General features: G+C 41.8%; 1 protein-coding gene and 1 pseudogene across 1 annotated transcript; one reads left to right on the forward strand and one right to left on the reverse strand.

Moving 5' to 3' along the window:
* Positions 1-18,823: 18,823 nt before the first annotated feature.
* Positions 18,824-47,883, reverse strand: LOC139469435 (eukaryotic translation initiation factor 5B-like). Its single transcript, XM_071251601.1, has 5 exons — positions 47,755-47,883; positions 46,919-47,057; positions 45,797-46,774; positions 20,998-21,657; positions 18,824-18,849 (listed from the first exon to the last, which is right to left on the reverse strand). The coding sequence occupies exons 1-5, from the start codon at positions 47,881-47,883 to the stop codon at positions 18,824-18,826; spliced, it is 1,932 nt and encodes a 643-aa protein (XP_071107702.1).
* A 1,548-nt stretch (positions 47,884-49,431) lies between these two features.
* LOC139469440 (aplysianin-A-like) lies at positions 49,432-53,966 on the forward strand (annotated as a pseudogene).
* Positions 53,967-72,089: the final 18,123 nt, after the last annotated feature.

Raw genomic sequence — 72,089 nt, forward strand, 5'->3', positions numbered from 1 at the left:
ACGAAATGTTTCGCAGGCAGTTAAAGCCGGTGGTGAACATTAGGAAAAAATACGTCAACAGTTTGTTATTTACCCTCATAATTTCTCCCCCCCCCCCCCCCCCCCCCCCCGATTAATGCTACAGCGAAAGTTCCCTCTTCCCAATCTTCATCTCCATCCGCATCAGCTTCCTCAACAGCACGTACAATCTCGACCCCACCCATTTACCGTTATCTATATACACTTCCACAACCTTGTATCCACGGTACCATACGTTTTCAGCGGTTGTTTTCTTTTAAATCTGTCAATTAAAAAACATTTTAGCAGTATGTCATGGTTAATGGTACGATGGTTGACGCCTGTGGTCAAGATTACACTCAACAGAAAAGTCATTTCACGCTCGTTATCAACATTGCAAAATCAGTATAAGAATTATAATGAATACAGTAAAATATTTCCCAACCAATCCAATATTAACATTTTCAGCAACAAAATACATTTTAATAAAGTTAACTCTCTTCATGTAAATCCTATTCCAGATAAACCCTTCATCTCGCAAAATAATCTCATCACGAAAAACGGTCTTTGCACGAATATATCATTGTGTAGACGCCCTAGATTCGTTTTCTTCAATAAATATTTATCCAAAAAGTGACAAACATGGGATGCTAGTGCAGCTGTTAAAATCACTTAATCACAGCGCTGTCTGCCATCATGGTAGGCTACATTGAGCAACAACTCCCACACAGCCGGGGAGACGTGGAACAGAGCAACTTGCAGCTCAGCATGATCAGTGATCGCTCCAGGTATAAGTGTGCATATCTATTGATTCGCAACAGATGGTGACTTTGAGAATGACATTGTAAAACTGTATTCACTATAGAAGTGCACTTCTACCAGATGGTCATTCAGTTACGATTTCAATGGAAAAAGAAGTATCGTGCCCACGTAAGGTGTGACGTGCGTGGGGAGTTGGGTGGGATTCATGGCGAACTGAAGTACACTTAGTATAAAGGTAGTTTCGATCTTGGGTGATAGAGTGTGGGAATTGTGGTGTGGACGTGCCGTACTTTTATAGATTTGTATGGGTATTTGTATGTTTTTGTTTCAAGGTCTGTATGACATAGTCTGCCTACGTGCAAGGACGCAAACCAGACAATTAACAACCTACAAGTTTCAGCTCAACCGTAACCCAGACACATCTATCCTGTCTGGCCATTTTATACATAAACTGCTGGGTAACATACACATTACACTCCTGCTACAGTCGACACCCCGTTGGTCCACCACACCCAATCCACCCACTCAGGGTGCACGAATTTGTAATTGCACTTTTAAATTTGTTTAAAAAAAATATAAGGAATGACCAATTTCTCCAGTTTACATGAAAATATAAAACGTCAACGGCGGAGAATAACTGGTTTCGATTTACCGCCGAAACAGACTCAATGTGGCGTAAATGGCTAAAGAACCAGTGACACTTATGTGAATGGATCACTGATAATCAGTGATGACATTAGAAGTTCGCGAAAAGAACATTAACTTACTTATATAACAAAGGGGTTATTTTTCACTCCTGTAACTTTCGCTGAACAGCAGTAAAATGCCACGTGTACCTCTTGTGTCATTGCGTGTCATCATACTGACGTCTTGGATCGTTGCTCGAACTATCAATCTCTGGTCTCTCTGTCGTGATAAGTGTCTTTCCTCACCCAACCCGATCTCACTGCCGTTTACCGAAACTAGGTTTATATTTATATGTAGGTCCCTGGACAACGTGTGATAGTAGTATACCCATATATCCGTCCCAGAATGCCAAACAGAAACATTACACCGGGTTAGGCCCGTTACTTGTACACCTCATGAGCGTTATACCTGTCGGGAGCCTTCGCATTACTCTCAGACCCACACTGGAACTACAACGGTAAGTGCGAACATCAAACTGCCATTCTAAAATGGCAGCCCCCTTAGAGATGACATGGATTTTGTGTTACCTGGGAACCAATACTCTATGTAAGTGGCAGGGACTTCAGAGTGACAAACGTACTGAAACAACTATAATGACCATCTAAATATATTCATGCTCTACGAGTACAGCTTCAAATGAGACACGTTACCATATATCAGCGGGCAACGCTGATAGGACTTTCAGCAAGATGACTGCCAAGGTTCCAGAAGGTCTGACTGGAATTATCTTTAACAGTTTTGGATGGCTTCGTATTTATTAGCTGTATATGTAAAACATGTAAGTATTATAACCACCTATCTATATGACGATAACGGTTATACTTTGCACATCGTTGTAGATACAGTCAAACACCGTTCTGTCGAACTTTGATGTGTCGAGCTTAGGGTTGTCTCGAAGTAAAAGCTTGTTCCCTGCGTGTTCCTACTTTATTCATCATAGTCGATTGGTCGAACCTTGGATAACTGAAATTATCATATAACGGGTAGGTTTCACGGCAGAATAAAGCCAACGGATAAAAACTACATCCGTACGGGTCATTTACGGATAGAGATGCAAATATCAAAGGTCAAGTAGGACTACTTTCACTGTTTATAAACAAACATGGCGTCGCCCTTGTCATTCGGCGATCAAGTCAGAATTAAGCATCGGGAATCTGGATAAACTACAGGGATAATTGCTATCATTATCAAAAGAACAGTCTCATATACTGAAAATCGGTGTCTATCTATGAAGTAGCTAAAGCATTTTATAAGTTTTGGCAACTTTGGAGATATAAATTTCGAAACAATTTTGCGAGGGCACGAGGCCTAGCCAAGCGGGATCAGTAGCCATATCTGTGCTTGTAGACCTCTGCGGCTTGAAATCTTCTCCACAAATAAAAATAGTTGGATTTGTTTCGTTTTGTCGCTCTGTGTTCACCTGACTACATTTCTTAACGTTATGACAGGAAACACCGACTGCCAACAACGTCTGACCGTGGCCGTGACGTCTCATAGACTAGAGTTAGAGTAGCAGTTACTCTAGCAGACAGACCGATGGATTGCCGCGAAAGGCAATTAAAAACAATTGTTGTTTTGCGTATATGTTGCTTCGCCACTGTATAAGAAACATATTTCAGTTGGATCTATATTGGCTACTGTCACTGTCCGACTGACACATCACTTACCCTATGTATGTACATGAGACCCTTCACCTTTGACACAACGGTGTTTGAAAATTGGATATACGTGTAGATACTCGTATATGTTTTTGTAAGTTTCTTTAAAGCCTCACTGAGCAATATTCCAGCTAATGGACGGCGGTCTGTAAATAAACGCGTCTGAATCAGGCAATCCAATGATTGACATAACAGCATCGATCTTTGCAATTGGAATACGATGACATGCATCAACAATGTCCGTGAGCCTGACAACCCGATCCATTTAGTCGCCTCTTAAGACAAGCATGGGTTGCTGAAGACCAGGGTGCCGTTGTACAAAACAACCTTAGCACTACGACTGTCGTAAGTCTATGTTAAAGTATGGGAGTTACGATCACCTGAGCGCTGAGATTGCTTTGTACAACGGCACCCTGTTCTAAGCCGGATCTTCACGGTGACACAAATATATGCAAAGATTCGGAGAGGAATTATTTTATGCTTTGACACTGTCATTTATACGAGAGTAAAGGAGAGTTATGGTGAGCGAAAAACATTTGTACAGACACTTTGTCGACGCTGGGTGAAAACGGTTGTAAATGTAAAGGCAGTGTGTTTCAGACATACACATGACGATGGCACCTGACAGTGTATATACAATATCTAATTGCACAACGAGTGACATGTATACAAGAAACTGGTTCACGTCAACCTCGCATTCGTTGTCCTGGCGGAGGTGAAATGAGGTTAAAGGTCACGTTAAAAGTTATTTCACTTATAAAGCGACATGCATACACGTGTGTGTGTGTTTGTGAGTGTATATGTGTGTGTTTGCGTACGTGCCTGCGCGTATGTGTGTGTTTGTGTATGTGTGGCTGCTTGTACTAGTCCGGACTGATGTCGATTTATAGAGCTAGCCCACTGAGATGCAACGCCGCAGTTTAACATGAATACATGCACACAGACACAGTACACGGACTCCCAACCGACCTGTCCTTGTTCAATCCCCGAAAGGCCTGATGTCAGGCAGGGTAACAGTACATCTGTTAACGTCTTCTGGTATGTCGCGGCCGGGGATCGAACCCCGGACCATCTGTTCTCCGAGTAGACGCTCAATCCAGTCGACCACGGCGGCGGAAGGAGGACGGAAAATGGTATGTTTGACAATGCCTTAGCATCCTGCTGATCGCCATGGAGATAAATATAGAAAGTTCTCAACAGATTCTTGGGATGTTGCGCATTTGCACTGAGACCCTAAGCGGCTCATGTGTTTAGAAACACACGCCTTTGGCCCGTATAGCATTTAGTCACAATTCTAAACAAGAATAGAGATCGCGTGTGTGTTTATTACCTGAAGCCATGGTAAACAGTGTAGTGCTGTTCATATTTAATGCGAGTGTTTAAGCCCATACGCTGGGAAATGCCTTTGAATACGTATTTATCGGCGAGTAAGTGAACTGGTTTTAACGCCTCTTTTAACTGTACTTCGCTCCTAATACGGCGTGTCATTGATATGGGAGTAATCACAAAGTGGACATCATGCATCTTTGGTGAAACCACGAAAACGACTATGGCGTTAGAGACCAAGGATCATAATCGGTGCGAATCTTATGTTCGAACCCGCACCAGCGAAATATAGCAGTTAAGATACAGTTTGGCACTCTCTGTCTGTGTTTCTACACTGGGGCATCAAGGGCTCCGGTCTTAAAGATAAAGGGTGAAATTGGGTTTAACGTCGAGTTTAAGATTCTTGCACTTGGATACCGATGTGCGTGGCAGCTTGTACTAGTTCGGACAGACAGGTCTCACTTGCACACCCCTCACTGCACACACATTATACTGATTCTGACCAGTTCTTGTTATGTCCCCTTAACGCCAAGTTCCAGGTAAGGTAACAACAAGTACCATTTTTTAATGTGTGTTGGTATGACGCTTATGGGTAGATCGATGCTCATGATGTCAATCACTGGATTGTCTGGTTCAGACGCGATTATTTAGAGACAGCCGTCGTATACCTAGAATGTAGGATCGAACCACCGACCATCCATTCTCGAAGCAGACGCTCTATCCACCAGACCACGGTGGCTGTCCCAGTCTTAAAGAGAACAGATTGTTAATTGTCAGCGGTGACGACAAACCGCTAATACTGTCCACTGTAGACATGCGAAACATCCTCAACGTCAGTCCGTTTCAACACTGACATATATTTAAGAAGGGCCACGCATTCTTTAACCATAATAAAAAGCAAAACCTCAACAACACATTGAAATAATTATTTTCACATATATGTGGCACATCAAAGAAGAGACGAAACATATCTCTAACGTAATCACCGACAGCTGAATAAACGTTTATTCAGGTTTTGTAATTTCCAGTTTTTAGCCATGGTTTCTGTCGAATAATTGCTCAATGATTTCAATAGATTGTGCGGAGAAACACACGGTTTGTGAAAATACGTTTTACACATGGGAACTAACCTTTCGCTGCTCGTGTGTTTTAAAAATCTTCTGGTTTATGTATTGCTCTTTGCTTGGGAGGAGGATACATGTGCATAGAACCTATCATGTAAGTGGCGTGATTACATCGTATGTCTCGTAAAGCGCTGCTGGCGCACCATGGGTAATCTCAACCCAAGGTGTTTATTGTACGTCATATGCTCTTGACGTCGCTGCTCTGAAAATGCGTTTTGTCGAAGTTGAATAAACAACATATGCATGCTGCACAGCAGTTGTCTGCCCTTACTTGTCATATCGCCCTTATGAACGTTCGGGGTGTTCTTTTAAATTTCAGTCTTGCACTTCAAACAGTTAAACAGATACATCTGCTATTTTCGGTGATTTTAACATTGAATTGCCACCTTTACTAGCTCATCTGCTCATTAATGGGAATGTTTTACATGGTTTTGAAAACAAATTTGTTGGAAGTGATGTTTAGGTATGTTTTTTTAGAAAGTGTTCAGACTTGGATGTACACCTAGTTTGTTTGTTTGTTGTTGAACGCCGCAATCAGCGATATTTCAGCTATATGACGGCGGTCTGGAAATAATCCAGTCTGGACCAGACAATCCAGTGATTGACATCATGAGCATCGATCCAGGCAATTGGGATATGATGACATGCATGAACCAAGTCAGCGAGCCTGACCACCATATCCCGTTAGTCGTGTCTTAGGACAAGCATAGTCGCCTTTTACAGCACGGCTGTAAAACAACAATCAAACAACCAAACAAAACGATAACACCCCAGAAAAGCAGAATACGATCACTGAACATTACTGTAACAACCACGGACACCATGGTAAAGCATCGTTGACGGATAAATCAGCGCTTGGAATGAACTTTCGATGTTTACCTTTAAGGCCCAACAGAGTGGTACTACTTTTAAACTACGAGTACGTTGTCTTCAGGCAACCATGCATGTCCATGTAACATAAAATCTGTACGTTGACTGCAATCAATCACATTGCACACTGCGCCATACACATGAAAGGCTTCAGCGAAAGAACATCTTTAAGTTATTCCTTTAAGGATTTACACGTTTACATAAGAACGCTCACAGAACGCGTAACGATTCAGCCGACTCTCGGAGCAGGCCTTGCTGAAACCGATGTATTGCTGTTTTTCTCTCGGGTCTGGATCTGATTTTTCGTCATCTATGTGACGTAATTGATCCTCAGATCTGACCCCTGACCTGATGTGTAGATAAATTTTATGTAAGATATATACATCAATGTAATCCAATCGGCTGATTCAGATAAATAAAAAGGACAGCAGCACGGTGTTGACACGGGCAACAATTCTTATCATTGTTGTTCCAAATGAAGAAATACTTCTATAGTGAAGCCTTTGATGTTAAACGATATAAGAATATTGTTGAGACATTTGAGAACGTTATCAATCATTTCTAAATATCCCTGTCACGGTTAATGTATGGACGTCACAGATAAAACCCTACTGTTACAGATAAAATTTATATGAGGAAATTGCAATCTGTAATCAGTTTGTTTTTTACCTTCACACCATTACCTTCTTACGTTCGTCTATATAACTCGAAGACTCATTGCGTTGTATTTAGACAAGCCAGTGATAACATGAATGACTCCGCGAATTGAAGTGGGTAATGGTCTTTCAATGGTAAATTACATATGCGCACGTTGTTTGATAACGAAAGCCTACTGCAACTGGATCCATTTCAAGCCGTGTTTCGTTTCATTCCTAATTCCACATTTTTATTCCAGGATTGTTTCGATATGGTGAACCTCGGCTAACAAAGGGAGATTCTGACGATGTGAATGTTTTCATAAAATTGTATGGGAAGATGTTTGTGTTTTATGTAAGACATTGTGACAACTTTAAAGCAATGGCTTGCATGTGGCATTTACTGGTATATATTTCAAGCTCTCCTTTTAAGAGCCCTTTGATTTAATTGAGCCATAACTCAAAACAGAAGCCTCAGTTTCGTATACGACACCTGCTGAAAATAATATTGGGTAAAATCTGACTCGCTTGGGCTCATTTTTATTTATTCTGAATAATAACTGTACACGGAAATATGTTTGAAATCTGACAGAAAATGACAAATTGGTTTTTGATGGTGTAAAAGGGATAGAGACTGTCTTAGGTGATCGCGGTGGGGTGCAGATATAAAGGCAGATTACAGTGTTTTGAACATCAGCTAGGGCAAATAGACAGAACGACAGGGAAAAGGGCGACTGCACATGGATGAATTAGTAACAGATGTAACTGAGAGACGAAGGGAGGGAAGAAGGGAGAGGAGAAAGACGTTCTGGGTGTGGTGATGTGAGAAAGTCGTGTGGGTGGAGAAAGTGAGAAAGAAACAAGAGAGAGCGAGACACAGGCAGGCAGGCGGGCAGACGACAGGCAAACAGGCAGACAGACAGATAGGCGGACAGACAGACAGGCAGACAGGAAGATAGACAGGGAGGCAAACAGACAGACAGACAGGAAGTCAGGCAGGCGGGCGGGCAGAAAGACAGACAGACAGACAGATAGACAGACAGACAGATAGGGGGTGAACAATAGAATCAGCCGGGCAGTAAATACATAATTCTGCCAACCCTAAAATGAAACGCTTATGTCGTTTTGAAGACGTTCACTGCTTGACGTCTACTTTGCTTAAGGCCAATACGTGGGATATGAACTTGTGTTTGTAAGATTGTGAAGTCAACCAGACTTCATCAAACGTTAACAGAGAAATTCACTATCTGAAGCAGTCGTAAGCCTAAAACCGCGTGTGTCCACAATATTGGCCCGCATGACAGCACGACACCTCCTGTCCCTGAAACCAAGACGTCTTATGGATGAGACCTTGAGGAAAGTCTGCCCATCCTTCCTGAAGACCCTGACGTAATTCATACATAGTCTGTGGCCCTGGTTGATTTAGTTAGGTTGCGATCTGGTGACCTTGACGGACATGGCAGTTCGTTTATGTTCTGATCGCGCAAGAAATAAGACTCGCGCTGTGTGGGGATTGGTATTTTCATGCTGATAAAGGCGCTTGGTGCTCGCAAGGCCTGGACAGTGTGAGGACGGAAGATATGATAGCGAACACCGTTACTCCACACATCATGGTACTTTCTCCACCAACTCTGTCAAGGTCGTGTACGCAACTTCCGGTATAACCGGAAATCTCTCCTTTGAAGACGGGAACGGAGTTCGTCACTAAACCAAACGCAACGCAACGTTGTTGAAGCCTCTGATGAGGTAATCGACACAACTGCAGCCGTTGAAGTTGGTCACCCTGAGGTAAAATAACAAAAGCGTGGGCCTTCTTGCTTGGATTCCGGTCATGGACACCCTGTTTAGGTATGGCACATGCACCAGGAATGTGTATTGCATTATGCGTTGTAATGAAGGTCCTGTTTCGAAGGCCAAGGACCCGGATGTCTCCTGAGAGAGAGAGAGAGAGAGAGAGAGAGAGAGAGAGAGAGAGAGAGAGAGAGAGGGGGGGGGGGGGGGGGGGGGGGGGAGGGAGAGATTACGTCCGTCGGCATCGAGTGTAAGATTTCAATGATATGCACTTCACATTAATAAATCTCGCATGAGCACATTTTTTTTTTGCACCACGTCCTAACCCCTGCGTAATTCCTTAGTTAGTACACTTTTAATGTTCAAGCCGTAGGAGGCAGTAATCGACTCAAGGGGAAACAAAATTTGAATGGGGCTAATAAGACCTCTCTTGAGATCCTCCTAATAAAGATAGATCCCTAATCACCCCCTGACTGGTGATAACCACCCACCAGATGTTTCGCAGCCAGCTTCCAAATAGATAACAGTAAACTAGATGGCCCGTAGGTCATTCTAAATCAATTAGTTGAACGTCCTTGGCAGAATATTTCTCGTCAGTGAGAGTAAGGCAATCGAAAAGTTCATTGTCAAATGGAAGCATTAATTGTCGATTTTTATGTAATGTTGATAGAATATCAATTTGAATTAAAATATGAATTTTATTGAATAAAGATGTAATGTCAATTTTCTTTTTACAAATTTGACGAATTAGTGACAAAAAATAATGTCCGATACAATTCCAAATTTTGACTTGTACCATATATTTCCGTTTTGTTCAGGATGACAGTATACTTGCCTTTGCATGTGTTTGTGACGGTGCCACCGGATGGGCGAGGTACGTTCACATCTTTGCGCAAACCTGGTATCGCCGCTATTTGATTGTAATTCAAAAGCACATGATCATTATATAGTCGGAATCGTACTTTTGTTGCTTTTATTTACGTTTTCTTAGCCTTGTTTTGGTCCCATGCGCATCCTTAGAATGTAATATACAGTGGGTCAGTCCACTAACCCTATGTCAAATTAAGTTATGTCAACAATTGTAGCAGCTGAGGTAATTGCATGACTTTCACAAAAACCGCTCAATTTCTCCATCATTCCGTGAATCTCGATACTCCGGTTGTTACGAAGAATACCATTAGTTTCGTCGACGCTCAGATAAACTAAAACATATTGAAATGTTTTAAACACTACTGCAACATTTGGTCTACATCAAGGTTATACATCCGTTTTCAACAATATTCCAATAACATCATCGCAATGACAACAAAACAGGTTTCTCACATATTTCAACATGGGATTCGAACCTGAGTCTTCGACGTGACAAGCGAACGCTCAACACACAGGGGACCTGCGGGCTGTGCAGAGTTGTGTCTCTTGGGCACACCAGAAACCTATGATTGTGGGTTCGAATCCCGGTTCGCCCCGATTATGTTTCTAGGTTTGTCAGCACCCTACCCGTGCTCGTGGGTTTCACCGAAGTGGTATACGTCTGAATAATTAAATGCTTGTTTTTAAATTTGGTGTGATGCTGTTAGCAACTGACATTATTAAAGGCTCTGTCCATCAATTTTCATCAATTGTTTTTAAACATGACATTGCATAAATAACTTAATTGTGTATATACTAGCTTGGTCTCGTCGCTATATGGCTGAAATAATGCCGATGCGACGTTAAATTTTAACTCACTCACTCACTCTGAGACCTGCATCACTTTGGGCTTTCCTCACACATTAATCTGACACGCCGCGATATAACTGGAATACTGTTAAAAGCGGCGTTAAACCCAACTCACATACACTCACTTGGACGTGACGTTAAACCCCATTTCACCTCACCTAACCTATGAGTCCAGTGATGAACGCACTGAAAAAAAATAATGTACCGACTCCGGGTTTCGTGAGGGAGGCCAGTGAAGGAAGACCGATCTCCTTTCACCAACGGTATCCGCTTAAGGGCGGCATTTGGGCAAGATTACCTGTCTAGACACTCAGCCATAAAACCTATGGAGTGTAAACAATTGTTCTCCCTAAGAGTTAGATTCTGCTCGTAGGCCCATGCTTGACGAAGAGGTCGTGAATATGGGGGATCGGAGACTGGTTTCGGATCGTTTCCTAAGTGAAATTTGATGCTTAACGCTGCCATACGTCTGGATACAATGTTATTACATACGAGAGGGCTCGCTTTTATAACTACCACTGCTGCGAAGCTTGCCACCCCACACACAGGTGCTCGTTCAGTTTCTGTGTTCCATTTACGTGTAAACAAGGCGTGATGCAGCATGACAGACAGCATTCTTTTATTGAAGGGTTAGGAGTTACCACTGTTTAAGTCTTTGTGTTTATATGTTGTAAATAGGTGTGAAACGATCTTCCTGTTTAACGCAGGTGTATATATATGTATAAATAGGTGATAACTATCTTCGAAACATTGTACCAACTTTCTGGCATCAAAGGTGGTTATCGCTGAATGTCTCATTTCAGCGACCCAGTGTACGGTATTGTTTATTAGACGCCGTGCTATTTGTTGTAAACAGCCATACATAAATCAAGTAGATAATGTGTATAAAACCAATTTAGAAATGTCCCGATTCGTTTTGGTCAATTTGGTATTAAATCACAGTAACAACTTATGATGTAAAACAATTGATTTGATGGCCACATCATCGAGGAAGCTTGTATTCATAAAAAAGGCACTTTAAAAAATAATGTGTACAGCTATAAGGATAAAAAAACACTTATTATTACAATATTCAAAGTGTGCTTGACAATACAGTTTGGGCAGAAAACACAGTAGAAATCGACTAAGATTCTTTATTTCACGTTTTCAGGACATCACCGAGCTTTACAAATGGCGCTTTTCTATAGCTGCCAGTGACGTCATATTTTCTGCGTTCCCAATAAGCGGTCATAGTATTGACGTGCTGTGTAAAAATAAACAAAACCTGGAAACAGTAGTCCGTTAGTGGGCGTCGCTGAATCCCTTTTCCGTTTATAGAAACATGCAAGCAAAAAATATCATTGGTAAGCCAATCAAATGCCACGAACCACTTGCAATTGATTAAAATCCTAGTTTTTATTCACCTCGACAACCTACTCAAAACTTTGGTCAACCTTAAGAATTCAAGTTTAATTTTGTCATGATAAAACTGAGACAAACCTACAAGATGAACCTGCGATTGAAAACATCTGGAAGTTCACGCTTTGCGTTCGGATAAAATTTCACTTTAGCGCGGTTACATCTGTAGGTAACCTAGCTCTTCAATGAAAACGAAGTAAAGGTTTATATCTCCTGCATTTAAAACACTACACGACTTTCTCAACACAACATTAGTACAGTTGTTAACAACGATCCACAAGCCGCCCTCTCCACCCATCACTCCACTTTTCTACACCTCGCACTGCATCGCACCGCACCGCACCGAGCCGCGTCGCATCGCATCGCATCGCATCGCATCGCAGTGCAGCGCACGTCACCGCACCTCACGCCACCCATCACTCCACTTTTCTACACCTCGCACTGCATCGCACCGCACCGCTCCGAGCCGCGTCGCATCGCATCGCATCGCATCGCATCGCATCGCATCGCATCGCATCGCATCGCATCGCATCGCATCGCAGTGCAGCGCACATCACCGCACCTCACGCCACCCATCACTCCACTTTTCTACACCACGCACCGCACCGCACCGCACCGCACCGCACCGCACCGCACCGCAACGCACGGCACCGCAACTCACGCCATCCCCTCGACCCATCACTCCACTTTTCTACACCACGCACCGCAACGCACCGCAACGCACCTCACGCCACCCTCTCCACCCTCTCCACCCATCACTCCACTTTTCTACACTTCGTACCGCACCGCGGCGAACCGCACGACACCGCACCGCACCGCACCGCACCGCACCGCACCGCACATCACCGCACCTCACGCCACCCTCTCCACCCATCACTCCACTTTTCGACACTTCGCACCGCACCGCACCGCACCGCACCGCACCGCATCGCATCGCATCGCATCGCATCGCATCGCATCGCATCGCATCGCATCGCATCGCATCGCATTGCACCTCAATGCATCCCACCGCACCTCACCGCACCGCACCGCACCGCACCGCACCGCACCGCACTACTATAGTGCCAACTCACACCGCCATGTATTGTTCTGCTTGTTAACAATTGAAATTTTAACCACACAGACATAAAGCATGACGGCGAACTTCAAAGACATCTGTAAAATAACTTAACCAAAGGTCACTTTTCATCGCATGACCTTACGTTTTCACACATAATTACATAAATTAAAGGTCTTCCAAGATAGCGTGTGGCAACCCCCGCCATCCTGGCCGACCTCAACACCTTTATGAAAAACCATGCGCGCCATGTGCAACACAAATCAGAGAGCCATTACATCAAGTAAGACAAATCGGAGCAATTTCAAAAGCATAAGGAAGCCATGCTCACTTTTAAGTGTCGACAAGAACAAAAATGCCTCGCACTCCATGGTACCATTTAGAAGCTATGAATTACCCATAACACTCGCATGACGTGCTGGGTACGATGAACAGACAGACGTAATTAACGACATAAAATCACCCTTCTGGTCCCCTATCCTTAGACAGACACGATGGTAGGTGTTATCCGTCACTGACATGTGTATTTCAACACTAATCTCTCATTCAAAGATCTGTGAATCTCTGAGATTAACCAGAGCGTTATTTGAGCGTCCTGCCAGATTTGAAGTATCACAAGCCTCTTATATCAGTACATTATCAATGGCAAAAACTGGGCGAGGTTACACCACCTGATGGCTTCTCGAGGGGTAATTACGTAAATCTGGATCCAGTTTGTACGAAAGTCTTATCCTGCCACTTTAGAAGCATACTTTCGAGTATGTTCTCGTTACTTCAATTACTTTCTCTTTATTTAAATTAGCAAATCAATTTTCGAATTTTTAAAAAAAAATTCTTGTTATTTAGAATATTTAAAATATATAAATCCATATTCCGAGTTTTTTCTCGTAATTCTATTATTTTCTCTGAATTTAGATTATTTCTCGTAATTTCAATTTTATTTTAAAAATGCTTATTCTGAAATAATGAGAAAGTGATTGAAAATACTTGAAAAAAACTAAAATTAAGAAATTGATCGAAATAAATAGAAGAAACATTTTCCCAGGCGATTAATTCCGAATCAAATAATTTTTGTTCATAAATGTCCCGATTTATGGGGATTTTATTTGTTACCAAGTCATTTATCACTGTCTGTGATTCGATCACTGCTTGGTGAAGGTTTCGACAGTGTGGCTGTGTTATTGCATATAGTGTGTTGATATTTTAGAATTCCGCGGAGAACAAATGTTTCCGGCTGATAAAAGTTTTGTTTATTAGTTCCATCAAAATCTAGCATTTTTTAGATATGGTACCACGTTATCAGGAGTGAGATAATAGACAAAATTCCTAGCACCGTGTGGGGGATATGATTTGAAATGATGCGTAATTGAAAATTGCTCTATTTAGTCTGGAATGTTGATAGCAATATGTTTAAAAAACGCATTAAAACATAAAAACTTGTTTTTTATTATGTGCTTGATTTTTTTATGACCCGGAAAACGTAGAATCTGTTTTTACACTGACATTAAACACATGGCCAGCAAAGTACAGAATTCCTACCAAGTCCTTCCAAATTTAGAGCCAGGGTCATGGAGTTGATGAAAACATGCCGTCCTTAGAATGACGCATATAATTAATCCCCCGCTTTTTATTTAGAGTTGTGTTTTATTTGGTATTTTTATTTGGTTCATTCCTTTGGGTAGTACCTATAGACAACCCCCACTCCACCCCGAATACTACATGACTACACCCGTGAAAATTACGGGGTAGAATAGGTCTTCAGCAACCCATGCTTGCCGTAAAAGGTGACTATGCTTGTCGTAAAAGGCGACTTATGGGATCACCGATCCCAATTGCGTGGATCAATGCTCATGATATTAATCACTGGATTGACTGGTCCAGACTCGATTATTTACAGATCGCCGTCATATAGCTGGAATATTGTGCGGCAAACAAACAAACCAACCAACTACATGACTACACTATTTTTATCAAAGATTTGTCTCGCTATGTGAGTATACATAACCGTTAACTCCCTTTAAGGATTTGTGATGGGAACACTGGAGGGTGTGGATCAGCTGATATATTGCTGACTGTGTTATATACAGCACAGCTTAATAGTAATATACTTGTCATCTATTTTATCATTCAAATTAAACCAATACAATTCGTGTTGTGTACCTGTGTGTCGAGGGCTGAAATGTCAAATTCGTCCGAGTTTTGACCCTAGAGCTTTCCCCGGTAGACACTAGTAGGTTTACTGTGTGGTAAACGTCTTCCCACTTTAACCGACACGCCGTGATAAATCTCGGGGGATATGGGGAGTGATTAAATCGTTAGCTCGTCACACTTCTAATCCCGTTTATGTTACCTACATTGGTTTGTTAGTTTGTTCGTTTGTTTTTTAACGCCGCATGGGTTGCTGAAGACCTATTCTACCCCAGATCTTCACAGGTCCCCTATATTGGTACATCCTCGCCGTGGTATTACTGGAACTTAACACACTCACTCACTCACTCACTCACTCACTGCCCAACTTACCTGTCTGAGGCACTGCCTCACTCACGCACTGCCTCACTTACGCACTGCCCCACTTCCCCGCTCGCTTACTCACTCACTCACTCACTCAAAAATCACTCGCTCAAAACTCACTCAATCACCTAAACTCTTACCTCACTCACTCACTCACTCACTCACTCACTCACTCACTCACTCACTGCCCAACTTACCTGTCTGAGGCACTGCCTCACTCACGCACTGCCTCACTTACGCACTGCCCCACTTCCCCGCTCGCTTACTCACTCACTCACTCACTCAAAAATCACTCGCTCAAAACTCACTCAATCACCTAAACTCTTACCTCACTCACTCACTCACTCGAGATCTTATCTCACTAACCACAACACATTTTTGCTACCGTGGGCCGCGCAAGACACACGTCCTCTCGCCCTACTGTTCCTCAACCCACGACACAGGGCATTACATCCTACACCTATATTTGCTTTAGGTGTCAATTTCAAGTCTTTGAAGCCTCACTTAAAGTGTGATAGATAAGAGGGATGACGCATGCTGGAGCAGTAATTATGCTCTGATGAAATCCAGGCTACATCTGTCAACTTGATATAGACACATCTTGTCTGTATCGTAGTTAATTTCACTAATAATCTCTGGAACTCGTTACTGTAACTCCATCAATCTCCCTGGACTACACCAGGCTCCGGACGCTTACACAACGGTCAGTGTATGTGGGTCACTAAGGTTACACTGTCAGTTCAAGGGATGGGTGTACCAAAGTCAACAATTTATTATCACAAAACTAATTAAATTGATACATCATAAGATATAGCTATATAGATATATATATTTATTTCGGTATGAAAGTCATTGGATTATAAGGATATTTTTTATCTCCATTTTACATGATGTTGTCTACTTGATTCAGATGCTGGTGAGTTGCTGATAACGGGTGGTTCTTCTTATCAGTGAATCCCAAACTGACAAGTTCGGTAAACTGTTGATATATTTTTATCTTGCATTTAAAATGGAATACTGCATCTGTCTTGTTTTGTTGTGACCAATGTTGTTCATTGTTATCCACGTGTTATAAATAAACTGCCGGGCAAAGGAAAATATACACTTAAAATTGGATATGATGTTATAATTATGGAATGTTTTGTCGTTCTTATTTGGAAGCATCGCGTGTGTTTGTGCACAAGTGGGGCGGAATACTCTTAACTTTTCGCGAGTCACAAATAGAAGTGACAAATTCCTTTCCGCTAAAAGCAGAGTCGATTGTACGATTCCGAACTTATCATGAGCATATGTTTATGAATCAATCTGCGATGTGATGATACCCCCATGTTCGTGAAAAGGTGATCATATCCTGCCCCAATGGTTGCACAAATACATGCAAAGACAAGTCAATTGTTTATCTGGATACAAACATGGAAACATATGGTACACGTCACTATTACCAGAACAGGAAAACACTGTTGCGTATACATATTATTGTATGATGCATTGCAATGAACTATTGCTCGATGAAAGTACATCGATGACTTGTTGAGGCGACGTAGGGCAACATATGAGCCACATTCAAGCACTTCTCTTTCCTTGTACTGAGCCTAGGGTATTGACTTGTGGATACTAGTATGTAAAAGTAATGCTCACATTGTAGCAACAATGATGCAACTATCAAAACAGAACAGTCAAATAGTCAGTAAAACGTAAAACGTAGAATCTGTAAGTTACACTGACATTAAACACATGGCCAGCAAAATACGGAATTCCTACCAATCCTTTCCGAAGACCAGGGTCATGGAGCTGAAGAAAACACCCCGTCCTCATTATGACGCAGATAATTAATCCCCAACCTTATTTCGCTTTATATTTGGAGTTGACAAGTCTTGTATTTTGTATTTTTATGTTGTTCAATGGGACGCAACTCAGACAACCCCCACTCCACGCCGAATACTACAGTCAAGTAGTCAGTACAAGTGCAACTACCAAAACAGAACAGTCAAGTTGTCAGTACAAGTGCAACCACCAAAACAGAACAGTCAAGTTGTCAGTACAAGTGCAACCCCCAAAACAGAACAGTCAAGTAGTCAGTACAAGTGCAACTATCAAAACAGAACAGTCAAGTAGTCAGTACAGGTGCAACTACCAAAACAGAACAGTCAAGTTGTCAGTACAAGTGCAACTACCGCAATATCACTGTCAAATGGTCAGTACAAATGCAACTATCAAAACAGAACAGTCAAGTAGTCAGTACAGGTGCAACCACCAAAACAGAACAGTCAAGTAGTCAGTACAAGTGCAACCACCAAAACAGAACAGTCAAGTAATCAGTACAAGTGCAACTACCGCAATATCACTGTCAAATGGTCAGTACAAGTGTAACTACCGTAATATAACCGTGAAATAATCAACCTACAAATTTCGAGTATGTAATACTGAACTTTCCCTTCATGTCGTGCAATATGCCATAAGCTGAGGGGTTTGAAACAGATGATATATTTCTCCAAATGTCATGAAAAGACACACTTAGCTTTCTACTAAGCTTTTAAATCAAGGTCACACCGTCAAAGCGACTAACGGGATCTGGTGGTCAGGCTCGCTGACTTGGTTGATACATGTCATCGATCCCAATTGCGTGGATCGATACTCATGATATTAATCACTGGATTGTCTGGTCCAGACTCGATTATTTACAGACCGCCGTCATATAACTGGAATATTGCTGAGTGCGGCGTTAAAAAACAAACCAACCAACCAACCGTCAAAGGCCTGATCAAGTCCCTTCATTTTATTGCAGACATACTGAGAAACTTCATACAAGGAACAGGTCACTTGTCGACATGATGCGCGGTGCTATCCCATGCTATGACCTTCACAGCGAGTTGATACACATCAGTACTCACTGACACATGCTTTTGTATAGAACTTGAGTGGAGGGTGCTACCGATATAGTAGGACATTTCGTCATCACATTTTCAGTGATCGATTCAATTAACTTTCATCCCAATTTTGCCATTACACCATGCATACGTAAGACCTGTTTCGTCAGATATTCCAGACTGATTATTCTCTGTATGATGTCACTCAGCGATTCCACTTCTAGACACATCGATAGTGTCCAATTTAATCTGTGAGTGTTCCGATGTGAATTTACTCTGAAAGGAAGTTAGCCAGAGGATGAAACATTATTCCTTGCACAATGCACTGTGCACATCCATGTCAACGTGACAATGTGTCGTTACTCTTTCCACGTACGCATGCCAAAGTTCATGATATTAATGAGGTTGTCACGAGAATGTTTTACACTGTGGCAATAATGAAGTTATCTGGAGAGATAACAATACATCGGACATCTCATAACATAGCTGGTGTAACAATACACTGGTTGCAGTGCAAGCGGTGTGGATATATGAAAGGGGAGGCAACGAGAGTTTGGTTAGTTCAAGCACTGACGCATAGTGTATGTTGGTGCTTTGTTAGGGTGAGGTGACAGGCATATATATGTATACACGGACGCATAGTGTATGTTGGTGCTTTGTTAGGGTGAGGTGACAGGCTGATATATGTTTACACTGACGCATAGTGTATGTTGGTGCTTTGTTAGGGTGAGGTGACAGGCTTATATATGTATACACTGACGCATAGTGTATGTTGGGTCTTTGTTAGGGCGAGGTGACAGGGTTATATATGTATACACGGACGCATAGTGTATGTTGGTGCTTTGTTAGGGTGAGGTGACAGGCTGATATATGTATACACTGACGCATAGTGTATGTTGGTGCTTTGTTAGGGTGAGGTGACAGGCTTATATATGTATACACTGACGCATAGTGTATGTTGGTGCTTTGTTAGGGCGAGGTGACAGGGTTATATATGTATACACGGACGCATAGTGTATGTTGGTGCTTTGTTAGGGTGAGGTGACAGGCTGATATATGTATACACTGACGCATAGTGTATGTTGGTGCTTTGTTAGGGTGAGGTGACAGGCTGATATATGTATACACTGACGCATAGTGTATGTTGGTGCTTTGTTAGAGCGAGGTGACAGGCTTATATATGTATACACTGACGCATAGTGTATTTTGGGATATACATAGACACACAGTGTATGTTGAAATGAGTGATTAGTTGGTATATTCACAGACACTGTGTATGTTGTGTTGGTTGGTCAGTTGATATATACACAGACACACTGCACGTTACACTCAGTGATGAGTTTGTTAATTATAATTAGTTGTCGTGTACAAAGTCAAAGACAAAGTGGTGTATGTTTCACGGAGGGTGGTTAGGGCATATACAAATTAAAGTCAGTATAATTCACGGTGTTGTTCGACAGTGATTAGTTGATATGTACAAAGTTAAAGTGAAGTATGTTTCACGGTGTTGTTCGACGGTGATTAGTTGATATGTACAAACTAAGTTAAAGTGTAATCACGGTGTAATTAGTCGACGAGTGACTTTATGTCCCATCGGCATTGTTTCAGCCATTTGGACTTGATAAGTTGAATAATAAATGTACGAAGATTTTTTTACATACCGTCTTACATATGTCTGGCATATTGCTGAGTGCGGCGTACAACATCACAACAACATTCTTAGTTTCCTAATAACTATGTTCGTGACATCCGACGTCGTCATAACAGAGGTAGTTGTTGTTTTAACTACCATCCCATCTCTCTCTAGGGCAGGCATCAGGCACACCACGTCCTCGTTGTACCTGGCAGAGTCATGCACTGCTTCCGGGGCTAGGTTCCTGCAGAACACTTCGTATCACTACCAGGTGGAGAGTATTTTCAGTACAGAACACCTGTTTGTCTAGACAGATGTAACATGTGGCGGGGCAAGAAACTAGCTCATATGTAACTCCAGGGACGTTTTAGAAATGGGCGAAATCCACACGCTGATGTGTTTACGACCATCACTTTGTCAGATCTAGAAGTGCCTTGAGATTTTTTTTATCATTTTTTTTTCTCTCTTTAAAGCGTTTTACTTGTGATGGGTTCAAGGAATACTGCTTCACTTTAATTTAATAGTAGTGTGGGAAGAGTTTTTTTAAAATTTGAGGGTGGGATGTCTTAGTTCTTACTATCATAGCACATGCACATTCCTTCTTATAGCCTCGTAAGACTCTTTTCCCACTCCATGTGTCGGAGTTTCCCCTTTTCGATATGTTTCCAACTTTCCGGCGTTTATTGCCCCGTCTTTGTATTTCTTGTTGACATGGAAGGAAGTATTTCCCTTAAATGCCCGTGTGGATTCCCTATTATTCTTGTCGTGCAAGGCGACTACATTGTCTGGGTGTTTAATATTGTCATCTACGTCAACGCTCTTAGCAGCTACTCATAATATTAATCACTATTTGTCTCGCGTCCAGACTCGTCAAATAGCGTGGCTTTTGGTGATTGCCGCGTTAAAATACAAACAATCAAACAAACAAACAACTATAGTCCCTTGATCGCCATTCAATCCACCTTTCCATCCAAATTTCTTCCTCTGTGTCTGTAGTTCCGCAACTTCTTCCACCCCACCACTTCTCCATGTTTCCTTCTTCTCCCTTATCTTCTTCTCCCTTCCCTTCTTCTCCCTTCTCTTCTTCTCCCTTCCCTTTTTCTCCCTTCCCTTCTTCTCCCTTTCCTTCTTCTCCCTTCCCTTTTTCTCCCTTCCCTTCTTCTCCCTTCTCTTCTTCTCCCTTCCCTTCTTCTCCCATCCCTTCTTCTCCCTTCCCTTTTTCTCCCTTTTCTTCTCCTCCCTTCCCTTCTTCTCCCTTCTTTTCTCCTCCCTTCCCTTCTTCTCCCGTTCCTTCTTCTCCCTTCCCTTTTTCTCCCTTTTCTTCTTCTCCCTTCCCTTCTCCTCCCTTCCCTTCTTCTCCCTTCTCTTCTTCTCCCTTCTCTTCTTCTCCCTTCCCTTTTTCTCCCATTTCTTCTTCTCCCTTCCCTTCTTATCCCTTCCCTTCTTCTCCCTTCTCTTCTTCTCCCTTCCCTTCTTCTCCCTTCCCCTTTTCTCACTTTTCTTCTTCTCCCTTCCCTTCTTCTCCCTTCTCTTCTTCCCCTTCTCTTCTTCTCCCTTCACTTCTTCTCCCCTCTTTTCTTCTCCCTTCCCTTCTTCTCCTCCCACCTTTTCTCCCTTCCCGTCTTCTCACTTCATTGAATGTACTCAACCCCCCAAAATACTAGAATCTGTACTTTACTAAGAATGTGTTATCCAAAACATTACATTTGTTACATTTGACCACTTTCGAAATGGCATTGTGTATTCATAGCTTTTGGTCATGGGAGCAATCAAAATTTACACATGTCAGAGGGGTGCAAAAAGTATGTGATAGACTACCAGTTGTCGGACGTTCATGGAAGCCTCGGTGGCTGAGTGGGTTAGATCGCTGTCTTTGTGTGCTGGCGATTAGGTGCCTCATTCTGGCAGTGTCGGTTCGGATCCAGGATGGGACCCAACCCCCAAAGTACTAGATTCTGCACTTTACTAAGAAAATGTTATCCCAAATATAACATTCCCTTTATTCTAAGTCATTATCTTCCTTCTCTGTCGACTTCACCCTATCATCTCCTCGCCTTATTGCACATGGCAGCATCAAACTAAAGCACATAGCACTCAGTCATTTTCCTTGCTGTTATACCAGGGCAACCACGCACTTGTTGGAAACTCTTGACTCGATGTTGGATGGTTTTAGGGCGCCGTTGTACAAAACAACCTGAGCGCAAGGACTGTCGTAAGCCTATGTTAAGGTTTGGGAGTTACGATCGCCTTAGCCAAAGATCGCTTTGTACAACGTTACCCTGGGCGTGTGAGAAAAAACGATGTGTTGACATAGTATATAACAACATCCTTATCTGTCTTCTTTGAACACCTGGTGTCATCACTATTTGATAATGATTCATAAACACATGCTCATAATATAGACGGAATTGTTCAATCGTATTTGCTTTATTAACCAAAGCATTCGATAAATTCGCAGCTCAAGGCATCTCCACCTTATTTACTAACGGGAGTGTGTGAATGAGTGAGTGAGTGAGTGGGTGAGTGAATGAGTGAGTGAGTGAGTGAGAAACGGAAATCCACCTTTAACACCGTGACAAAAATAGCGTGACTTACAGACACACTTACATCCACATTAATTAATATGGGAATAAAAAATTCCCTACCCTAGTAGATGCTTGACACTAACGAACAAAAACTTTGGGCGTTGCTGAAATAATATCTTATTAATCCAAATGTCCCCAATACATTTAACTCAATATACAGGGTAAACATAAACATATAAACAAAAACGGAGTATATCAACATTCTTTGGAGAATTTACACTTCCAATCCATTCCGTTGTGTAAATATGAACAGCGTTCATTCTCTCCCCCTAACAACATGCTCTTATCTGCCGCTGTCTGCAGATTGTTTTTACAAACCAAAGAAACGAATTGTTTATTTGAGTAAGTGTCAAGACAAAAAGAATTTCGACAAATTTTCAACATCTTTATTCGGTTTCTTCGCTAGAAGCATCTTGTGTTCTTAGATAATTTCCCCGGCTGACGTTTTGATATAATTGTGTCCGATTGTGTCTGTCGCCGACTTAAGAGTGTATAGGAACAGTAAACATGTGGCATAGTTCTAGTTGATGAGTGCGAACTAAGTATTTTCGAAATTGGCAGTTCCAGATCTATTGTCTTGCCAAACACGATAGGAAACAAGCAGAGCTTTTGGCACCAGCTGCCAGGAAAACATCCTTTTGCCATTTTGTTCAATTCTTTTTTTGAAAACTTTCTAAATGAAACGCATTTTGATCATGATGAGATGGTCGCATTCCTGTTTCCGCGGGGTGATGGCAGATTATTTTTTGTAATGTTGTGATGACTTTTAGATACTTCCACATTTTTGGAATTTGTTCGGTAACAGAAAAAGTGAGATATGTTAAGCAGTTAAGTACACGTATGGAGGACAGAATTATTACACGGGGGACCCGAAAGGTTGTGTCACAAAGTACAACTCGCAGAGAAGTCCTGATTTGTAACTTATGGATAGATTGATTTTATTGGTTGGAGGTCTTGTTTATTTCTAAAGGTTGGACAGTTAAAAAGGGAGTGAAATGGAATTTAACGTCGCGTTCTAGATCATTGCACTTACATGTATATAGAGACATGCATGCACGTGTGTGTGTGGCTCCTTGTACCAGCCGGTTATAGTGCTTGCCCACTAGCAAACCAGTTATAAAACTCACTCACTGCCTCACACGCACTCATTCAAAACCCACCTCCCTCACTCACTCACTTACTTGCTGGAATATTGCTAAAAGCGGCGTATAGCCACACTCACTCACTCACACACTTGCTGGAATATTGCTAAAAGCGGCGTATAGCCACACTCACTCACTCACTCACTCACTTGCTGGAATATTGCTAAAAGCGGCGTATAGCCATACTCACTCACTCACTCACTTGCTGGAATATTGCCAAAAGCGGCGTATAGCCATACTCACTCACTCACTCACTTGCTGGAATATTGCCAAAAGCGGCGTATAGCCACACTCACTCTCACTCACTCATCCCCTCACTCACTCACTCACTCACTCACTCACTCACTCACTTGCTGGAATATTGCTAAAAGCGGCGTATAACCACACTCACTCACTCACTCACTCACTCACTTGCTGGAATATTGCTAAAAGCGGCGTATAGCCATACTCACTCACTCACTCACTTGCTGGAATATTGCTAAAAGCGGCGTATAGCCGCACTCACTCACTCACTCACTCACCCCCTCACTCACTCACTCACTTGCTGGAATATTGCTAAAAGCAGCGTATAGCCAATTACTCACTCACTCACTCACCCCCTCACTCACTCACTCACTTGCTGGAATATTGCTTATAGCGGCGTATAGCCACACTCACTCACTCACTCACTCACTTGCTGGAATATTGCTAAAAGCGGCGTATAGCCATACTCACTCACTCACTCACTCACTCACTCACACCCTCACTCACTCATCCCCCTCACTCACTCACTCACTTGCTGGAATATTGCTAAAAGCGGCGTATAGCCACACTCACTCACTCACTCACTCACTCACTCACCCCCTCACTCACTCACTCACTTGCTGGAATATTGCTAAAAGCGGCGTATAGCCACACTCACTCACTCACTCACTTGCTGGAATATTGCTAAAAGCGGCGTATAGCCACACTCACTCACTCACTCATCCCCCTCACTCACTCACTTGCTGGAATATTGCTAAAAGCGGCGTATAGCCATACTCACTCACTCACTCACTCATCCCCCTCACTCACTCACTTGCTGGAATATTGCTAAAAGCAGCGTATAGCCAATTACTCACTCACTCACTCACCCCCTCACTCACTCACTCACTTGCTGGAATATTGCTAATAGCGGCGTATAGCCATACTCACTCACTCACTCACTCACTCACTCACTTGCTGGAATATTGCTAAAAGCGGCGTATAGCCATACTCACTCACTCACTCACTCACTCACTCACTCATCCCCCTCACTCACTCATCCCCCTCACTCACTCACTCACTTGCTGGAATATTGCTAAAAGCGGCGTATAGCCACACTCACTCACTCACTCACCCCCTCACTCACTCACTCACTTGCTGGAATATTGCTAAAAGCGGCGTATAGCCACACTCACTCACTCACTCACTTGCTGGAATATTGCTAAAAGCGGCGTATAGCCACACTCACTCACTCACTCACTCACTCACCCCTTCACTCACTCACTTGCTGGAATATTGCTAAAAGCGGCGTATAGCCATACTCACTCACTCACTCACTCATCCCCCTCACTCACTCACTTGCTGGAATATTGCTAAAAGCGGCGTATAGCCACACTCACTCACTCACTCACCCCCTCACTCACTCACTCACTTGCTAGAATATTGCTAAAAGCAGCGTATAGCCATACTCACTCACTCACTCACTCACTCATCCCCCTCACTCACTCACTTGCTGGAATATTGCTAAAAGCGGCGTATAGCCATACTCACTCACTCACTCATCTCCCTCACTCACTCACTTACTTGCTGGAATATTGCTAAAAGCGGCATATAGCCACACTCACTCACTCACTCACGCACCCCCTCACTCACTCACTCACTTGCTGGAATATTGCTAAAAGCGACGTATAGCCACACTCACTCACTCACTCATCCCCCTCACTCACTCACTTGCACCTGCACAACTGCACCCGCCCTATCATGTATGGCAACAGTCCGCGATAAGAAAGCTCGGTGTTTCAGGATGTAATAGCTGGAACATGAGATTTGATTAAATGTTTCGTCATAGTCTGAAAAAAATGAATTCAATTATAAACACGGCCGTGTGACCCTGGGACAGGAATGGTTCTACAAAGCCATGTACATTTATCACTCAAGAGACCCGGAGATAAACTCTACCTTTATCTACAACAGTCCATATCAAGTGTGTTTCTCACATGCAGCAATGCAGCCGCTCACTTGTCTGCACCATGCCCACTTAATCACACCAAAAGAAACCTCAAGTTTAGATCCGTGTCATAGTATAAAATTTAGTGACCTATTTTAAAACCGCTTATCAGGCCAATTTAAAGATATACTCTTATGTCGCACAGAGGGACCATTCCGGAGGAGTAAATTGTTTCAAGATTTATAGTTTTGCTTTATCGGACGTATGGGTGGGTTGTCTCACGGCCCTGGGGGTAGGGAAAGTAGGATGTGAGTGTCACGCGTCCAACTGTGAGGTGGGAATAAAGTGGCAATAAAGGTACATGTTGACCGTAAGAGGCAGTGATTACTTGTCTAAATACAGACTGGTTGAACAGATAGGAGAGAAGATTTAGGTGTAGAAAAGGGAAAAGTGTTTACGGCTATCATCTCTTTATATTTGAACACGCAGCCCTGATCTTGTTATAACTATATGTTATACTTATATGTGAATGTTTCTTATATAGAAGACGGCACCATACCATTGCTAGTGCGGTTAGGACTCAGGTTGGATTGATCTTCAGCAACCTACATGTTTGTCGTACGACGCGACTAACTGGTCAGCCCCGACGACGCTGCTCATACTATCAATCTCTAGTTTGTTTGGTCCAGACCTGAATATTGATAGACCTTTGACATACTGTTGGGATAGTGTTCATTGCGTGATTTTGAAGTTTAATAAACATTAAAACAAACAGGCATCCAACTCAGACGTAACCACCCAGGGGAACGCTGAGATATATGTGACGGTGACTCTTGGCAACACTCAATCACTAACTCGCAGACGTAATGGATAATGCAGATGAAGATATCATATTTAAAAGAGTGATCCCTGTGTCTTGATCTACCTCGTTGAGAGATCACATTTGGTGTAGTGTAGGGGCGGTCGGGTAACCTAGTGGTTAAAGCGTTCGCTCGTCATGCCGAAGACCCGGGTTCGATTCCCGACATGGGTACAATGTGTGAAGCCCATTTCTGGTGTCCCCCGCCGTGATATTGCTGGAATATTGCTTAAAGCGGCGCAAAACCATACTCACTCACTCACATTTGGTTTCAGCTCATTAATGACAGATATAGAGGATATTGCATGTGCCGAGTGAAATATCATCTTTCACTCATCGAGTGACGGGGGAAAGAAGATAGTTTCACGAGTGACGTTGCCAAGAGTGAAAATGTCCCCTTTTCCCCCCGTCACGAGATGAGAGAAACATTTCACGAGACACATGGAATATCCTATTTATAATATACTTTTTGTGCAGTTGTCTACCGGAAAATTAAGTTAGTTCATTACAAATGTAAAACCTTGAAACGTAAATTCTCCCTACCTGACACACAGGGAAAGCTCACCACCCCTTGTATATGCACCTTAAAAAATAGTTTCGTGTTTGCAAAATCTTAACAAATATAAACAAAAGTATGAAAAAATATTTATGGTCACGAAAATGTTTTATCATACATTTAGATAAGAATATATACAAGATCAACTTTAACAAAAAAATATTCTTGAAAACTTGGAAACTGATGTTGGAAGCGATAGAAAAGACGCTGGTCAACTAACAAAAATGGCGCTTTTCGAAACGAATAGTCTCGATGAGAAATTTACAGTTTATAACGAAAGATTTTCAAGAGAATAACAAACGGCAAGAAGTGATAGTAACTCCTTGAATGACCATCTGTCATTATTTTGCCTTGTCAATGAAGAACTAACGTTACAAGCACGTCAACAGTACGGGCCAGGCACTTACGACAAAGGGAGACAATTTAAGGGGAGGTGACTCTTGTATGACAAGTCAAACAGTTAGGTTCACTGCTGTGAAGTATCAAGTGCTGTGTCCACTGCAGCGAAATATCATGTGTTATGTTCATTGCAATCAAAACATCACTTTTCTCATCTTCAGAAAACCCAGTCTTTCACACTGAAATATATCATAAATAATTTCACCCTTGGTGGTAATTAAATTACTCTCGCCGCCATATATGTCTGGGACTTGATGCAATCTGACCCCCCTCTGAATCTTCAGCGTCATGTATGTTTGAAGTAATTCTTCTATTTCTATTTTATTTTGGTAAAAATAGTTTATCTTTCTACGAATGGAATAAAATTCGTCAAAATACGTACTGATTCTCTTCAAGTGATGAAAGATTATCATTTCTCGACATTTCATATCTCTTTTGTGGACAGAATGTGATATGACTGTAAGTACGTCATGACCATATCACAGAACACGTAGTCAGAACATCGTTACCATACTTGGCACACGTGCGCACATTAACAATCTCGTCCACGAGCGCCGATTTAGACAAGATGGCGTTCTTCGTGTGTTGGGAGACCACTTCTTTCCCTCTTAAATAATCATTGGTTGTCCACGTTGAAAATCAGACCGTTACGACGTTTCATTTTGTAAAGCGTAAACTTAGTCTAAAATTGTCTTCCTTCTGCTGGAGGAACAAGGAAATGTTTGTTATCTCATACAGGTGAAATAACCGCGAACACGACCTGCCCTATACTGTTGCAATCAACAAACGGCAGGCTGTTTTTATTCCGATATTGTATGTAATTAGCACGCTATGTAGTCACGCCGCGCAGGCTGTATGTGGACTACCTATACTGATATCTCTCACCTTCTTCACGCCTATTTCGTTTTCATGATGTCATAAACACTTCGTATAACTTCTTATCTCGGTGACCCACCTTCTTTCGGAGCACATTACTCCTAATTTCTGGTTTCCGAGAAGATACGCAGGTTTCAATTCTTAAATAATGTTGATGCTATCTCAGCCAGGGAGAGGAATGTTAAACATTCATAACAATTCTTATCAACTTTTTTTATGATGATATACAGCGAATGTGATCTCTATATCACGATACCCGATATATATCAAAATGTGCTTCAGAAGCACTTCTCATGTGAACTTGAACGTATAAAACATAGCCTCTTTATTTAAACAGGTTTTCGCGGAGTATCTGGTACTGCGTTGACGTTCGTCCTACGCTGTCTGGAAAATCTGGTACTGAAGTTCCCTCCAGAGTATCTGGTATTGAGGAAAACGTGCGCCCCTCGCTGTTTCCGGGGAATCGGTAGTGAGGATTGCTTGCGTCCTTCACTGTCTCCTGAGAATCTGGTACTGAGGATCACTCCACAGAGAATCTGGTACTGAGGATCACTCCACAGAGAATCTGGTACTGAGGATCACTCCACAGAGAATCTAGTACTGGGGATCATTCCACAGAGAATCTGTTGCTGGGGATCACTCCACAGAGAATCTGGTTCTGGGGATCACTCCACAGAGAATCTGGTACTGGGGATTACTCCACAGAGAATCTAGTACTGGGGATAATTTCACAGATATTTGGTACTGGGGATCATTCCACAGAGAATCTGGTACTGGGGATCACTCCACAGAGAATCTGGTACTGGGGATCACTCCACAGAGAATCTGGTGCTGGGGGTCACGTGGGTCCTGGTGAACAGTTACTAAACTGTCATGGAATTAATTGAGTTAAAAAGAAAAAGAAGATAAATTATGACAGAATAACATTATTTTATTCCACAATTCTTAGATCAAAAGCCTGTTAGACCAGTTAATGAACCAGTTACTAGAGTTGAAAATGTCCACAATTGATGTTGATGATCATGATATGAACACATTTTCTTCCAGTCGACTCGTAAGTCGTTGCTATGCTGATTTAAATACCTACCCAGAGTGATGTACTTTAAATATTTCAAATATTTAGTGGCGATTAAATTTCCAATCTTCTGCCAACCGCCAGGTAGGCTTGTGGGCCACGCCTATTCGAATAACACATGTTGAAACAGATCACGGCTAGTGCAAGTCAAAGGATAGGTTTTGCACTGTGCTCATTAGGAGCAAGTGGAAAGAACGAGAGAGAGGAAGAAATAGTGTCCCTTTAATCAGGCCAACAATATATACCTGGAGTTCAACATTCAAAGCGTTTCTGCTAATGGATCCAATACAAACAAAAGATCCCATTACCTTAGACTCTCTCCGAGCTCTGTTACCAAATACATTCAGGTAAATCCTGAGTTACATGTAATTCTTGTATGATGTTCCGATTGTATAAATCAAATGTGGAACAACTTTAAACGTTATTATTTAGGTAGCAAGTGTATTTTTCCTAGTCGTATTTGGGAATTTGTGGTCTTTATTGCATCAAAACTTCATTTAGAAAGTCCGCATCTAGAGTCTAGTTTACATCAAGCTTATCGATTTCAAGAACTGATCTTTACGAGCCCACCCGTGAGAGGCTAATTGTTCGATATCTTTGGCAGCACATGCATAATGGGCTTAAGTTGATGAATTAAATAAATATACACGTGTCGATGGCACTGATACGCGACACCTCGGAATTGTCTGGAATGTCTCGTCATGTCAATTTCGTCGACTTCCATTGAAGTTTGAAGTGTGTTGATGGTTTGATGGTTTCCCAACATGGCGCAATGTGTTCAGCAAATGATGGAAGAAAAACGAATGTGGTTAATCCTTAACAAGTAATTATCTGGCTGAGGAATTCTCAAACTGGGACAAAGGGTTCTTTGAAGATTTTGCCAACATGTTTTGAAAAACACACAAGACTTGGAATACAGATCGTTCTTCAGTTTCTTCACTTGATTAGAAAATCACATGGCCAGATGTAACAGACATGTTTCAAAAGTTACAATACAACATTGACAACTGAATTCAAATCCATTTATTGTTTGTTGAGGAAGTAACAGTAATAATAGCATCAATATCAACACTGCACAACAATATGGTATGACTAAGAGATCCAGTTGGTTGCAGGGTCGCTTTGCACCAAATCAGTTATATCACGGCGAGTAGGACAAGTGGGGGGGAAAGGTGAGGTGAGGTGAAATGGGGTTTAACGTCGCGTCCAAGATTATTGCACTTATATAGCGACGTGCATGTACGTGTGTGTTTGTGTGGCTGCTTGTACTAGTCCGGACTTATGCCGATTTATAGTGATAGCTCACTGAGATACCATGCCGCAGTTTAACATGAATACCCGACTCAGACACAGTATACTGACTCCGAGCCGACCAGTCCTTGTTTGAGCCCCTTAATGCCGAGCGCCAGACAGGGTAACAACAAGTACCATCTTTTAACGTCTTTTGGTATGACGCGGTCGGGGACCGAACCCCGGGCCTTCCGCTCTCCGGGCGGACGCTCTACCATTAGACCACGGAGGCGGTCAGTGAGGGGGAAAAGCATGTAGTGAAACAAAACTTGGATGTCTACAGTTTGGGTGAAACCAACATGCACAGATGTGGGGCTTGCAAGTAGACAATTACAGTCAAAATCAATCAAGGCTTGAAACACACGATCACATGATTCTGGAACAACAAGGGAAGCAACTCTGAATGGCGAAATGCGGTGCAACAGAAAACAGAACCTCTCAATATGTTTGGAAAGACTACATAAACGTCAAATATGGTTGCTTAATGTTCTTGTGGGATATGGCGTATGACGTTGGTGTGCAACTTGGTGTGTTATTAGGTCCTGGGATGAAAAGATAGTGTTAGACGCTTGGTGTCTCAAAGTCACATTAAAGGGACTGACATCTAAGTTTGTTATTAACATGATTAATCAGTTTGTTTAGTTTTAGATTGTCGACTTAAGCTGCCTTGTCCGTTTGGTACAAAAATAAAACCGCGTCTCTGCTATTGCCTTAACACACGTGGCCCGGCCGTCTTAGGCGCCGCAACTCACTGTGCGGAGTTGCGTCCCTTGCTAGAAACCCATGATTCGAATCACTGTTTCTGGGTTTGTCAGCACCATACCCGTGCTGGCGGGTTTCTCCAAAGTGGTAAACGTGTCTGACCTGCATCACCTCGGGCTTTCCTCCCACATGCAGCTGACACGCGTGATATAAATGAAATTGTGTTCATAGAGTCATTACCATAATTCATTCACTATTTGAGCGAAGCGACTATAACTGACTATAACCACTAAACTTAATATTCTGGCCTTCAGTTGCATTACACAAAACATATCCACGTGACACCACTTTATCCTTACTGTCGTCCAAGATGCGGCGTTAACAGCAAACTAACCTACTCATACATTCTACTACAAGTGTGTATATATAGCTATCTACACGTTTTCTTCAAAGTAGAAATATGTCATAATGACCACTTGAATCTTATTCATAAATTCCTCACATTGTATTGAATTCAATATTGGTCAAGACAGATGACGATTATCGAGTTGGTTGGATTGGTGAGTGTCCACACCAGACAGATATAGTCATACAGCGTTATCCCTCCACCAATACAGCGAGTGTATCACATCTTTGCCACAGCTGTTAAACTAGACGCATGTTTGAAGTAAATACTCGATTTCTTTTCCTGTGTATTACATGCCCGAGAAGAAATACATGTTTCCTGTCGCCGCAAAACATTAATAACTGAACCAACTTTGTCACATTTTGTCCCAACATAAAAGAGAATGTAATTCAAGATTTATGTTTTTATCCCGCCAAGATTTAAACATTTTTCCAAGTTTATTTTCAGAAAGAACATGTTTGGAATAAATGGGTTCCATTTACGAAACCATGCGTCAGAATAAAGAAACCACAAATGAAATAGTTATCATTCAGCCCAAACAAAAAAGATTTAACGGAAAACGGTTTTATAATTTAGTGAGTTGAGTTGATGCCGCTTTGAACGTATTTTAGCCTTATGTCGGCGTATCGGGTTTATGCTGTGGGAAATATAATAAATATATATATAAAACGTCTTGAGTATTCACCGACATAGATTCCATTGGGTTAAAAGGCACAACAGCGGTGAAGAGTACATGAATGGATCACCGAGAATCAGTGATGGCACCTGGTGTTCGGGGAAACATGTCCTGCCCCCAAATCCAAAGAAATGACTTTAAATTAGATCACCACCTTAAGAAACCCCACGAACAGGGGTATTGCACTGACAGGCCAATCATCATAATATGGATGATTTGGTCTTCAAACAACCGATCTGAAGTACTGCACATTGAGTAACATCGCAACTAGAGCTTTAATAATACAGCCGCGTAAATCACAATACATGCTTGTAGCCCAACTTGTTTGAGCCACAACACAATATTTATATTTAATGGAATAAGATAAACAAAATGAGCTAGAGAGGAACGAAATTATTAAGTTTGTAACTCAAATATGAACAAACGTGATTGTAGCAATACGCAATGTCTGGCTATTTCCTTGAGGAATGTTTGTATTACTAGTAATGCAAACTATTATGTATTTGTGGATGTTTATTATCATTTGTGCTTTGTTTATGTTTGTTTAATATGAAATTCACTGTAATATTGATAAACGATATGAGACTGACCTTTGTCAGTATTCGTCAGGTTTGAAGCAAAACATTCTCCTACGTAGGACTTAATATGGACTAGAATAACTATCTCCTACGTTGGGCTTAGTATCTCCCTCCCTTCTCCACTTTTTCTCAATCAGGCCCTAACTGTCACATACAGAGCTCCCCACCGATGAGATATAAAACTTCAGCTTGGTGTTAAACTAACTTCTTCCTAAATTGGGCATATTAAAGACAGTCAGTGACGCGACACCATAATTTGTAGCAGGATCACGAGGGGTACGCATGCTTTTATGCGTACCAAGTGAGGTTTTATACTACGAGCCGGGGGCGAGTGGCATAAAAACTAACGAGGGACCCATAAAACCCCATGTACCTCAAATGATACTGCTGCAACGAATTTATCTTACCATGTTTAATCGGAAAGACGTCCGCCCGTATCCCCCCTCCAAAAGTTGTATACATGTATGCATGCATTGCCGCTCAATGCTTTTAGTTATATATATTTTTAGGGCGGATACGGGCTGATTTCTAACCTTTTAATATGCTATTGTGAAAGAATTAAAACAAATTCATAATTGATAGAAAACAGCTGTTCGATTCAGTTGAGGTTAACTTGTGCTATGTCAAGTTCCTTTCTTTGACTCAGAAACGGCGCGCGGTTTTTTGCTTCGAAGCGGGGTATGAGGTATTTTTTCACCCGCTGAGAAATCCACGTGCAGCCTGTTTTCATCGTGGCGGGGTATAAGAGATTTATTCTCCCTTTCAGAAATTTATTTCTCTCGCATGCAGGATACATAGTATTTTATCAAGATCACGTGGAACAATCAAATCCCGTCATTCTGACATGGAGGTATGATAAAAACAATTAAACGAAATTGAATCATTATGTAAGAGTGTTTCAACCGGTCGCGTATGAGAGCGGAGCTATGAAACTAATTGTATTATGCACGTTGAGTTAGACGAGCGACCCACGTGATCCCAGGTCTAATTTCTGAGACAGAAAAAGACATAAATCAGAGACGCCATGCTACGAATCTTAAACTGGGCCCTGAAAAACATGTGTCACTCCATGGGATCAGGGATTTTTTACAGAGAAATGTATTCGTTTCGTTGTGAAGTTAACTGTTAATGCTAGACCAGAGAAAAGATCAAAGGTCAAGCCAAACACCGCTTTAAAAAGGTATTTCCGCAGCGTGTATTGTGGAATATATCCACGAATGGTAAACCTTTTAATTTACTCATCGGATAAATACCTTCATCTGATATTTGCATAGTTATAATACACTGTAAGGAAGAGAATAAATGGATGTCAACTTCTTTATTATGAGGAACACAACGTTTCGGAGTACATGCTTACTCCTTTATCAAGTGAATAAAGGAGTAAGCATATACTCCGAAACGTTGTGTTCCTTATAATAAAGAAGTTGACATCCATATATTCTCTTCCTTACTTTAATCACTTCTAAATGCCTTTCAAAGACCAATAATACACTATGTTAGTGTGACAGATACAACATTGTACATATTTATTCTATTCACCTTCAGTATCTGCTTTTAAGTGTTTAACTTTTATGTTTAATCATTAGTTAAGATAGATTAGATGTAGTTAATGTGTCTTTCATGTTGTAAGCCTTAACAAACCCAAGCCACGAGGTGCTCAACTGATTGGCCAACCCAACCCTCAAAGTTGACCCTTTGTCTCACTGCATGTTCTCAGTCTGCACACATTTCCTGCACAGACAAGTTGACAAGTGAAATCATCTAAAAACAGGTTAGTTTAATATGTATGTGTATACTTGTATTGTCGTAATTGCAGTTAAATGTTGAAGTATAATAAACCTATAATACTAGTGAGTGAGTATGGTTTTACGCCGTTTTTAGCTATATTTCAGGAATATCACGGCGGGTGACACCAGAAATGGGGTTCACACATTGTACCCATGTCGGGAATCGAACCCGGGTCTTCGGCGTGACGAGCGAACGCTTTAACCACTAGACTTCCAGACCGCCCCACCTATAATACTAAACTTAACTAAACGTGTTTAATATTATCATATTCTCAGTTACAATCTATTTAAGTAAATGTGGTAAACAAGACTTACAAATTGTAAGCTTTGGTAATTACTAATATATCACTTTTCTGTCTCTTTATTATTGTATGTATGAGGAAGAGTGTATGCGTTGTTTTACGGAATAGGCTATGTTTTAAATGCTTTTGTGATCAGTTGTTTATAATATACAGTCTGTACTATACGGGATCTGGAGAAATATTTTAACGTGTATGTAAATAGTTGTATTAGTCATTGTTATAAAAGTATATGTTTTATTCAGATATCCGGAATTATAAGTTGCGGCGCTAGTAGGGGAGACACCCCAGTCTCACCCACAGGGTAGGCACATAATAACTTGTATAGTCAGTTTCTATATTTGTGTAACACATAAGTGTGTTACACCCGTAAAGTCATGTATATGTATGTATTTTGAAAGAGATTTGTAATCGCTTTCCACTTAGAATAATTATTCATATATTAAATTATTCTATTTGGTTCTTACATCAGTTAACAGATTATTGTACAGTATAACAACTAATATATGAATAAGATGTGTTTGTAATGTAAAACGGTTTGTAATACTGTGATGTCGATGACTGCATTATGTATATTGTTAATATTACTTATCATTCCTTTAATATGTTTCAGAGTGTAGATACTAGATAGATAAATATATGACAAATCCATTGGCGGAATAAACGCCTCTCACCCGTAGCGTGTGTTTGCCTATCACTCGCTCACTGCCCTGCTACATTAATAATTATCTAATGAGTGAGTGAGTGAGTTGGGTTTAACGCCGCTTTTAACAGTATTCCAGTTATATCACGGCGTGTCAGCTTAATGTGGGAGAAAAGCCCGAAGTGATGCAGGTCTCAGACGTTTACCACTTCGTTGAAACTCACGAGCACGGGTATGGTGCTGACATACCTAGAACCATAATCGGGGCGAACCGGGATTCGAACCCACAATTATAGGTTTCTGGCGTGCCCAAGGAACGCAACTCTGCACAGCGAATCACGGCGCCTAAGACGACTGGGCCACCCGTGCCCCCAGTTATCTAATGTACACTATAACCGTCCAGGACCAGTATGCTAGAAACACTGACACAACTGACAAAACTGCTTTTAGCGGCGAAATAAACGTTTGAGGATTACCCGGATCATATTTGTTATCGACACAGTGACGTTATACGCTGATATTCATTATGTGGAATTGTAGTAAGAATTAGCTGCATTGTCTTCTGTTTGTATCAGCACCCTTTAACCGATTCAAAGTTATTAATCTGGACTGTTTAAGGGGTTAATTCTGCCTAATATCATTTAGGCAATTAGTTAATAATTACCTATTAAATAATAAAATAACATTACTGCGAGAGCAGCCCCGAATAGTAAATAAACAAACATCATAAAGCCAACGCTATGCCGACCGTTATCGTGTGTTGAATGCAAGCCTTGGACAGGCACATAATGATGACAGCTATTGTTTCAACGCACATAACAGCGGACATAAAACTGTACCTTGTTGTTTAATAACAGGCTGCGAATGACCCAAGGCGTGAATTACCGACCATGGGCCACACGGGTCGTGGTTGTTATGCAGTGTGTCTTCTCTAACACTAAGTTTGTCCAGTTGCAACGTACATCAACCATCCGATACGAGGCACCGGTAGAGATGTCTCTTATAACGTCATCTGTTTTGAGGAGGGTAAAATATGGTTTAACGTCACGTCCAAGATGATTGCATTTATATAGTGACGTGCATGCACGTGTGTGTGTGTGGCTGCATGTAATCGTCCAGACTGATGCCGATTTAAAGTGCTAGCCCACTGAGATATGGAAAAATGGAAACGACCTTTGCATCAGAGATTTTGAAAATAGTGTAAAAGGAATCGGTTTATATATCACAAGTGATTTCAAGACAGTTTCCTTTTAGCCGGAGATGCTGCATTATTCCAGTGTTTGGGCCAAGATAAATTTCTTTAAAACCATACTCCCAAAGACTAATAAGATTACACACATTCAAATACTTGCACTTCTTTTCATATTTGGAAAGAATTCCACCATTTCTTAAGACAACAACCTTCGTCTTATCCATGTTTACTGATAACTTATAATCAAAGCAATATTCTTCCAAAATGTCTATTCTTTTCTATAGACCAAGCGCTGTATCAGCAATAAGTATTACATCGTTTGCAAACATCAAAAGGAAAAGCTGTATGAGAAAAAGCTGGATACCAGGTCCTTAATTCTCTTCTATTTCCCTTGCAAGATCTTTCTGATATACAACAGTACAAGAACGTAAACACGTGCATGTAATCAAACGAAACGAGATGGCATTCTGTATATATATCTAACAAATTTATCTCGAATATAAAATGTTGAAAAGATTAAGGCATAAAAGGCAATGAAAATTATAGATATGGATCCCTGAAAGACTGCTTTCTCGCTCTATTGCATTCTTGCTTTGTTACTTTCTCTCATTCTATCGTTTTCTCACTCTATTGCTTTCTCGCTTTCTCGCTTCTTCGTCTCGTGTTATCGCTTTCTCGTTTCGTGTTGTCGCTTTGTCGCTTTCTTGCGGCCGTAACTGAAGGCGGGAAAGTGATGCCCCCTCTCGGGAACCATACCAACCACCAACCACCACCTTCAAGCCACCCTCCATCAGGATACATACACCTTACACCATCCACCCATCTTCCACCTTCCACGAGGCACATACATTATCCACCCACCGCCCACTATCCACCACCCACCACCTACCATCCATTGTCCATTGTCAGCCTTCCACTACCGAGCATCCGTCGTAAACCACCCACAACCCACCATCTATCTTCCATTCACCACCCACCACCCATCGTCCACCACCCATCGTCCATTTTGCATCAACCATCCACCATCCATCCTCATCGTCCACCGTCCATCTTTCATAGTCCACCACTCATCGACAACAACCCACCATCCATCTTTAATAGTCCACCACTCATCGTCAACAACCCACCATCCATCTTTCATAGTCCACCACTCATCGTCAACAATCCACCATCCATCTTTCATAGTCCACCACTCATCGTCAACAATCCACCATCCATCTTTCATAGTCCACTACTCATCGTTAACAACCCACCATCCATCTTTCATAGTCCACCACTCATCGTCAACAACCCACCATCCATCTTTCATAGTCCACCACTCATCGTCAACAACCCACCATCCATCTTTCATAGTCCACCACTCATCGTCAACAACCCACCATCCATCTTTCATAGTCCACCACTCATCGTCAACAATCCACCATCCATCTTTCATAGTCCACCACTCATCGTCAACAACCCACCATCCATCTTTCATAGTCCACCACTCATCGTCAACAATCCACCATCCATCTTTCATAGTCCACTACTCATCGTCAACAATCCACCATCCATCTTTCATAGTCCACCACTAATGGTCAACAATCCACCATCCATCTTTCATAGTCAACAATCCACCAGCCATCTTTCACCATCCACAACTCCAATCTACCATCCATCTTCCATCGTCCACAATCTACCAGCCATCTTTCAAAGTCCACCACCCAACGTCCATCCAACATCAACCATTCACCTTCCATATACCATCTACAATTCACCATCCACAACTCACAATCCATCTTCCACAATCCACCATCCATCTTTCATACTTCAACACCTATCGTCCATCCAACATCAACCATATCCCATTCACCTTCCATATACCATCTACAATTCAACATCCACAACTCACAATCCACCGTCCATCGTCCACAATCCACCATCCATCTTCCATCGTCCACAATTCACCATCCATCTTTCATACTCCAACATCCATCCACCATCAACCATCTACCTTCCACCAACCATCTTCCATCGTTATCCTTCCCATACGCAACAATAGGGGCAGCAGTTATATGCAACGGTATTTATTTAATATTCTACAAGCAATTACTAGTACTGGGCTTTGTGACAGAAGGTTCTGTGTATTTCATGATTGAAAACATGCTGTGTTTGCAAGAATCGCTGCACTGTTTACTCATTGCACGGCGCAGAATTGTTTTCATTCCATGGAGAAAATACGAGGAGCAATTGTAGACATATTTTGACACTAAATATGCTCGTAATGATGAATTGCTCTTTTTAATCCTACTACTGCGTTTTAATGAGTAATTCATGTGGTTATGAAATAGACGATTAATACCTCTACACTGTTTATGCCCTGACAAGAAACTTTTGTCAATGATACATGATATACGGTAATAACATTTTTTCTTAAACACTTTAAGACGTTTACTGTCTGTGAAGCGTGTACACGATATAGCTGAGTAATCAGTAATGATAATCACCATGTAAACTCATACATTCAGCTGCTGAGATGCAATGTCACTTTCAGTCGCAGAAAACACTTAATTCAATACGTGAACGCAGAAAACTGTCATGCCAATTGTTACCTTAGAGTGAAAGTTCAGTGTACGTCCGGTTTGATGGCGTCATTCCTGGTTTCAAAAACGTCAACCTCAGGACAATGCCATGCCTCTAGCTAACTTCACTTATCTAAAGTAATCGTCGCTTCCGGTGTGAATACTTCCGGTTTGAGGAATACACATACATTGTGAAGTAAGCCACATCTCACTTCCGGGCTCACCTTCCACCTTATGGATGAAGTTTTTTACCTCACAAAAGTGTATCGACATTGCCCCTGATAGTCACTTTTGTATTTGATATGAATTGACAAAGGGGTATATGATTCAAATAAGTTGTAAGCCTGTAATTATTCTGCCCAACCGTAAATCTATAAATTACGAATGCCATATTTTGTCAAAAAACATTTTTCTCTGAATAAGCTTGTTTACATTCATGTCACTGTAATTAATCTGGACTTTCAATCTAAATCACGAAATACAAGGGCTTAGTATTAATTAGCAAATAGGTGGAGCTGAAGTGTAAAGTGTGTTCACTAAAGGCAGCATCTCTAATGCACGTTCAATGACCTTCAGGGAGAAGAAAGTCACTGATGGACGATGGATGGATGGACAGGTTGCTGGATATAAGGTAATGTTTGTTTGACTCAAATCAAAATGAAACATCTCATTGTCGGCTATTGGGATGTAATAACCTTGGGCTCTGTTGGTGGCTGGTTGGAGTATTTTAGTGTGGATGGCTTCTAGGAGTTTCCTGATCTTGTAGTTGGTATGAATGTTCGTGAGTACGTTGATGGTGTTCAAATGGATGCTGTGGTCTGGATTTGCTTGAATATGGTAAGAGACAGCGGATTATTACATCACAACAGCCTACCCATTGTGAATTGTTTATATATCTTAATCCTTCTCATCTTACGGGTCTTCCAATCAACTTGTGAATACCAATCACTGTATTTCTTTTACCATCATACCTTGTGTTTTTCTATATGTTCTAATATGTATATCATCAGGCTACATACTTCAACCTTATCTGTTGTATAAACACTAATCTATCATCAGGGGCGCTGCAGTAGCCTATTGGTTAAAGCGTTCGCTTGTCATGCCGGAGTCCCGGGTTCGATACCCCACATGTGTCATATTGTTGGAATATTTCCAGAAGCGGCGTAAAACAATAACCACTCACTCACTCAATCTACCATCATTCAGCCTTGTCAGTTATAAACAAGCATATGACCTCCCTACTTTAGTGTTAGTATAGAAAACGAAACGTCACATTCACTGTAATAAAGAAGTTTTCACATTCAGGAACTATCTCCCTTGTTTATCAGACTTCTGAATGCCACTTAAATAAAGTAACAAAACATATAGGTTGCGATTGAGAAGCCTAGCTCCGCTCTCTTTTCAAGTCGAAATCCAGGGTTCGATTACTGTTAAATGCGGCGTAAAACTTTACCCACTCACTCCATGCACGTGGAGCTCCTACCCTCCAAGTTAACGGAAGTTAGCTATCCACTAAGGTATGCATATTTTAGGAGACAAACAGAAACAGAAACATATTTTACATCGTAAGGTCGCCGAAGGTTGTTTTGTGTCACGTGACAGTCTCGTGCGCGAGACTTCCAGTCTAGATTCCTTGCAGTAGGGGGCACAGGTGGCCCATTCGTCTAAGGCGCCGTGATTCGCTGTGCGGCGTTGCGTCCCTTGGGTACACCAGAAACCTATGATTGTGGGTTCGAATCACGGTTCGCCCCGATTATGTTTCTAGGTTTGTCAGCATCATGACCCGTGCTCGTGGGTTTCACCGAAGTGGTAAACGTCAGAGACCTGCATCACTTCGGGCTTTTCTCCAACAATCAGCTGACACGCCGTGATATAACGGGAATACTGTTAAAAGTGGCGTTAATCCAAACTTACTCACTCACTCCTGGCAGTGGTTAGGGACTTGGATAAGGCGAATGGCTCCAATCGCTTGATATCCCACACAAATGCAATAAGGAGATTCTTTTCACATTATTGCTTCTGCATTATTATTGATACTGTTGTGCCTAGTCTCTCGTGAACAACACAATAACGCTTGTGTTTTAACATGTTAATTAAAGCACGAAAACCTCATTATATCTCTTGGTAGAGACGGTGGCGCAGTCATTGATGTTCATTTGGAACAGGGTTATTGCGCTTGTGATGTTGGTGTTTGTTGGAAAAGACAATACGGATCATAAAGTGGACACACTCTGCTGGACTCGACATATGTGCCGTCCTTGTTAAATATATGCTCACGCGTGATGTTGATGCAATAAGTGGAATAGGATTGGTTGCACTCTGCCAGTGTGCCCACTCTCGCTGTTGATGCAATAGGTTGATCAGGAAGGGTTGCTCTCTGCCAGTGTGCTCACGCTTGCTGTTGATGCAATAGGTGGATCAGGAAGGGTTGCTCTCTGCCAGTGTGCCCACTCTCGCTGTTGATGCAATAGGTGGATCAGGAAGGGTTGCGCTCTGCCAGTGTGCCCACGCTCGCTGTTGATGCAATAGGTGGATCAGGAAGGGTTGCTCTCTGCCAGTGTGCCCACTCTCGCTGTTGATGCAATAGGTGGATCAGGAAGGGTTGCTCTCTGCCAGTGTGCCCACGCTCGCTGTTGATGCAATAGGTGGATCAGGAAGGGTTGCTCTCTGCCAGTGTGCCCACGTTCGCTGTTGATGCAATAGGTGGATCAGGAAGGGTTGCTCTCTGCCAGTGTGCCCACGTTCGCTGTTGATGCAATAGGTGGATCAGGAAGGGTTGCTCTCTGCCAGTGTGCCCACGCTCCCTGTTGATGCAATAGGTGGATCAGGGAGGGTTGCTCTCTGCCAGTGTGCCCACTCTCGCTGTTGATGCAATAGGTGAATCAGGAAGGGTTGCTCTCTGCCAGTGTGCCCACTCTCGCTGTTGATGCAATAGGTGGATCAGGAAGGGTTGCTCTCTGCCAGTGTGCCCACGTTCGCTGTTGATGCAATAGGTGGATCAGGGAGGGTTGCTCTCTGCCAGTGTGCCCACGTTCGCTGTTGATGCAATAGGTGGATCAGGGAGGGTTGCTCTCTGCCAGTGTGCCCACGTTCGCTGTTGATGCAATAGGTGGATCAGGAAGGGTTGCTCTCTGCCAGTGTGCCCACTCTCGCTGTTGATGCAATAGGTGGATCAGGACGGGTTGCTCTCTGCCAGTGTGCCCACGCTCGCTGTTGATGCAATAGGTGGATCAGGACGGGTTGCTCTCTGCCAGTGTGCCCACGCTCGCTGTTGATGCAATAGGTGAATCAGGAAGGGTTGCTCTCTGCCAGTGTGCCCACGTTCGCTGTTGATGCAATAGGTGAATCAGGAAGGGTTGCTCTCTGCCAGTGTGCCCACTCTCGCTGTTGATGCAATAGGTGGATCAGGAAGGGTTGCTCTCTGCCAGTGTGCCCACGCTCGCTGTTGATGCAATAGGTGGATCAGGAAGGGTCGGACTCTGCCAGTGTGCCCACGCTCGCTGTTGATGCAATAGGTGAATCAGGAAGGGTTGCTCTCTGCCAGTGTGCCCACGCTCGCTGTTGATGCAATAGGTGAATCAGGAAGGCGTCACTCTACTCTTTCAGTCTGTGTAAGTATCTCTGACCAATTCCTGTGACGTGAATAATGTGTTCCGAAAAACACTGTGACACATTCATTTGTCCTCGGGTGTAAATAAATGTCAATGGAGATACTGGATGGTCTGAAAGAAAAACTAATTTTGGCACTCCTCCTTCCAGAGAACCCAATTTCAACCCTGACTGAATAACCATTACCCGGTGTAGTGTTATCTATTGTAAATGTTAGTGTTCAGACAAAAAAATGGGTTTAGAATTACTTGAGTTACACGTTCAAGGAGTCTGGTCAGTAAATAGTGCCATGGAGCAAGATACTCCCATTTGACCTGACGCTACTACAAAAGTAGCGAAGTTGGTCCATGAGCTACTGAACTGTGAAAATTGCAACGAATCTTCAAAAATCACCCATCTTGAAATCGGTGTCGCATGTTATAGTTTTCTCTTTATTCACAGATACCATGGCAACCACAAACACAACAAAGGCAGACAACGGTAGGTTCTGCGCAAACGGGTCAATGTTTCCTTGATACTAAAGTTCGAAATCCTTAAACAATCGTGTACACCTGAGTTTTACATGATGACAGTATTCTAGCTATATATAGAAGTGTACTAGTTATATAGACATGTCTGGGTGCACATTTCGCTAAACAAAAGCGACAAAATCATAGGCTCAAGACACCTCTGCTGTAGCAGAGTCGAGTATACGATTCCGTCTATATCATGAGCCTGTGTTTATCATCACTATCAAGTAGTGATGACATCAGGTGTCATGTCATTGTCATGTTATTGTCATGTTATTGTCATGTCATTATTGTCCTAATGTTTATTGAACTTTGCTACATATCTTGATCGTACGATGCCAGGTAAGTAGTATAGTGTCACTAGGCAGGAGCTGGTTTTGGTAGACCATGGTAGACCACCAGACTGAAAGAGCCCCCTAGCCTATCGGAGCGAGCGCAAGTCACGTGTTCGGATAGGATGACTAATGCATCAACAGCGCGTCACAGGTGAGGGGGAATGAAAGGTGTGTGTTTATAAGACAGAAAAGAATTCATAAGAAAACAAAAGTAAAGGGTATTGAATAGAGCTATGTGTATGGCGTGCTACCCTAAATAGACAAGCAGCCCAGTTTGAATTGAGCGCGCTTGACAACTCACGTTATATATTCAAATAACCCGCGCTCGCTAGAGCGTGCGACCTGGTTTGATGAATGCAGGGTGTGTGTTGAAAGTACAAGTACCACAATAGAGACGGGTTATGTCAACACGATATACGCCGGGTAATGTAGGGAAAAAAAAATGTACGTCTAGCTGGAACAAATTCATCTTGTACGGTCTACACGTTGTACACCACGAACGTTAGACAACCTGTATAGAAAAAATATATAGACAAAATAGATAAGACTTCACAATCAGCAAGCTAGCGGTGTCGTTTAATTACATTTAGCGCGCAAGAACGAGATCGTCATGTCACCCTGCATTGACTATAACGCTGAAGCCAGCCGGATTTCGATTCACCCCGCACTGCGTACTATTATGAACCATTTGTAAAGAAATATTCAGCCCTGTCCCGACTTGCATAGTTGATGTTTCAACGCTAGCGTTTCCATTTAACGCGATGACAAATAAGCCCTACGGTTTGAGTTTTAACCGTGTAACATGATGTGCACAGTTTTTACTTCAGAACGTGCTATTTTGAAAAAAGATAGACAACTTATAAGTGCCAAGACAATCCAGTGATCAACAGCATGAGCAGCGATCTGTGCAACTAGGAACCGATGGCACGTGTCATCCGAGTCGGCGAGACTGACCAATGGATCCCCGTCAGTAAGCATGGGTTACTGAAGGTCGATTCTATAACCCGGGACCTTCACGGGTGTAGTATGACGAAGACTATATACTAATATGCAAAAAAACTGAGAAAAACCAATTCATTCGTATCATTTATTGATTCGAGTCAGTTGGTTCCATACAAAGCTGTGATATACGAATGGACAATAGTATTCACTCTGGAACATTATTTAGTCACTCATATACACATGCTGCTGCTGCTGAAGGCCCTATTGTTTAAACAGCCAGTCCATGTTTTGAAACACATTTCGCACTGTTGAATGTTTTAAGGTTGAATGGTTGTCTATAGTCTATGCTTTATCCATTGCTTGTAACGATTTCCGTCCAGGGGGTCCCAGTTTCACAATTCCTCTCACGTAGAGGGAAATTCGGCGTTTCTTATCGTTCAAACGCCTCAGTTTACGAGGTGTTTTCAAAATATGAATCAAACTAGACGCGTGGCGTTGACTCGGCATTCTCTTCAGACTGTTAGACTGATACAGTAGTGATGGGTATTTATGCCTAATCGTTCTGCTCACGATCGTCATCCTCCTCCTCGTCATCACCGTCGTTATCCTCTGCAACGCTATCAGATTCAGTCTCACTTTCTATTTCCGGCATATCCATCAAAGGCAGGATCTCTTTCATCTTGGGTTTTAGGAGGAGTTTGATTTTATTTTTGAGAACGGATTGTTCCGTGGAAGGATTCATGTCTCCCAGGTTGTATAGCATGTTTTGAAACAGAGGTGCCTCTTTAAAGTACGTGGTATATTCCATAGCATAGTTGAGAGTACTACGCACTAGATCCTCCCACCTCAGTTTCATTCTTCTCTCAATCCATTCTTGCGTTCGTCCCTGTCGCTTGTACTGTTTTTTCTGCAGTTTCATCTTGTCAAGAAACGTATCGTACACCTGCTTCCAGATGCGTTGTAAGCCTACATTTTGCCACTCCTCGGCTTCCATATTAGTGAATGTTGTTTTCCCACGTGGAGGTTTGACGGCAAGACCACTGCCTTTCTGGGAAGAGGCTAGGTCGTCAAAGTCACTGTCATCGTCATCACTCTCGAGTCTGGCACGCTTTCTCTTAGGTTGAAGGCTATTGGCCGGACACCAGTGTTTGATATGTCGCTGCAGATCGTGCATGTTATCTATCAGCACCCCGCAATCTGCGCAAGCCGTGGCCATAGTCAATGATGTCTCACTACTCGTGTCTGAATCGGTTTCAATTGGCGTGAGCTGATGTTGGGGCAATCTCTCTTCTTGTGTCAGAGGACTATCCAGAGATTCTGTTGTAGTCAACTTCTCCCTACGCAGATCAGGTTCAGACTGTGCTGCTGTTCTCCTGTTTTCCTCATTTATGAGGTTAACATGCAGTCGATCCTTATCTTTGGTGGTAGGTTTTAGATCGATGGTGAGTTGTCCATAGGGTGTTTCAGCAACCTTTTCATACATAGCCATAAAGTGATCCATATGTTCGGGGAAAATTCTACGAGCGAAGAGTTTGATTTGCTGTTTATCTATTGGGGAATGAAACAGGGTGACATAATGCGCGTTCAAAGCAATGTCTCTCGATTCCTTACCTCTCGGAAACAGATTTTGTATCAAGAGAAAGATCAATACATTCTTGTGATGTGAGGTTTGAGTAAACAGCCGCGAAATACGCTTGTCGTGCTTTGCTTCGGCCAGGAAATCATCCAGGACCAACACGTTCTGTTGACGAGCATCAAAGTAATCCTCGTCCAAGATATCGTAGGGAATTCCTTTTACAAAGGTCAGCTGAGGCAGCTGCTCACCGAGGTCCTGATATAATGGCTGCCATTGAGTATAACACCAAACGATGCGGGTAGGTTGGGGTTGGATCAGGCCATGCCGGAGTACATGAGAGGTAAACACAGACTTTCCACAACCACTGGGTCCCACAACGAGCGCATTTGAGGGAATCAGGAACTTGAATTGTTCTCGAAGATCAGATATACATGGTAAATGAGGCAGCCACGAGTGGACTTGCGATGGCGGCGGCGGCGGCGGATGTGCTTGTAACGGCGGGTTGGCTTGACGCAGCGGCGGCGGTGGGTGGACTTGCGGCGGCGGCGGCGTTAGCGAGTGGGCGGGTGGATTTGCGGCGGCGGTAGCGGATGGGCTTGCGGTGGCGGCGTTAGCGGGTGGGCTTGTAATGGCGAGTGGACTTGCGGCGGCGGGTGGGCTTGTAACGGCGGCGGTATGCTATGTTTATTTCTCCTGTGTCGTAACATGACATCTCTCCTTGAAAACATTTTTTCACAGTCCGGACAGGTGGCAACCCCCATGGTGATCCAAATACGGTGTGCGATTAGAGGGTATGAAGCTTTCTTTTATACCCTTGACTCTGTTGACGCTTCAAGGCAGCAAGTGCCCGTTCCACCACAGCCTTCACCTCCGACACATGTTGTATTTTCACGGGTTGGGGTGTTGTCTTCGATCCCTGTTTGGTTGTCATCGTTTTCATTTTAGGTGTTACCTGTCTCTTCTTTGTCTTCAGCGTCGACTTCTTGACTGCTTGTGGTTTCTTTCTCTGTTGTGATTTTCTCAACGTAGTCTTCCTAAATATATCTCTAGGGTCAAGTCTAATCTCTGATGCTTTCTTCATGTTGTTCACGTCCAATCCGTTTGCTGGCGAGAGTAAAACTGTTTATCGGGCTACACTACTGTAGAGTTTATACTGTCTTACACGTGCAGGGAATCTTGGAAGACACTCTTTTCTTCACAGCACACTTGTGAGTATGTTAAAAAAGTGATCATATTAGTATATAGTCTTCGTCATACTACACCCGTGAAGGTCCCGGGTTATAGAATCGACCTTCAGTAACCCATGCTTATCGGCGACTGACGACGGGGATCCATTGGTCAGTCTCGCCGACTCGGATGACACGTGCCATCGGTTCCTAGTTGCACAGATCGCTGCTCATGCTGTTGATCACTGGATTGTCTTGGCACTTATAAGTTGTCTATCTTTTTTCAAAATAGCACGTTCTGAAGTAAAACTGTGCACATCATGTTACACGGTTAAAACTCAAACCGTAGGGCTTATTTGTCATCGCGTTAAATGGAAACGCTAGCGTTGAAACATCAACTATGCAAGTCGGGACAGGGCTGAATATTTCTTTACAAATGGTTCATAATAGTACGCAGCGCGGGTGATTCGAAATCCGGCTGCCTTCAGCGTTATAGTCAATGCAGGGTGACATGACGACCTCGTTCTTGCGCGCTAAATGTGATTAAACGACACTGCTAGCTTGCTGATTTCTATACAGGTTGTTTGACGTTCATGGTGTACAACGTGTAGACCGTACAAGATGAATTTGATCCAGCTCGACGTACATTTTTTTTCCTTACATTATCCGGCGCATATCGTGTTGACACAACCCGTCTCTATTGCGGTATGATTGTACTTTCAACACACACCCTGTAGACTAATGAAGACATGTTCGTTGCGTACAACTGTCACTAAAAAACCAGCAGACGACTGTCCAAAAGCAGACGAACTTTTTTCTTATTCGCATCTAACCCGTTGAAGACGGGGGAACCGCTAGCAGACGACGAACGGGAAACCGCTAGCAGACGACTAGCACCTGTGTCAACACCTTCACTCCGCTTGTATCAATACCATCCTTTGTCCCCATTGTTACCACATCTTTAGGGAGGATTCAACGGTCTAACGCACATTCAAGTACCCCCCTCCATTGTCCACTCGCTCGCGCTTCATCGCTTTCCTTTGAAATTGGGAGGCAAATGCTATTGTTGTCATGAACTACTAAGTTTTCCTCTACTCAGGTATGCTTATAACTGCTTTGGAAAATTAAGCATAATTGTATTGCATTGTATTCCACTATGCTATGCTATGCTATGCTATGCTATGCTATGCTATGCTATGCTATGCTATGCTATGCTATGCTATGCTATGCTATGCTATGCTATAGACCCGTGAAGAAGAGATCTTCAGCAACCCATGCGTGCCATAAGAGGCGACTAAGGGGATCGGGTGGTCAGGCTCGCTGACGTGGTCGATGCATGTCATCGTTTCCCAATTGCAAAATCGATGCTCATGCTGTCAATCACTGGACCGACCGACCGCCGTCATACAGTTGGAATATTGCTGAGTGCGGTGATAGACAACAAACAAACAAAACATTATGTTATGTTATGCCTTATTTTCACTGCCGAGCTGCCTGAAGCCCCGGGGACGTATCTTGAATTTGGGGCAATGCGGTTTCGAACGGATCATAGTATTCTTATAAATACTGCAATCGAGATTGGCTTAAAAATCGTTCCATTTCAGAAAAGCGATGGGAACCAAAAACTCTGGTATCTGCGAGGGACTCACCTGGGCAAAGAAGATCTCACAGGCAGCAAAACACCTTTCAATCTGAAGGCCAAAGAAAGGAAACCTCCAGAGGCCCTCATTAGGTAAGATTAACGAAATCAAGATTTTCGGTTCTGTTATTGTTCTGTCATGTACAGCAACAACCTCAGATGTGCCCCAGTTACACAAAACGATTCGCACATACAAAGTATAATTAAGAATTGACTGTCACTTTGCGTGTGTTCATTGGAGAACCTTCATAGAGTGAGGGCCAAACTGTATGAACGTCGGAGCATGATAAATAGCATATAGGCTACATTTCAAATGTAACATTGACAACAAAATGAAGTAAAAAGACAAATAATTGTGATGGTCTTACTTGCCTCCTCTCTACTTCCCCGGTTCGAATACACAAGATCTGGTATTCATACAGTAAACTACGGTTATTACGAACTCAAAGGGACTACTATTTTTAGTTATAACCGGAGTTCGTTATAAGGATATATACAGCATAAATACAGCAAATAGTCGGGACTAAAATGTTAGTTCGTTATATCCGTCAGTTCGTTACAAGCGTGTTCGTTATAACCGTAGTTTACTGTATATTGTTGTTATGCCCGAAGGGACATCTTCACCAATAATACGAACATAACCAGCACCAAGTTTCCAGAGGAGATGTACTCAGTGACGACAAACGATGGCGTCCCAGTCTACAAGATGAGGTGTGTTTATAATTTCTTATTTGTTATGATAATGGACAATTTTGTCGTTTATATTTAGAAGCATCGTGCGTGTGCGTCAGCGGGGCGGAATATTCTCAACGTTTTACGATTGATAAATATCGTCACTGCTACGGATTACTCGACATAGTATCCAATGGTTCCCATGACTTCGAGTTAACCAACGTTTACTGTGTGACACTCGTCCGATGTTTACAACAGAGTTAGACATGTAATTGTCGTACAACTGATAGCTAGCGATGTGGTTGCTTCTTAAGAAAATAAAAGCGATAATATCCTTACCATAGGCATAAGATATCTCTGCTGAAAGCTGAGTCGGTTGTACGATTCCGAAAGTCTCATGAGCATGCCTTAATGAATTACAGTAAACTACGGTTATAACGAACTCAAGGGGACTACTATTTTAGCTCGTTTTAACCGTAGTTCGTTATAAGCATATATACAGCATAACTACAGCAAATAGTCGGGACTAAAAAGTTAGTTCGTTATAACCGTCAGTTCGTTATAAGCGTGTTCGTTATAACCGTAGTTTACTGTACTATCAAAGGGTGATGGTAGCAGGTTTCCGTGAGCGTATCCTGTCCCACCCTGGTACACGTCACAAACACATGCAAAGGCAAGTTAATTGTTCACCCGAAAATCGAGCCACGTGGTACTAGTCAAACAAGGGAATTGCATCGGACATCATTTTGTCACTGATGCCTCACATTTAGAAACGTCCTCCACATGTCCACCATAAAACCTTTAAAAGGTTTTGCTAATGCCTTACATAGTGCAACTTAAACACATTCTTGTGATATGGTCGGAATCGTACAGGGGACGTTTCATTCAGCAGAGATGTCTTTTGATTATTGTTATGCATTTTATCAGTAACGTAGATAGTTATAACAATGACGTCAAGCTGAAGTCCGGGGTATAGAAAATTGACATTTTTATGACTGTACCATCAAATGAAATTGTAAAATGCCAAAGATGGAAACTGACACGCAGTAAAGATAACAAAAATGATATTAATAGTTAAGCAAACATTAAGTTAAGAAAACTGAGAGCTTGTTGTGTTGTTCACGTTGGCAAAAATACAGGTTAACACACAGCTATCTAAACCACCCGGGACTATAACGCGATATTTCTTTAAAGGATGTCAGCTCATGGACGTCGAGATAAGGTGCCTTGGCTGACGTACACATTTTCGTTTGTTTTGTTTTGTTTGTTTGTTGTTTAAACCCGCAATCAGCACTATTCCAGCTACATGACGGTGGTTTGTATATAATCAAATCTGGATCTGACAATCCAGTGATTGACATCATGAGCATCGATCTACGATAATACGATGACATGCATCAACCAAAACAGCGAGTCTGACCACACGATCCCGTTAGTCGGCATTGGTTGCCGAAGACCAGATTTCCTCGAGGAAATACGTTTACAGCCTCTTAAATCGATCACCATTGATCTATTTTTTACTATCCAGAAACAAAATACAAATCACCTTTTTTGATTTGTTTCAGTCAGTTGAACTTTTATAGTCATTACGCTACCATGGAGGCATACGGTTATTTACAAGCTTGTATTGCAATGGGCTTGGTCAACCAACAGGGGGCGTTGCACGGAGTTAAAATGGCCAACTCGCCCTCGTCAGCTCTCCACGCAATTGAGGGGGGAATGGGGAGACTGCCCACGACACTCATGGACATATTCCGACAAAGAAGTAAAAGGTGAAAACTATTTATGAGCTGTACACACGTTTGAAAATTAAAGATTTACCAGATGCATTAATACAGCTTGTTCAAAACGTATTGCGTATTCAAACGTATTAAAAAAGTACCGGCCTTCTTTCTTTCCAACATATTGAAATCACCTACCAGGAGTGATCTAATATTATATTTTCATACATGGAGAGTAAATTCACGCCTGTCTATGGCATTTGATTTATTTCATTCAAAATGAAGCACAGTTGTATCCCAATTGGGCTCGATAGTGTTCAGTAACTTGGTTGGTTGGTTGGTTGGCTGGTTGTTTAACGCCGCACTCAGCAATATTCCAGCTTTATGACGGCGGTCTGTAAATAATCGAGTCTGGACCAGACAATCCAGTGATTAATATCATGAGCATCGATCCACGAAATTAGGATCGATGAAATGTATCAACCAAGTCAGCGAGCCTGACCACCCGATCCCGTTAGTGACAGGCATAGTCGCCTTTTACGGCAAGCATGGGTTGCTGAAGATCTATTCTACCCCGGATCTTTACGGGTCTGTTCAATAACTAAACTATACTATATATTTCTTCTAGCCACCATCTCCACTTGAACCATCAGCTGATCAGGATGGAGAAGAGGCAGACTGGGGGATACAACCTCAGGTTCAGAAAGACCCAGACAGTCGATGGTGTCACGACACCTCTCACGGTAAAGAAAAACTCATTCATGGATTATTTATTATAGAAAGGCAGTGAAACTTGGATAGCTATATAACATCGACAGACAGATCTAAAATAGTCGTCTATGTTTTAATCAGTGCATTTCACGTTGTCACACAAATAATGGCGATAACTGGACGTATTTTCAAATTGGATTGCTGTGACAGACGTTGTCTGTTTGCCTCAAGAAAACAAAAAAACGTCAATGTCAGAGAATAACCAGTCTCGATTATCCGCCGAAACAGATTCCATTGAGCGTATAAGGCAAAATAGCGGTGAAAGCTATATGAATGGATCACTAACAATCAGTGATGACACCAGGTGTTCGACAAAAGGGTAAGACGTCTTGCCCTAATTGGCTCTGGAATCAAGCACCATAATTTTGATTAGGTTTAGCTGAGGCGACCCCCATGGAGTGTTTGCCTAAGCTGCATGTAGTCAGGTATCGCATTAATGTGAAAGATGTGTTCATGACATAAGTATATTTAGTCTTTAACTACTGGTAATTGATATTGGTTAATAAGTGATTGTATTATTTTCAGACGGATGACAATGAGGTGACAATCTGCGCCAAGAAAGTAATTCTGGCAGTTCCGACAAATTGCTTGGTGCACGTTGACTTTCCCACGTTTTGGAACAATCCTGTCATTATGAATAGTATCAGCTCGGTGTTGGACGTCTCAGCTGGAAAGATGTTCTTGGCATACTCCTACAAATGGTGGAAGACCGGTAACCCTGACACTACCGACACCGACAGTGATCTCCCGTGAAGAAACACTGGTTTACAGGAATTAACAATGTATCTATCATCCTTGCCTCCTACCACAACGGAGAAACGACTCGCTACTGGCGGGAGCTGAGTCAGTTCGGGACACCCATCCCTGGCAGTCTTCCTGGAGCTAATGGTGTTACCGACGTCGTCAAGAACAGACTTGAGACGTATCTTAGCCTCATCTACAATGTCAATCAATCCGATATTCCCGAGGCTGTTGGTGGAGGGATGATGTTGTGGGACCGTTACCCGTTCGAGGCTGGCTGGCACTGCTTCAAGCCCGGCTTCAAAGAAGATGAGGTTGCTGAAATAATGATAAGCCATCACCTTCAGATGACGTGTATGTGGTCAGCAACTCGTGGGCGGATGGGATGCTGGGTGTCTGGTCAGAAGGAACATTGCACGCAGTCGACAGGGTACTGTCAAAACTATTTCAGTAAATAGCCATTGATGCTTCGCGCTCAAATTTTCTTTCTGAAGGATGTGATGTTATTTAGCTCTCTTGTTCATCCTTCTTTAACGTTTCCTCTTCGCTCAGAGACGTTCTTTATAACTGCTGAATGCGCAGATTGTTTCTGGTTATGTATTACGTCGATATTCCCTCATCTTCCCGAGGCAAGAGAGTTAACTAACTACAAAAGTCCAGTTTCCACCCTTGCCGAACTAGGCTGGGATTATGGAGTTACATTTTGGCTGGACTAACGAGTCTATGCATAGTCCAATCAAAATCGCGCACCGATATCGAAATCCGGTTCGTAAACTGTCATGCAGAGTTCGGTCGATTGCAGGATTTGTAAAGCATGTGCATCGCCAACTCGTTGTCAACAGATATTTTCCAAATCTTTTCATGTTTTTAATCCAGGTGCTCACGTGATTTGATGTACTTTGCGAAGTAAGAACCGTTTTATCACAAAATAGATCTTGATTATGGATAAGATCGTCTTGACTGGGCGCCACCATTTTGTTTGAAACAAATGCATGTAATACGAGAGGTAGAATCTGATTGGTACACATGGGAGAGGCATACAATGCACATAACTTGTAATAACCACTGGTGGCGCTACGATCGAGCTCAGGAATTCCCTTCAATTTTATTAATTGCTTATCAATTATATTTTCAGCTCGGATGTTCAAATGTTGATAATCAGAACGGGATATTTGTGTTTCTGTTCCATAAACATTGTGGTTGCTATGCCAAACAATTGTCACGGAGCTGTGCTCCTGAGACCAGGGTAAAGTAATAATAGGAAACGTGCTAAAAGTTCACAGATATATTATCATCAGATAATTGTAGCTAAAGGCAATCTAAAGGCTCAAGATCCCAATTGACACTAACAATGATTATTAATAAACCATGAACAAACATACATGATGATTAGCTGAACATTATCGGGGCGAACCGGGATTCGAACCCGCAATCATAGGTTTCTGACGTGTCCAAGGGACGCAGCTCTGCACAGTGAATCGCAGCGCCTTAGACGACTGGGCCAGAAACCTTTGATTGCGGGTTCCGATTCGCCCCGATTATGTTTCTAAGTTTGTCTGCACCATACACATGCTCATGGGTGTCACCGAAGTGGTAAACGTCTGAGGCCTGCATCACTTCGGGCTTTCCTCCCACAGTAAGCCGACACGCCATGATATAACTGGAATAATGTTAAAAGCGGCGTTAAACCCAACTCACTCACTGTTTCCCACAAACACATAATTACATTTTTGACCTACATGAATATTTGTAGATATATTTACAAGCATTTAAGGCTATGATTTCATTAACATATCTGTGAAGTGTTTTTACTGATCATATTTATTTATAATAAACTAAGCATAACATAAATAAAATCTACGCATGGACTTGGCCAAATATCTAATAATCACCCTTTGTATATTTGTTTCTTTGTGTGCGAAGGATTCCAGTGGTTTGAACCTTTTGTCATCATTTCTATAGAAAGGTTTAATCTAATATGTGTATAATCCAGTCGACTCGATACCACATTATCGAATGACAAACGTAGATCTAATGTGAAAGTATTTGTGTGCATTGTGTCAACGTCCCTTCCAGCTATCGTCTCTATTACTATATATATATATAATCCCAGATTTGCCCTGATTATGTTTCATATTTTGTCATCACTATCCCGTGCTCATGCGTTTCAAAAATAAAGCGACAAAACCCTCTTCAAATCCAAGAGAAATTTCTGCATAAATAGTCCATTGTACAATTCCGACTATATCATGAGCATGTGTTTATGAATCACTATTAAATAGTGTTGATATCAGGTGTTCGCGAAAAGGTGAGCGTATCCTGCCCCAGCGGTGGCACCCATCACAAACACCGGTTTAGTAGCAGATATCCTGTGTAACTTGGGGCTTTCCGAGCTACCATCTTAAGCTGACAAGCCGTGATATAACTGAAATGATATTCAATCGGCGTTACATCAAACTCAGAACAACTCGGAACAATATTGTGAAATCAGTACATAACCACACAAGAACAATGACCAATCATAACATTGTATTGAAAAACACAGTTATATATAAACAATCATAAAAATGTTACTGCAACAATAAACAATAGGCTCTCTTATAATGGTCAGGTCACTCACAAAAATCCAGAATGTGTCACAGTTGAATGTCTTGAGTGAGGTACATGTACGTGCTCCTTTCCTGGTTCCAGGAAACCGTGTAGGATGCAGTGCCAAAAAGTGGCTCTTTCAATAGTTAACCCGCTAGCACTTGACCTGTAGTCAAGGCGCATGTCAGGTCGTAGAATGCCTCGAACTGCCCTCGTCTTGTCTTATATAGGTGCCTCGACCTAGGAAACCTCACAACGCAAAGCTTATCGAATGAGGTAGTCAGTCCCGGAAGTGAATCACAAACTGTAAACAAACTCCACACAGTGGAGCTCTCTTAAATGAGAGGACAACGAAAGTAGCAAACGCTGAGACGGAGCGTGTAACCACAACTAAGGGAGATCACTCTATATATGAAGACATAGTACTACAATCATCAGAAATAAACTTACAATATATATGTATATACTACGCAGAACAACAGGCATCATGTTGTGCTTCCTCCTGTATCCAACCTCACCAATGGGAAGATCCTTGGCTCTGCAGCTGACAAGCAATGAAATAACACAAATTGAATTCATCTCATCTACGCATCCATATGCATTTGTATTTCGCTGCTTGTATAGTTGAAATTTCACCGGGATCTTTAGAATACAGTCCGGATAAATGAGGTTTCCTTGTATACTAACCTCTCTCATTTCATGATTTACCAGTGTCAGCAAAGTAATATACTACTCACTTGTCAAATATCATCTGTAACGTCATAACCACAGCATGTTAGTGTTAGTGAGTGAGCGTGAATAAATCGACAAAATCCTTTCCATATCCAATAAAAATCTCTGCATAATTAAAGCAGATTGTACAATTCCGACTATATCACGAGCAAGTGTTTATGAATCACTATCAAATAGTAATGATACCAGGTGTTCGCGAAAAGGTGAGCGTATCCTGCCCCACCGGTGGCACCCGTCACAAACACATGTAAGGTCAAGTCAATTGTTCACCTGAAAAAGCACGGCAACATAATGAATGATGGTACAAGTCAAATAAGGATTTGCATCGGTCATCATTTATGTAACTGATGCGGCAAATTTGAAAATGTCCTCCACATGTCCACCACAAAACTTTTTGAAAACTTTACTGAGGCCTTGAATGTTGTAACCTTGATCAAACAACTTCTGAGGAACAGTCGCATGGCTCTCTTCGAAATCTTGGTAGAAAGATCATGCTCGATTGTATCTCAAAAGTTGTGAAATGTAAACACCAAAGGCTGGAGATGTTGGAATATTGTTCGACCTGACGGAAAAGTTGACTACTGGGATGTTAAAGTCATCCCTCTTGTCATACAGAGTGTTTTGAGAGTATTTTGTCACTCTGAATCTGTATGCATGGATGTAAATATGAAACATGAGGCGGTCGCACTGGTCTCCATTTCTAGTTCAGGTGGGTAAATCAGTGGACTGCTTTGATTGTTATTGAACGATATCAGATCATCGATATATCTGAAGTTTAAGTTTAACTTCTTCGCTAAATTACCTTGTTTTGACTTTGCCAATCCGAGCAGAAGATCCGATTCATGTGCAAAAAGAAACAGATCCGCAAGAAGGGGAGCACACTTGGTGCCCAGGGGGATGCCTCCTTCTTGCCTAAATGTCTTACCCCCAAATTTACGAAGATGTTATCAATGAGGAAGTCCAGCATTTCATATATTGTTTTCTCAGTAAACTTCAGATGGCATTTGCTTTAAGTTTTCACAAATTTTCCTGAACCTCTGAATATAGATACGTAACTGTGTCTGTGGTCACCACGTTGTGTAACAAAAGCCCCATGGATCAAGGAATGTGGAAAAATCAAAGGTGAGACTGGTTCTGCACGATACCACCAATCACATTATTAGTGCTGGCAAATCAAGGACCATATTCGCAGTGAAACTGAGATTCCAAGCCACGACCTACAGATCCATCGTTCAAAGACAACTATCTGCACAACGAGGTTAAATAGTAACAAGCACTCCAAAAACAGGAATAAGCAACCGTTTGGGTTCAGGTGATATGTGACCTCAGAGATAATATTGAGGACATTCCACGTGTCGAGTGAAATGGCATGTTCTCTCATCGAGTGACTCGGGGGAAAAGAAGATATTTTCAAGAGAATAACAAACGGATGAAGCGATATTAACTCAGTAAATGACCATCTGTCATTATTTTGCCTTGTCGGTGTAAACTAACGTGAAAAGGAAGTCTACAGTTTGTGTTCGGGCTGGTCACTTACGATAAAGGGAGGCAATTTGAGGGGAGGTAACTCTTGTATGTCAATAGTTCCGTCAAAGTGTTTATGTTTAAAGCAGTGAAATATATCGTGTTATGTTCATTGCAGTGAAATATAAATTGTTCTATTCACTGCAATGAAAATGTCACTTTTCTCAACTTCGGAAATAAATACAATAAATAGAGAATCTCACCCAAGTGTCTTTTGATATCAAATATATCAACGAGTGTAAATATTTGATATCAAAAGACACAAGGGTGAGATTATATTTATCATCCAACATCATTCTTCCAACTTTTTCAGTTTGTAGACAGTAATAAGCAGTGTCTTATGTGTAAATATTACTGCAAACAACTTCAGTCGCAGCATTAGTGATGTCATTTGATTGTGATTTTATGGTAACCAATAATGTAGATATCGCTTGATCTCACCCAAGCGATATCTCTCCTGTGGGAGCCAGTTTGGGATGATAAACATCCTTATCATCTAAACTTGACTTCCATGAGAGATACCGCTAGGTTGATAGACCATCGTGGCGTCCTCGGTGACCGTGACGTCACAATCAAATTACATCACTAATCGCTCTACAAATGAACCTGCTTTAGCTGTACTGTTTAAACTCAAGACACTAACTATAAATGCTTACAATCTGAAAAACATTCGAAGAAACTTTTGGATTATAAACAGAATCTCACCTGTGGTCTTTTGATATTAAATATATCAGCACTCGTCGATAAAACATACAACTCCTCGGTCAAACTCGGAGTTTTAATCTTCCATAGACGTGTTGATATCGTTTATATTAAACATACTCGGATAAGATTCTCTGTATATTTAAATTTCATCCCTTTAAAATCTGATAAGATTGAAACGATTTTATACACGTAGACGGCTGTATAAAAAGTTCAATAAAATGTTAAAACCATTAACCCTAAAAAATAAGTTCATTTCATGATTATCAGAGATTATACTTAATTTATATTTGGAAGATTAACTTTAAATTCAGTACGAATGTATAAGTGAACTTAAAGAATGCTGTTGATTACACATTGAAAGGGCGATAGCATGATTACAATGATTCTCGTGGCGCCTTTCTGGCGAGCTTTCATGTTTGTACACCTAAGTACCAAACGCAGAATGATTACAGACGTATTACAAAATCCAGCTTCATATAAAGTTACTGATTTCAAATTACCTGTACATCTTCTCGCTGCATTGTCTGCATTCCAAGTTTGACTAGAGTAGTATCGTCGAGACAAATGCTTTACATGTTCTTAGAATGTTATGAAAACACGTTTCACGTATATACTTTAATTGAGTTGTAAAGCCAAGAGCGCAAACACGATAATCAAATTGTACAGATAGGTAAAAACATTAACATGTGCGCCCAGGCCGAACTAGGATTAATGTTCTGAATGTAAGCGAATATTAATGTTTTCTTCGGCACCTTCGGAGTTGAGGCACAGTCCCAGCGTCAAACAGGGCAGTCAGAGTTACCTCCCTTTGTATGTCCTGTTTACAAATGCCCACGTCCAATGCCTGTCATCATACTGCATTTTAAACGGATTTCATTTTGTATTTGGCATTGAAAAATGGAACGTAGATAAATAAACAAGATGCCAGTATGGTCACCGAGAAGTATCATTATCTGATTAGAGATAGCTGTTTACTGTACAGCATGCCAAAGCGATTTGTTTACAGCTATCAGTACCTGTAATATTCCACGTGATGGAGAAGTGACACGCCATCACGTGACATTTAATCAAAGGTTTTAATGAAATGTGTTTAAGTGGAGAACTCAGCATGTATAAGTGATTACAGCTAGATTTGTACTTGGTTAGGAAGCAGATAATCTCGCCGTTAGATACAGCGAGCTAGATATAGACAGAAACGCTGAGTTGCAATTTGGGGGTCAGAGGGTATCAGAAATGTACATGCGCACAGTAACAGATGGGCTAGCTGATACATAAGACTTAAAAGTTCTTGGACAAAGTTATAATTGTCAAAATACTTATGACATGATGTCAGAGCTATTTAAATTGTATATTTGTGACGTACCCTTATTCCAACAGTGACCACAGCCATGGCCTCGTGGGAGAGAGTCTTCCTGGCGAGAGAACGGTCTGTCGTTCAATCCGAGGCCGTGGCAAACCCAAAGAGGCCAAACGATAGTACTTGTTGTCACCCCGCCTTGTACTCGGCATAAAGGATCTAAAACAAGGACTGGTACCAAGGCTCGCTAAATACAATGTTTATTCCTAATATATGATATTTACCATCCCCAAACACACCAAGCGTGATAACCTCTATTAATGTTGATGTTGATATACGATGATATATTATCCTGCTTTTCAATTTGTGGAAACTATTTTCTGACTTATAGATGAAATCTATCCTTGCTTTTATTCTCCAAAACGTGAATTTCAACCTGGGTACTTATGAGTATAATTTTGGAACTAGATCTTGTCACAGGCCCTTCCATTAATTATTCATATATCCGAGGTATAGGTGTGGCAGTTACAGGTTCTTGTTTGACTGTCAACTAACCAGTAATTCACTTAGTGTCAGTATTAGTATATAGTGTATATAATACATAGTGTAGTTAGTATTAGCATTAGTCATTATTATTATTAATATTGATATTAGTATTTAGTATTAGTATTTAGTATTAGTATTTAATATTTGTATTTAGTATATAGTATTTAGTATTAGTATTTAATATTAGTATTTAGTATATAGTATTTAGTATTAGTATTTAATATTAGTATTTAGTGTTTAGTATTTAGTACATGTATATTATTAACGAAACTTTTTAGCGGAACCAAAGGTTTCAACCTAAGAAACTTCATTAATGGAAACGACAATGAAACGAAAAATGCAAAAAATACTTCCAGTATTCCACTGTCAGTTCAGAGCCTCAAATCCCTGTCAAAAATACTTTTCTTGTAGATTTCAAATGGTTTGTAACACATCCATGTAACCTGGTAGGCTTTATATAACTTGAAACTTTCAGCAAATTCTATTTAAGTAAATCATATTTAGATACGCTGTACTCCATAACCAGGCTATACTTTACATGCTGTTCTCTGTACATATCCAACATTTATACATTAGCTATTATTGGCTTCACAGTCGATCCATCTTCATCAAAAGTGATTAAAATGGGTTCAAGCCCTACAGTGGGGTGTTGCTGCTATGAGTGTAAACCAACAAAACAAGAATCGCACATTATTAGTTACATCAGACTGAATGTCGTGGTTCCCAATTGCTTGTATTTTATAGAAACGTTTGGGGTCTCGGGGTGCTTTGCGTAGAGGAAATCTATTTTCGTATTTATAAAATGACGCAAGAAAAGCATTTTTCCGACAGTACTAGTTTAAAAACAGTTTTAAACTAAAGCGCTGCGCAGTGCTCTTTGCGGAACTGAATAAAGTTTTGGTTGGGGCTTAAACTATTGGCTGAGCTCCGCCGTGATTTATCCAAGGCTGCGATTGGACGACAATAAGGACAGTGACCATTGGTCTCTTTTGGATTGAAAGTAAATGTTGGACTGGCATTGTAGACTGAATGTAGCACCATCGGAGCAGTTTCTTATACTATGTATCACCCAAAACACTATTTCTAGGTGTAGACATTTCTCCATGTGTATTAAACAAAACAGACTACGCATGCGCACCTGAAACCGGATATGGTACAGATTTTACTTTTGTGGCTATCGCCTGTTGGCTAAAAGCGCTATATTTGCTGCGCGAAACAGCATTAGAACCAGTTGTCTGCAGTTACTGGCTCACACATGACAGCCACGTTGAATCTGCCACAATAAAATCACTACATGGACAACAGTCATCATTAATGGATAAGCAGTATTAATAACTTCGACCAAGTCTCACAATGGCAATGTGCTCCGGGAAGACCACTGATAACAAATCAGCTTCGTCACCTGCTGAATCTTTGCAATCAGTGGCAAAGCATCTCTCTCAGTCGCTGAATCCAACTGCTCTGCCGACTTGTAAAGCGTAAAGTGTGTTTGTTTGTTTATTTGTTTGTTTGTTGTTTAACGCCGCACTCAGCAACATTCCAGCTATATCACGGCGGTCTGGAATTTAATCGAGTCTGGATACAGTGATTGACATCATGAGCATTGATCCAAGCATTTGGGATACGATGACATGCATCAACCAAGTCAGCGAGCCTGACCAGCCGATCCAGTTAGTCGCCTCTTACAACAAGCATTGTCGCCTTTTATGGCAAGCATGGGTTGCTGAAGACCTATTCTACCCCGGCTCTTCACGGGTCGTAAGGGGTAAAGGTGAGTTGAGGTGGGATGATTTAGACGGTTCAGATTACTGTACTTATATAGCGATGTGTATGCACGTGTGTGAGTGTATGGCTGCTTGTCCTAGTCCTGGCTTATGTCGGTTTTATAGCGATTGCCCACTGAGATACCATCCGCTGTTTAACATGACTACCCAACTCAGACACAATATACTGACTCCGACCCGACCAGTCTTTGTTTGAATGCTTTTAATGCCGAGTCCCAGGCAGGCTAACAACAAGTACCATCTTTTAACGCCTTTTGGTATGACGCTACCCAGAATCGAAGCACCGACCTTCCGCTCCCCGTCAGACCTCTATCCACCACACCATGGATGTGTCCGTTAAGCTAACTGTACAACACGATCCAGATGAACGTGTATAATAGTTGCTAGCGCTGCATGTGTTCGTTTTCATCGGCTACCAAACCACCAACTGTTCTAGGTTATACCCCTCAATTGGAATTGGTTTTTCCCCCTTTCTTACACCCCTATCTTGAATGAGGGTTGTAACCTGTCCACTACTATTTGACAGTTTGAGGTGAGGTGAGGTCAAATTTGGTTTAACGTCGCGTCCAAGATTATTGCACTTTTATAGCGACGTGCATGCAAGTGTGTGTGTGTGTGTGTGTGTGTGTGTGTGTGTGTGTGTGTGTGTGTGGCTGCTTGCACTAGTCCGCACTGATGCCGATTAATAGTGCTAGCACACTGAGATACCATGCCGCAGTTTAACATGAATACCCCACTCAGACACAGTATACTGACTCCGAGCCGATCAGTCCTTGTTTTAGCCCCTTAATGCAAAGCGCCAGACAGGGTAACAACAAGTACCATCTTTTAACGTCTTTTGGTATGACGCGGCCGGGGATCGAACCCCGGACCTTCCGCTCTCCGGTTGTGTCAGTTTGAAAGTCTTACACATACCGGAGCAGCCTGACAGATTAACTGCAACGTTTTTAAAAAAACCCAACGAATTGCGATGGGATTAGTAATTTTGTCCAGCTGGCTATATGATTTATGCAACTTTACATGATTGACCTTTGATCGCAGGGCAACTATTAACCATTTTACATACACAATAAGTGTATATGATTATGGGATGATTAATAAGAAATAACGTTGCCCAGTGCAGTGAAAATTGCACGTCATATCAATCTACGAATGTAAAATCGTTCAAACTGTAAGCAATGGTAAAACTGACATAACAGAAGAAATGCCACCTTTCCTTCAACTTAAAGTATGGCGCGGCTGTGTATACGTCCAATAGCAACTGAAATGTATTATCGACCAGGGGCTCTTTGCATCGAATAATGTTATTCTCGAAACAAGATGGGGCTGAATTATTTTCTCATTAGAAATAGAAACCCAGTAAATGTGTTTAAAACATAAAGTGCGAAGTAGGATTCTGCTCATTCAATGTTTACCGTTAGTCTGACTCTAAGTTCGGGTAGGGTAATTAAGTTCAGTTCACTAGGGATTTGTCCCAGAGAATGCTTGAAAAATATATTGTTTGAAAATAATTTGTTGCATCGCGGTTAAAATTCATTTTATGTATTTAGGACCATAGTTGTAATTCTAGTTTTAGCTGAAAATAAGATCTAATCTCCATACATAATCAAAGGCCCTCGTTTGTCACAATATCAAAGTAAGTGTATGTTTTTAGAATTTCATTGTTTATTCGTGTTTGCGTAGTTGGCGCGACTGCATGTTATTTCTGATTGGGGCCCAAGTATTGATTTGGCTGTCGTCAGTAGAATTTCGGACCGACTGCCAAATTAATCAATTTACGAAGTTTATTGCAGTAATTAGACGAGGGCCGCCCGGGAAGAACACATTGGCCTTTGGTCTTCTCACACGGTACTCAAAGATTATTCATGGGTGAATGGCATCAACAGAAGAATTACCTCCCATGTTTACATTGAGTACCAATGTTTAAAGGTAAACATCCATGTAAGCTATCTAATAAACCAGTGTACGGATGAACGGAGCTAATAATTTCTTTCAGTTGGCAGGCTGCGGCAGTTGAAGAGAATAAATTCTTGTATACATTTGCATTTTCATTGCCATTCTAGAAGTTGGGGGACCCGTGAAGATCCGGGGTAGGTCATCAGCAACCAATGCTTGCCGTAAATTGCGACTATGCTTGTCGTAAGAGGCGACTAACGGGATCGGGTGGTCAGGCTCGCTGACTTGGTTGATGCATGTCATCGTATCCCGATGCTCATGATGTCAATCACTAGATTGTATGATCCAGATCCAGAGTGCTGCACACAACACACAAACAAACAAACAAAGAAGTTGGGGAGAAGAATACAACTTTATGGATAACAACTGGTTCTTTGCATTAACGATATTTCGATGTATATCCTACAACGTTCTCAAGTTGGGATCCTGGCGTTTCTTATGACTATAGAAATGGCTATTGTCGCATATATTAACGACATTTTCTTCCTTCCCTTAGTGAGAGTCAATATCTCGTAGCTGGGACCGACTCGAGGCAGCGAGATATTTCCTTAGATTTGAAATTGTGAAAGTATTTCTTTCACCTCTACGAATTGGTATAAAGATTATAAACTAATATCCATCGATTATAGAAATTATCGTCGCTGCGATGTATATCAAGATGTCGGCACCAATAACAGTTCATCGTACAAAATGACCAAGAGTATATATTTTAGAAAGAGACATTAAGCAAAGAAAAAGTTATGACAAAGATTTCTTCTGGTAATTTCACATTGATAGGGGACAGGACTCGATACGGATGTTCTTGTAAATGACCTTGTGCGTTGTATTGTGAATTAAACACGGCAGTGCCTTTGGCGTATTCGTACTTCCATCTCCGTCACGGGAAGGTGGTCAGACGCTACAGCACAGAACAAATGGAAGCGACAGTGGCAAAGGGTCCCTGTGGCTATTTGATTAGTGAAGACCAGGTCGAACTGTGTTCCTAAGCTTGAGTGAGTGGACGAGTTATGGGTTGTCTGAATAACAGGAACACTCTTATAGGGTTGTCACTTTTGTTTCAATGCATTTATGCCACACGTCTAAATCAGACATGTTTGGTATAAGTGTCTTATGATAGCCTTCCAGATAGGACTGTGCAAATATAAAATTATTATAATAGCTTTATTATTATTTTTAGACGAATAAGTTGTCGGGTGGGAACTCGAAGTTATCAGCTATGGAAGTTGTCAGATGGGGAGTTTTTTTGTAGTTGTTTGTTGTTCAACGCCGCACTCAGCAATGTTCCAGCTATATGACGGCGGTCTGGAAATAATCGAGTCTGGACCAGACAATCCAGTGATTGATATCATTGTCATCGATCCACGCAATTGGGATCGATGACATGCATCAACCAAGTCAGCGAGCCTGACCACCCGATCCCGTTAGTCCCGTTAGTCGCCTTTTACGACAAGCATAGTCACCTTTTTACGGCGAGCATTGGTTGCTGAAGACCTATTCTACCCAGAAATCTTCACGGGTCAGATGGGGAAGTGTTTAGTCCGGAAAGATGTCAGATGGAAATCTTAACAACGTTTGTTGTTGCCTTGCTTATCTTGACAACAGACTAACATCTAATCTCCGAAATGAAAATATTTTACAGAAAAATTAAATTATCTTAATAAAATATAAGAAAATAGATCACAAAACCTGCAACAGCAATGATCTAGACTTGCCAATTATTAAAGACGTACGTGGGCTTCTAGATATTTTGTTTCAGGGTCTGTATGGCAGACTAATCTTAACAGCCGTCGTTGCTGGAACACAGACTGACACCGTCTTTTGAAGTGGAAAACGACCCCAAACCCTTCTCCGCTCTCACTCTTCCAAATTCTTGGAATGTGTTGAACTATTATTACATCGAGTTCCACGTTGGTGTCATGTATGTCAGTGATTCTAAATCTCCAACCTCCCTCCCTACTGTGTCTTTAAGAACCACTTCTGATCGTCTTCAGCACCCTCCTCCAACCCTGCGTGACTCTAATTGTTTGAGCATGACTTGATCATGGAGAGTTGAACTTTTCTAGACACATCACGATCGACAATTTGTATGTATGTCCTTCTCAGACGGTGTTGAGTAAATGACATTTCAACCTTCTCTTCGGCGTTTGAAGCAGCACAATGCCCACGGCCAGGTCTACTTCCAACTAGATCGGAAAGGATCACCCTTAGCGAGTAAAAACACAGCTAGGCCATGGTATAGTTTTTGATCGGAACACGGGCAATACGTGTTTCCCTCATTACAAGACACGATATAGACACCGCTCAAAACAGCTGCGATAGGAGGACGAAAATCTAATTTTGAGCGTTTAATCATTCAATCTGGTCAGCAGCCATTCTAATATTAGAAGCAATGTCTATTTATGGTCGTCTGACAACGGTTCATCTATTCCGTATGACGTCAGCGCAGTCTTTTCAAGGTCATTGATCGATCAACTTCCGGTGCGCTGCACCTTGGGATCGGAGGCGAGATTCAGTGGTCTGGTAATTAGAGCCCTGGTCGTTTCAATCACTAAGCGCTGCATTGACGAGACGGTTTCAAGTGGTGTAGTCCCAGAGGTACGTGTGTACTAACCTAGTCGTGCGTTCAGTTTTGCTTTGACCCTGTGGGGATCTGGGTTTGACTATACTCCCAGAAACCTTAGTCTGGGGAAATAGGCGATTGAAAGGAGCGGGTGGTCAGCCCCAGTGACTATGTTGAATGCTTGTCATCGTACCCCGACAATGTAGGCCGTTGTTCACGATATCGATCACTGGTTGTCAGGTAAAAATATTTTCAAAGTGTTATGTCTGCATTTTACTGACTGTGGGTTTAATTATCAAACCAACATAACAAGCACACACGCCCTTTTCACCTTGTAATTAAATCTGAGCATATTTCATTATAAAATATTATTCGTGATGTGATTGGACCGTCTCCGTGATCTATTGGGAGAGCGTCCGCCCGGAGAGCGGAAGATCCGGGCCGCGTCATACCAAAAGACGTTAAAATATGGTACTTGTAGTTACCCTGCCTGGCGCTCGGCATTAATGTGCTAAAACAAGGACTGGTCGGCTCGGAGTCATTATGCTTTGTCTAAGTGGGGTATTCATGTTAAACTGCAGCATGGTATCTCAGTGAGCTGGCACTGTAAAATCGACATTAGCACAAGTCCACACACACACACACGCAAGCACGCACGCACGCACGCACGCACATATGCACACACGCACGCACATATGCACACACACACACATGCACGTCGCTATATGTGCAATAATCTTGAACGCGACGTTAAACCCTATTTCACCTCACCTCGTCATGTGATTGATATTTAAATTGAAAAAAAACAACCAAGCAGATATACTTCCTGTTTCATCAGCTGAATGTGGTGTTACGTTCTACAAAAAACTGCCACTTAGTCGAAGTGAAAAAAACACAACGTTGCAGATATACTTCTGTTTCATCAGCTGTATGTGGTGTTAGGTTCTACAAAAAACTGCCACTTAGTCGAAGTGAAAAAACAAAACCCAGCAGATATACTTCCTGTTTCATCAGCTGAATGTGGTGTTAGGTTCTACAAAAAACTGCCACTTAGTCGAAGTGAAAAAAACACAACGTTGCAGATATACTTCTGTTTCGTCAGCTGAATGAGGTGTTACGTTCTACAAATAAGGGAGGCTTAGTTGTATTAATATGGAGATGGTTGTTCTAATGGCACTACGTACTATTATTATTACAATCATATTATTAGTATCATTATTCTTTACATATGTTCCGTCTTTGTGTTTTATACAGATCTCGCGAAAACACATGGGTTCAAACGCTGACCTACTAACGGAAATGGGATTGCTTCATTCATGTATGTAGGATAATTTATTCAAGTTACACCAGACCTTTTTTAAAACTTCGTTTACCAATCCACCGACTCCAAAAACATGAAATGTGAAAAAACAACAACTTTCGACCCACCGACCTGATTTGGGGGCCACAAATCTCAACAACAAACAAACACTGTCTGAGCATAATATGAAAAATGCGTTCATAGAAATAGGGTTTCAAAAGATGTCAGACGTATATAATGCGATCTGTAAATCGTATACGAGGACATTTGAGTTTTATTTCGTTTCGGGAACAGGATTGCCATGGCATGTATACGTATAAATATGTGCATGTACACGACTATATTTTACAAAGAACCGTCTCTTTGAAAATACGCCATCTTCATGAAACGTTCACATGCTGGTAAGAATTCGAAAAATTGGCGGAATAATTTATGTGAGAATATACCATACTGTCATCTATTCAATTATGTATGGTTGCTGGACACCTAGTTAATTAAGACTCCGTTTTGGAACAAACTCAGCTGTCCTTGTGGTGAAAATGAAATAGGGAAATGTTGACAATTGTTCTTTCAACAGTCTACTTACGCTAAAGTACTTCAATGCAACAAAGACGCTGTTGATAATGGATTACCTTATCTAGCGTGGCAAGTGTCGATGGTGGATGAGTTATAATGATTGTATGTCCGCTTCCATGTTCTTGATGGAAAGCGTTGATAAACTAGATCCCTTAACTGCTGTTTAATAACATATGTTTTCCGAACTTTTTCCGCGCTCATGTATACCGCCCAGGAAGCTGAGACTAACAAATGCTCACTGATCCATTTAACTGGGTGCTGTTTTCAAGAAATCTAGAGTCATTTATATCTACATCTGGATTCAAGAAATCCAGAGCCTTCAAGAAATCTAGAGGCAATATATATATATGTCATCGAATGTCTATCCATATAGATAGATAGATAGATAGATAGATTTTTTTCTTACTAACAGATGTTATATATGTATATTGCCTCTAGATTTCTTGTTTTAGATTGTTTTATGCCAGCTCTTACTGGTCCCGCCAACTTATAATTTACGATAGATGGTCTTGAATTAAGTTGAGTTTTCTTATAGCAGGATTATGTGTTGTTTGCAGACAGTTACACTTCCCAAACCACCTGGTAATATGACTTTGTATCTTGATCCAGTATTAAAGTTTTTTGCACCTTATTGTCATGTAAACAGCTGTCAGGATGAATAGCAATTTTAAGGAGAGTGAGTTTGTAAAACGTCGCTTATTGTGCGTTATTTCAGTGACAACACAGTATATGTCAGCGTTGGAGTAGACTGACTCAGGGTTGTAGACGGTAACAACGGTGGCGAAATCAACGTCTGTTTGGATCGTTGTTGTTTAACGCATCACTCAACAATATTCTAGCCTATAGTAAATAATCGAACCTGGACCAGACAATCCAGTGACAAATTCTGACCCGGATCCTCACGGGTCGGTGAAACCAACGAGCAGGGGCATGATGGTGGCATACCCCAAAAGACAAACCATCGCCATCACAGCTAATCGTGGGGTTCGAGTCCATTCTGGACAAACAAGAGGTTGATATTATGAGCATATATACACGCACTCGGGGTATTTGGCTGAAAACAATAAAACAGTTCAAGGATTGTAACTAGACAGTCCGTATACATGACTTTAGCACGAGGCATATTCCACCCATAACTGATTTGTCCTCAGTTGGTTGAAAAGGCACAACTCAAGAAAGGCGATACGCTCTGGGCGAGAACACAGGGCATCGCGGACATGGCACGGTGTATTTGGCAGTCATCAGCGAGAAGCGCCGCGAGGTGGCTGAAGGGAATAACTACATTCATATTTCATGTTTTTATCACACCAGAACAGAGTTTGGCGAGGACAGGGAGGTAACTCTTGTGGGGCTAAAGGCAGTTCATTCACCTAAGTGAACCATGCAGATATAAACATTAAATAAGTTTCGGAAATGCTCAGTTTGTTTACAGTAAACAATGAACTGCTTGAATCTGAAAATGAATCTGCAGATGTACTTCCTGCAATCAATTTGAACTGCTTGGTAACCAATTATTTGAGGAACATTTCTGTAATTCTAAACAGGCGACTATGCTTGTCGTGAGAGGCGACTAACGAGATCGGGTGGTCAGTCTCTCTGATTTGGTTCACGCATGTCCCAATTGCGTGGATCGATTCTCATGATATCAATCACGGGATTGCCTGGTCCAGACTCGAATATTTACAGACCGCCGTCATTTAGCTGGAATATTGCCAAAACCCTGACCCTGATTCAAATTATTAATGTTCAAATAGAATGAATCTAAGCTTACAAAACATGTCCACTGTTTAATATCAGGCAATAATATTTCATTTTCTTCGAGTGACGGACTTAAAATTAATGTGGATAATGTGGACTTCACGTGCGGGCTGAAACAATGCCAGGCTTTAATCCGAGGCAGTGGGAATACATTGTTGAGGGCATCAATCTGTACGTTTTGCTAGGGTAGTATTTAACTAGATTTGTATAATGTTAACCTTCAGTTATAGCGGGTAGATATAACTGTAAATGTCCCATAGAGTTATAGTGTTTAGCTGGAGATGTAACGGATGGATTAAAACCGTTATTTCTGTTGGAGTTTTAGTGTTTAGCTTGAGTTGTACCTTTTAGCTCGAGTTGTAGCGGGTAGAGTTGTAGCGGGTAGAGTTGTAGAGGGTAGAGTTGTAGCGGGTAGAGTTGTTGTGTAGCGATGCAGTGGGCAGTGACTGAGTAAGTAAGTTTGGTTTAACGCCGCTTTTAACAGTATTCCAGTTTTATCACGGCGTGTCAGCTTCATGTGGGAGGAAAGCCCGAAGTGATGCTGGTCTTCGACGTTTACCACTTCGGCTGACAACCTAGAAAGATAATCAGGGCGAACCGGGATTCGAACCCACACTCATAGGTTGCTAGCGTGCCCAAGGGACGCAACTCTGCACAGCGAATCGCGGCGCCTTAGATGACTGGGCCAACGGTATCCCCTTGCAGCGACTAGAGTTTATTTGGAGTTGCAACGTGAGTGAGTGAGTGAGTTGAGTTAAACGCCGCTTTCAACAGTATTCCAGTTTTATCGCGGCGTGTCAGCTTAATGTGGGAGGAAAGCCCGAAGTGGTGCACGTTTACCATTTCGGTGAAACCAACGAGCACGGGTATGGTGCTGACAAACCTAGAAACATAATCTGGGCGAACCGGGATTCGAAACCACAATCATAGGTTTCTGGCGTGCCCAAGGGACGCATCTCTGCACAGCGAATCGCGGCACTTTAGACGACTGGGCCACCGGTATCCCCTTGCAACGGGTAGTTGTAGCTGGTATTGTACTTGGTGGATAGTGTTGTAGCGGGTAGATAGCGTATATATCCTTTTGTCGTGAGTAGATTATGTTGCACTGTTGAAGTGGTTGATAGTGTTAAATGAGATAGCTACGCGATAAATCGCAAAGACAATGAAGAACAAAGCATGTTTATACGTCCCGATAAAACATTGTTCTATCATGACGTCATTTCTAGTGGGTGGGTAGTGAATAGGTCTAG

This window comes from Haliotis cracherodii, unplaced genomic scaffold, assembly GCF_022045235.1.
Source record: "Haliotis cracherodii isolate W230 unplaced genomic scaffold, xgHalCrac1.p SCAF_2, whole genome shotgun sequence".
NCBI classification, from domain to species: domain Eukaryota; kingdom Metazoa; phylum Mollusca; class Gastropoda; order Lepetellida; family Haliotidae; genus Haliotis; species Haliotis cracherodii.

Excerpts from the sequence above, each read along its gene's own strand:
- LOC139469435 (XM_071251601.1), bottom strand. The coding sequence starts at position 47,883 with ATGAAGAAAGCATCAGAGATTAGACTTGACCCTAGAGATATATTTAGG. Across the intron at positions 47,058-47,754 it reads TGAAGACAAAGAAGAGACAG|GACCTCGGTGAGCAGCTGCC; the intron begins GTAACACCTAAA and ends CCATTATATCAG. Across the intron at positions 18,850-20,997 it reads GAAGAAATTTGGATGGAAAG|ATAACTTCATTATTGCCACA; the intron begins GTGGATTGAATG and ends TTATCTCTCCAG.